The sequence below is a fragment of the Brachypodium distachyon genome, chromosome 2 (assembly GCF_000005505.3).
Source record: "Brachypodium distachyon strain Bd21 chromosome 2, Brachypodium_distachyon_v3.0, whole genome shotgun sequence".
Lineage (NCBI taxonomy): Eukaryota > Viridiplantae > Streptophyta > Magnoliopsida > Poales > Poaceae > Brachypodium > Brachypodium distachyon.
The window spans coordinates 55,900,139-55,954,146 of NC_016132.3; the positions used below are offsets into that span (position 1 = coordinate 55,900,139).

Below are 54,008 nucleotides of genomic sequence, written 5' to 3' on the forward strand. Positions count from 1 at the left end.
TCTCTTTTAATTTTACTTTCAATTTTTTCCACTTTATTTTGTTTAATGATTTTAGTATTTAATTTTTCCTTTGCCACAAAGATACACAAACACTTATTTTCAAACACATGAACATTTTTTTATGATATGCACAAACATTTATTTTGGAGTGTAAACATTTTTAAAAATATACATGAACATTTATTTTAGAAAATCATGAACATATTTTTATACTCATGAAACACTTCTCTTGATTCTCATGAACATATTTCTCAAGATGATTACGCCAAGCACCAAGCTGATCAGAGAGTCGGAAGACGCTATGGATTGAGCAGCCATTCACGCTGCTTCCAAGTTTTTGATTATTTTTTAAGGAATGTCGCCGCTCGTCGTTATATACCCCTTTCATTGAACATCTAGACACAAGAGTGGTTGCACGATAGATTGTACAATTTTACGCATGACTTATCGTATAACCCATTGGAGATGCCCTTTTATACATGACGAGGAGTATGTTGGAGACATTGCTTCGATCCCGGATACCTCATGGAAACGATCACTAATTATATTTCTAAGGTTTTCTTTGGAGGAGAATATAGTATACCTGGTTCAGTGTGATGGACGGTTAGTCGTCCAGCAACAAGTCAACCTGGAAATTATAGCTCCAGTTCTTTATACTGGCAAGTATTCCTCTCCTTTAGAGTACTCTGTACTCGTCTAATCACACCCGACCACTGCAAGGGAGTATTATAAGTTGCCTACACGGGAAGCCGCTAATCATGGATCAAATTGCTTATACTGTTCTTTTCTCGCTCACCGTTGACCTTAACACCCATTAATCTGGAGGTGTACGTGCAAGCTGGCTACTAACCAGGGGTGGTTGCATTGCCGTTGAGGTGATCACATAATTTACGTGTCAACTGATTAGGATTAATTTGTTTATCACCAGTACGTTGGTTGCATGACTGCGAGTACTTCCGTGGAACATGTGCTTTTGTCCTAGCCAGCCTCTCCTCAGTGCATATACCTGGACAGGTTGTGGCATGTCCGCACATTGTCTGGAGCGATAAACGCGGATAGCAATGGCGGCCCAGTCGTTGTTGTTGCTGTTCTGCCTCGCCGTCGGCGTGCTTCTTGCCCGTGGCCAGAGCGCGGCCGACACCACCGGTGCTGATGTTAAACATCTCGATCTCCGTACATTGTCAATTTACCTCTCGCCGGCCGGCACCGGCAGACATGCAAATTATGTGTGTTTTGAGAGAATGCATGCATGGACACAGGTTTCATCAGCATCGACTGCGGCCTCCTGGAGCACAGCAGCTACGTGAACGAGGCCACCAAGCTGCCTTACAGCCCGGACGCCGGCTTCACCGCCGACGGCGGCACCAGCTACAACGTCTCGGCGGAGTACAACGACACTCCCTACAACAGGCTCCACCCGCAGGTCCTCAGCCTCCGGAGCTTCCCCGGCCCTCCAGGGCGGCGCGGCTGCTACACGCTCTCGTCCTTCGTGGCCGGGACGTCCAAGTACCTGATCCGGGCCACATTCCTGTACGGCAACTACGACGGGCTCAACAAGCTCCCCTTGCTCTTCGACCTCTACCTCGGCGTCAACTTCTGGAAGACCGTCAACATCTCCAAGCCCGACTTGCTGCACGTCGCCGAGGTCATCGCCTACGTCCCGGCCGACTCCGTGCAGGTATGCCTGGTGAGCACCGGCTCCGGGACGCCATTCATCTCGACGCTGGAGCTGAGGCCTCTCAAGGACACGCTGTACCCGCTGGTGAACATCACGCAGGGGCTTGTGCTCATCGGCAGATGGAACTTCGGCGGCTTGGATTTGATCAGGTACCCGGACGATCCTTACGACCGTGCTTGGGTCCCAATGAACAGGCCCGGCGAGTGGTATAACATCTCGACCATGAGTAAGGTCGCCATGGAGGTGGACGATCATCGCAAGCCCAGCTACGATGTACCCTCTGTCGTGATGCAGACCGCCGTCAAGCCTGTCAACACCACCGAGAACCTCATCTGGTTCCCGTGGGACGGCGAGCCAAACCGTGTCTACCCCATGCCTGGGTACGTATATGCTCCATAGTCTTGCAAAATCCTTCTATACTCCTGAAATTTCAGTCAAATTCTTGCATTTCCGAATGAACAATCCTAAAACAAAATAATTACTCTCTCGGTTTCATAAAGATTGGCATGGATTTGAACTAGTTCTAGTTCAAAGCCGTGCCAATTTTTATGGAACGGAGGGAGTAGTACTGTAATAGACAGATCAATAACACTACTTGTCTAACCAATTGCACTTACATCGTAGGCTCCTTCCTGTTTTGTATTTTGCGGAGCTGGAAATCCTGGACAGCAAGCACGAGCGCCTGTTCTTCATCCGTGCCCAGCGCAACAAATCGTGGGTTCTCCTAGGCGGACTGGATTACCTCAAAACCGACGTCGTCTCCCGCAATGCCCCCTACCCGTTCGTCAGCCCCCTGGAGAACTACATCACGTTAAGAGCCGCCAACGCTACAGCAGTGCGGCAGCTATTCAACAACAACTCTACAATACTGCCACCCTTCATCAACGCCGCCGAGCTTTTCACCCCCATTTCCACAGCCAACATCGGCACTGACGCTCAGGATGGTAATTACGGAATCATACTCATATTATATATACCTAGGAAAATTTTAGACCTCAATCATTTAAAAAAAATAAGCATTCGAATTCAAATCATATTATACCTAGGGAAAGAACAGCCGACTTCAAGTTCATTGTGTACATATGTATGTTCCTCTATTAGTTACCTGTGACCGCATCTTGGCTCCTTTGAGAGAGGGAGAACAACGTCCAGTATATTCCAATAGTCTCTCATTTCTAGTACCGCCTTCATCATTGTCAAAATGTCACGTCCTGCTTCACTTTATGTGAATCTGCCTTCCCTAACGTAAAATATGGTGCCTTTTCTCCTGCTCATAATGAAGGTTAGCTTATATCTTTGCCAGAAATCACTTTCAAGTAAATAAATGTATCGCCTTGGTTTAAAATTCTCAACGCCTCCAGCGCATGGTACTCCTCCATTTGTTATTGTACAAAAGGTAAACCTCAAAATAGTATATATAATTAGATCCAATAGACATCTTTACTTTTATAAAGATCTATATTGGTGACAGTCTATTCACCCTCGCCAGAGTTTACCTTTTAAGTCTTAACCCGTCAGAAAATCATGGCAGCACTCTATGCAGTAGACATGTCTCACGATGCTTTAATTGATTATATTTTGAGATAATATTATATTTTGCACAGAGTACGAGATAGATGGTAACAGAACTCACCCAATAGAAAATAATCCTTAGCAAAGCACGTGCATTTAGCTAGTAATATGGTATGACTACAACAACCCGATGTAACCTAGTACTCCCTCCGATCCATATTAGTTGTCGAAATAAAATGTATCTAAATGCTTTTTAGGCATATAGGCATCCATATTTGCGCAAATTTGAGACAATTAATATGGATCGGAGGGAGTAGTATTTTTTAAAGACAAGACAAGCTTTATTGATGTTAGTTCATTTGTATAATTATATTGATATACATAGATGCACATGAGCTGAGTATTGTGTCATTCTTTTTACTTGTGTTACTGCAAAAAAAAATAGTATCTGCCATCACTGCAATCAAGGCTAAGTATCAAATCAAGAAGAACTGGGTGGGTGACCCGTGCGCCCCGAAGACTCTTGTGTGGGATGGATTGAACTGTACCTATCCCATTTCTAGACCTCAGAGAATCACGAGCATGTAAGTGCAAATATATTTCTCTGGAAGGCATAAGGGATTAATTTGTCATACAGTGAGAACATATAATTGTCCTGTCTGAACCACTGTTCTGTCTTCTACAGAAACATGTCATTTGGCGGTTTGAGTGGTGATATATCCTCTTATTTCGCCAATCTCAAAGCTATCCAGTACCTGTGAGTATCATGTTTTAAATCCATTTTCACAATGAATTTAATAGTACAGTTCACATATTAAGTATGTCGTCATATTTATCTTAGGGACTTGTCACATAATAAATTGACTGGATCAATTCCTGATGGTCTTTCACAACTACCTTCTCTCGTGCTACTGTAAGTACTTCTGAGATAACTTGGATATCTAAACCATCTAGTACTTCTGAGATAACTTGGATATCTAAACCATCTCTCGTGCTGCCATTTATCTTTGATATCTAATATCTTAGTTACAGAGTAATCTAGGTGCTATTCATTTTTACAATTGACTATACCAAAATAATTTCTACTAATTTTATAACCAAATGCTGATTAAGCCTGTAACTTTCGATGTCATTGTGTTACTTTTGTCTATACCGACAATTTTCTTTTGACGTCAACCCCCCTGTTTGGTCCCTTCAGAGATTTGACAGGCAACGATCTTAGTGGAACGATTCCGTTTGGTCTTCTGATACGAATTCAAGATGGCAACCTAACTTTAAGGTCAATCCATGACATATGTCTCTGTCGCCATATAGTTTTCCAAGCATATGCTAATAGTTTCTTCTTTTTCACAGATATGGCCACAATCCAAACCTTTGCAGCAACAGCAGTTCTTGCCAGGCTGCGAAAAAGAACCTACACTCTAAAACATCCATCTATATCGCTGTCATAATAGTTGCAGCTGTGGTGCTAGGAGGACTAGTGGTACTACTGCTTGTCATAATAAGAAAACAAGGTGAGACTGAGAGAGACTTGGCAATAACACAGTGATTGGTCTACCTATGTAATGGTGATGCTGTCATGGCGGGTAATATTTGTCATTCTTAACTTCCTTATGAAGGACGGATAAAACCACATAATGAGGAGAGCGACGTGCAAGCACGCTCGCGGAATCGTCGGTTCACATACACCGAACTGAAGGTGATGACATCCAACTTCCACCGAGTGCTCGGTGAAGGAGGGTTTGGCCTTGTCTATGATGGCTTCTTGGAGGATGGTACTCAGGTGGCAGTCAAGCTGCGGTCTCAATCTTCCAATCAGGGTGTAAGAGAGTTCTTGACTGAGGTAATCAAGTGTATACCAAGTCACCTAGATTTGCAGATAACTTCGGACGGTGTCTAATTAATTTGTTTTCTTCTGGCTCAGGCACAAAACTTGACAGGGATTCATCACAGGAATCTAGTCACTTTGATTGGTTATTGCAAGGATGGGGAGTACATGGCCCTCGTCTATGAGTATATGTCAAAAGGAAACCTCCAAGATAAACTCAGAGGTTGGTGTTGCCACTGCCGTTTCATCTGTAGGAGCATTTGAAATTTTAATTTTCCACAAATGCTAAAAACGGACCATGTTCTGAAGGGAGAGATCACAGCGATGGATGTTTAACCTGGAGACAGAGGCTCCGCATTGCACTGGAGTCCGCACAAGGTATACGTTCTTCTGGTTTGGATCTTGTTTTCCCCACTATTTGTTCCTTTTTAGAGGAAAGGTCGCTCTGTTAAGCAATAAAGCTAACGATCGAAGTTGAGGAGATGGGAAAAAGAGAAAAAACTACACCTAGAGACCTAGACCATTCTGGGGAGTACCAAACACGAGCAGCATTCGCTCAAAATGTAGGAGTGAAACACAAACTACAAGGCCCATTTCAGGATAGATACCCGCTATTTGTTGCTTTTGATCTCTTTGTTTCACTGGATGTACCTGTGGTTTGGCCAATGTCAACGAGATGTGCATGCAGGGCTCGAGTATCTGCACAAGGCGTGTAGCCCGCCTTTCATACACCGGGATGTGAAGACGTCAAACATCCTACTGGATGCAAATCTTAAGGCTAAGGTTGCTGATTTTGGCCTGATGAAGGCCTTCAATCACGATGGCGATACCCATGTATCCACAGCTAGGGTGGTTGGCACACCAGGCTACCTAGCCCCTGAGTATGTATGATTTCTTTAATTTGTTGATAGTTCGGTTTATGGCAGCTACTCTGATGCATCACATATGCACTGCAGGTACGCAACAGCCTTGATGCTCACTGAGAAGAGCGATGTGTACAGCTTCGGCGTCGTGCTGCTGGAGGTGATCACGGGGCAGCCTCCCTTCGTGCAAATCCCTCCAACGCAGCCCACTCATATTATGAAGTGGGTGCAGCAGCGCCTTTCATCTGGCGACATCGAGGGCGTGGTGGATGCGCGTATGCAAGGCGGGTACGATGTCAACAGTGTGTGGAAGGTCACAGACCTTGCGCTCGAGTGCACGGACCGGACTCCAGAGCAGCGACCCACGATGACCCGCGTAATGGCACAGTTGCTGGAGTACCTTGAACTCGAGGAGAGCCGCAGCACCTTCTACACCAGTGCCGATGGCGACACAAATGGCATCATCTACACAGAGAGTAGCCGTGACCCCAGCTCAAGTTCAAGTATGTACGCCACCGACCAGTCCACCTCAGATGTTGCACAGAGCAGCACAACACTCAGGATGGGACCTAATTCTGGCAGGGCATCAACGGTGGATACCGGTCCTGCTGCACGATGAGGCTGGACTTTGCGGTCCATCGGAAAACCATGCCATTGTGTGTGATCAATTTCGTGCTTGTGCAATAACGGGGTTTGAAAGATTTGATTCTATCATACTTATTTTCTGAGGGATTGATTATGGATTATTAAGATGCTCATCTGAGTTGTAGCCTGTAGCTCTTTTCCTTTTGCTCCAACTACGGGTCGCTCAAGTGAGCCGTTAAGGATGTGCTTGGTATTGCCATAGATTGGATAATCATAATTTCATTTGCCCAGCCAGTTTTTATGTATTTTACTGTTTGACTGTCCACTTAAATTATAATCTGGTAAAAAGCTGCTCGGAATCGAGTAATAATGACAAAATCCGAACAAACTATAGGCATATTATAAAATAGGGGCATCGCAGCACAGTTCAGCAACCACAACCTGAGGCTAAGAAAGCAGCTCTTCCCACTTTGGCTAGGAAAGAGAGACATGGCTGCAAGGAGGAGTGACGACTGAAGCAGTCCTCGGCGGACCTGCGCACGTGGAGGAAGGTACTGCTCTTCTCCCTCCATCGCTGTGCATCCTCCTCCTCCTTTTGTTGCATGCGGGAGACTTTTGTTGCAATAACCGGATGGCTAAAAAATCATGACTTAAATCAGATCGGATGGTGCGGGAGGGAGCTGATTTGCCCCCCGGGCCATGCGACAGACGCCTATCGTGTCCCTTGTGAGTTTGTTCCTAGCTGTAGTAACCCGCGGACAACATACTAGTACGGTACTACTTACTACAAAATTTCAAGGCCTAGTTTTTTTTTCCGATGGTTGCTGCAAAGTGACGAATCACTGGGTTCCCCTTCCTAAAATTAATCACCGGATGCTCTATTTGTTCGTTAATCAAGAGAGCGTTTTAGGTTACTATTAGGAGATTGTACTTCCCTTAGATCTTGAACGATACAACATAAAAGCTTGAAGCTTCTACGGAGGATGGCAACACAAAACCAAGGGGAATATGAACTTTTTGCAGTTGTCTCTAGCACTAAACCCTTGGATCGACAGCAATACACACAGAGATCGCGCATGCACGACACTCCAAAAAACTCCAATCCCAAAGGGGTAGCCAAAGATAAATTGGACATTATTTATTTACCTTCTGTGCCTGACCAAGCCTTTGGTACATCAAAACAAACATAAAATGGGCACGAGCAAATTTTTTTTGAAAGCGGGGTGTGTATTAATTGCAACAAGAGTCATTACAAGGTTCGACACGGTCCAGAGAAACAACATCAGGAACCGAATCAGTCAACACACCCGAACTCACACCTAAACGAGCATAGGCATCAATGCCGTGAGCAGCCCCGTTAGCAGATCTCGGCGTCTTGCAGATGGAGAAATCTTGAAAGGTTCTGAGTAGGTTTACCATCTCAGCTGCCAACAAAGAGATCGGCGAGCGCCCCGTCGAGGGTAACGCGAGCTCCCGTGTGAGAGAGAGACAGTCGCTCTCAAGACAAACGGGTCCAGAGATGAGATGTTGCAGTGACCGCAGGTTGTCCCTAGCAGCCAGAGCCTCAGCTTCATCGGCGCTACGGCACTTGAAGGTGCTCGCCCAGGCAGCACCAATGGTAGAGCCGGCGTGATCGCGGAGAATGGCGCCCCAGGTGCCCGTACCCAGATCCTCGATGAAGCTGGCATCAACGTTGAGCTTTATCCATCCCAGGGGAGGCCTCGACCAAGTCACAGCCTGACGAGGAGGGCCGCTGGAAGACGCCGACAGGGGAAGAATCGGCGCCTTTCCCCGGGACGGCTTCGCACAGAGAGGATCAGCCGGTTGTGGAGGACTGAGGCCGAGGAGCAGCGAGACAGAGGCCTGAATTGGGCAGTCCCCATTGTTGAAGATGATGTTGTTTCTATGGTGCCAGGCACGCCACCAAAGCATCAGTCTTGCTCTGGTATGCTTGTCGACAGAAGCGAGATCAGCCCGTCTTTCCCACTGAATTGCAAAAGCTTTTCCGGAGGGAGCTCCCAAAAAGATCTCATGGCGGCACGAAGGGCACGTGATCGAGGACATCTCATGATATCATGGAAGCCATTTTCAGCTTCCGAGCCGCAGATCTGGCAGATGGGGAGGACATTTGGAAGCCGCCGAGCTCTGTTCTCCTGGACCGCTAGGGAATTCGTTGCCAGCTTCCATCCAAAGATTTTGATCTTCGGCTGAACATCGGTGCACCAAAGGAGGTCCCAAATTGGGCGGTTTCCATCTGGTTGGTTGCTGCCCTGTCGCAGTGTTCGGTGAGAGCCAGCCTATAAGCGCCGCGGACCAAGAAAACCCCCGTCGGTTCGTGATGCCAAGCAATTTGGTCTGTCGTTCTCGCAGCCGGGAGGGGAATGCTCAGGATTGCGTTGGCATCGGGGGGAATGCAGATGTTCCGGACGCGGTCCTCCATCCAGGTGCCAGTGTTTGGGTCGATGAGATCTGAAACCTTTATGAAACGGGATCGGTTCAGGTTGGCCGCAATTTTGAGGTTGCCCCTCGGGATCCAGTTGTCGCGCCAAATACGAATGCTGTGACCGTCGCCCACCCTCCAAATGAGGCCTTTCTTTAGCAAGTCCAGGCCATGTTCGATCCCTCTCCAACATAGCGAAGCATTTTTAATGAACGCAGTATCGATGAGGTTCCCGCTGGGAAAGTACTTGGCTTTGAGGAGGCGGGCGCAGAGGCTGTTCGGACTGGTGATCAGGCGCCAAGCCTGCCAGGCGAGAAGGGCCTGATTGAACAGACGGAAATCTCTGAAACCCAAACCGCCGTGTCTTTTCGGAAGGATGATTTTGTCCCAGGCGAGCCAATGAATTTTCATTTTGTTCTCCTCTTCGCCCCACCAAAAGTTTCGCGAGATTTGCATCAGGTCTTCACACAGTCCAGCGGGGAACTTGAAGACGCTCATAGCATACGTGGGGAGTGCCTGGAAGATCGCTTTGATCATCACCTCTTTTCCCCCAGCCGAGAGACACGAGCATTTTGAGGCATCTTCTAGGAACATGAACCAAAAGCCTGCGAAAAGAAGATCACGCTCTTAACCACATGTGTATTGACCATTTCCATTCAAATCACTAATCTACACATCAAGGTACCGTGACTCATATAATATTAAAGTATTTAAATACATTTTTCACCTTTGTATATATATACAAGTTGCAGATTGAAAAAAAAAACTGTAATCATTTGTTTTCCAGTGGAATTAGGAGCTTAGGACCAAGAACTTACAGCTTTCAGGTTGCTAACTTTCTCCTCGCATGAAACAGAGGCCCCTTGGCAATGTTGCTCATCATCTGTTCAAAGAGAACCATAAGTAATCAGTTCACAACAAAAACATTTCCCTCCACTGCTTGCATGTCAACTAGCATGCCTCACCTTTTTATTCAACGGCATCAGGTCCTTCGTTGCAATCACATTAGTTAGCAAACCACCCTCGATACAACTTCTGCAAGTAAAACTTACTCCCTCTGATCCTAAATTCTTGACTCAAGTTCGCCCAAATATGAATGTATCTATTCTTAAAAAGCATCTAGATACATTTAATATTTCGACAACAATTTAGAATCGGAGGGAGTATAAATTATCAATGTCTAAGAACTCAATGGAGAACCAATGAACCTACCAAATAAGTTGTATTAGGAAATCTGGTGTAGAAATATGTGCTACTTCTAAGATTGGTAAGTAAGCTCCCAACTTCATTGGATGAGCGAGCATGTGCAATCAATTCAGCACCCTATGTACGGGCATCGTGTTGAATTCAGCATAATTTGCCGGAGAAGTTATGGCAGAACCACCCTCCCAACATATGCAAAAAATCGAATCATATGGCTACGGCTTATGACTGACGATAACGACCATGAGCCCACTAGGACCGAACGCCCAATTCCAAACTATTTGCGGGGCGGGGGCATGAGTGCACAAGTAGGCAGTAGTAGAAGTCCAGCACAATCAGATCGGATATCAACTAGACAACTACTCGTACCTAGTGGAGGAGTCGAAGGAGACCACGGGAACTGAGGCAGCGATGGCTACGGCGGCGGCGATGGCGGGGTTGGGTTTAGGGGTCGGCGGGTGATCCTCGCCGTCACTCTCCGGCGGGTCAACGTGGTGTGGTCCGCGAGCATCATCGCCCTCGGCGGCGGCTGCTGCGTAGGCTGGGCCTGCGGCATCATCTCCGTCCGGGTCTCCAGTGAGGCGCGAGCGGGATGGGGGTTTTCTGAGCTCCGGCCTCCGGAATCCGAATGCGCTGCAGGGGTACCGGCGAACGAACTTGCAGTTGCAATACGCCGAGCCTATTCTCTCCTGTGGCCTGAGGCCTGTGGGTCTCTCGGTCCAACGGAGTGGGCCGACGCCCCGACGGCCATCGTTACGGCCTGCGTTTGTAGTGGCCCGGTTCAAAACACAGAAGCCAATTGTATGCAACTAAAAAAGCCCATTTTGTTTAAGAGCGTACAATTTCGTTTTTCACTCTAGTAGGAAACAGGGGCCCTAGCCGCCGCCGTCTTCGAGGAAGATTTCAATCTCCAGCGGTTCCCCTCGTCTCTCACGGCCAATCTGGCCTTAAAAGACAAGGGGAACCACGGATCAAAGTTTGGCATCAAGTTTTGCTACCTTTTTTGTTAGGTTTTTGTGTGCTTCTCGGTGGCGTCTTGGCGATTGAGACGCCATCGTCTAGAAGATTGGCGTCCTGGCTCCTTCATCGTTCTGGTGTAGGCATTGCAACCTATGTCATGGAGTCAGTGGTTCTCATGACACGTCTTTTCATGTTTTTGGTCTTTTTCCTCGTTGATTCATCGACGGAGAAGCAGTTTTACAGCTTGTCTTGCAAGGGGTATGACCCCGGCCATGGTGCGTTCAATGATCCTATGTTCTCACCGTTGAGGTGGGCGGCTCATGCGGCTTTTCAAAACCTCTGAGGTTAGTTCAGCTTGTGCAAGCATGGTATTCTGCAATTTTGTCAACGAATACATGGAGAAGCATCAAGATGCGAAGGATGAATCAAGAGAAGTTTACTCCGAAGGACTACAATGAAACTTTTAGTTTTGTTGAGTATCTTTGTTATCTGTGTTATTTCGTGTATCGATCTTTTGTACTTTGTCTCTTGAATCAATAAAGCCAGATCGTTGCTCTAAAAAACAAATTGGACCTGCAATTTTTCATTAGAGTCGCACGCTTAAATGGTGTAATTTTGCGTTTTCTTTTCTACTGTACAAAGTTGTCGAGATTTTCAGCTATCAATTTTTTTAATAAGATTTTGAGGCAACTAGAATTAGCAAAAGTGCAGAAAAACAGAATTGATGATGTAGCAAGAATGGGGCAAAAAATGACACCGATGACGTTTATACACTGTGTGTGATGGCTAGTTTGAACTGGGACAACAAAGAGGTGTAAATTCACTTCTGAGTTCTGACCGTTTTGTTTGTTCAAGTGATGTATTTTCTTTTTTTCAGATAAAAAAGAATGTATTAAAACTCAAGTGTCACAATCTTGAATAACCTGCTCCACCACGGACGGTGGGCCTGAACCCAGCGCTCCATTCTAGCGATGTTAGACAGCATATGACTCGCATGGTTTTGCGACCTATATCCCCTTTTACAAACTTAAACTGCCTCTCAGGAAGCTGAGATCTAATCTCACTCACAAGATGACCAAATTGGGAGTAATCCCTCCCAACGCGGCAACGCCGCGACCCGCACTGATGACCGCCAAACAGTCGGTCTCAACAATCACCGTCAAGTGATATATTTTCGTGTAGACTGACATCTGCACTGCGAAGCCCATTTGGACAGATTCTGAAACAAAACAATGGGATACTCTATTCGTTCGCTGATCAAGAGGATGCTTTCCTCTTAGTATATTACTGTTAGGAGATCGTACTTTTCCTCAGATCTCGCTCCTGGATTGATACAACCTACAAGCTTCCACGGAGGAAAACAACGCAGAACAGAAGGGAACATGCACTTTCCGCAGTTGTCTCTAGCGCTAACCCGTTCGGATCGACAGCGATACACGCATCAGAGATCGAGTACGCATGCATGACGCTCCAAAAGTACTCCAGCCCCAAAGATGGCCGCCTGCTGCCTCATCCACCGATTTCATTCTCCAACTCCTAAGTCCAAAGTCCAAACCACTCCTCTTCCAGCACCAGCAGGCAGCAGCCCCTCCTACCCGCACCTACATCGCTACCCAACCGACCGATGAAAGCGATCGGACTTCACCGTGCGCGCGCGCGCGCGCAAATCTTCTGCCTCGATCCCTCCTGTCTACGCTCTCCTGGATGCACCCGAAGAATATCAGGGTTGCGACAAAATCCGCATGATTGGACTGGTAAAGACTAAAGGACGCAGCGAGAGCGAAGGAGGAAAGAGGAGTCGCTAAAACTAATCCCCCCTACCAAATCGACACCACTGACCCCCGGCGGTTCCTGGGCAAATCATTGTGTGCATGCCTAATAAGTATTTTAAGCCAGGGGCGCTGTAGCACCAGCCGATTGACGGAATCATATCGAGCCACCGTTCGATCGCCGCCGGTTGTGCGCGGGCTCGATCTATGACTCGGCATTCTCGTCTTGGGAGTTTTAAGCCCAGAGCATGTGCTGTCCTGCGTAATATGTACGTCGTCCGGCAATCATCGGATCGTTGTCGCGTTGTTTGTTTTTCTTTCCGCAGCGACCAAATCCAAAATGTGCGCAGAGATATAGTACTCCATTATTATCCGGCTATACCTACAGGTGCGTTTCATTTCGGCTAAGCTACAAAACCGGTTTCCGATCGAATCGGCGGCAGCGGCAGTGGCAGTGTGGGGAAGCTGCTGCTGAGTCAGGTCCCTGGTCAGGTGCTGCGAATCATGCATTCCTGCGCGCGGCAGAGCAAAAGCCCACATGCTAGTACGTACCAAGATTCGTGGTCTCTAGACGTATATATTCCGGTCGACAACTATCGTGCCATTCGGACTAATCCAGTGGGCACACTCGGTTTGAACTACACCACGAATGTTTTACGTTATCACCTGCTGCCTCGATCACGTTGTAGAGCAACGATCTGGCCGGAAAAGGTTGCGCAGAATAAGACGGTAACGGGCTAACGGCACTGCCACCAGTTTGTTTGGGACGTAACCGAACAGTATAAGAAATGGCAGCAAGCAAGCGAACGGCGAAGAACCAACCAGCCGCAGGCGGCAGCTGGTGAGGCGATTCCGTCGGCCCCGCACGCAGGCAAGCCGTGTGTATGTGTGTTGCCTGCCGCCACCTCCCCATGTGCTGGCTGCCGCTTGCAACCGTCTGGCGCTACAGACAGGTGTCGTCTCCGGCGCGTCCATTGGGCTTTACACGACTTGATTAGCGATATGTTCTCTCATAAATCGATAAACAATCCCCAACTCGCCTAGTCACCCACCCCCATTTCTTTTCTCTTTCGCGCGCACGGTGGACGCGGCTCGTCCCTGTCGTGACTTAACCTCCCCCCCTCATCTCATCCCCCCTTCTTGTCTTCATCCACTCTTCTCCCCCCTTTAAATCCTCCAACACCTTTCCAGCCTTCAGCATTCGATCACCACAGACGAAGCAGAGACACAAAAAACGGCTTACAGAGCAACCACGACAGAAAGAGAGAGAGAGAGAGAGAGAGAGAGAGAGAGAGATGGTGAAGATCCCGAGCCCGAGAAGGCTGTTCAGGAGCCGCTCCTCCTCCAAGAGCACGGCGAGCAGCAACAGCAGCAGCAGCGGGAACAGCAGCAACATCGGGATCGACATCTGCGCCATGGTGGCGGAGCACGAGAAGATCGAGTGGGAGGTTCGCCCGGGCGGGATGCTGGTGCAGAAGAGGCGCTCTCCGGACGACGACGACGAATACGGCGGCGTCGAGGAGGTCATCCTGGTGCGGGTGTCCACGGGCAGCGGCGGCGCGTGGCACGACGTCTCCATCGACGCCACGGCCACCTTCGGCGACCTCAAGGTGCTGCTGTCGCTGGCCACCGGGCTGTGGCCCCGGGAGCAGCGGCTGCTGTACAGGGGCAGGGAAAGGGACGACGCCGACCACTTACACATGGCCGGCGTCCAGGACAAGGACAAGGTGCTGCTTCTGGAAGACCCGGCCGTCACGGAGAGGAAGCTCAGGTCCACCACCCTCGCGCAGCTCATGGGCGTGCCCTGCCATTCCTTCATCCAAGTTTAGAGTTTAGACCAATCCCTCCTGATTTTCTTCCTCCTTTTCCGGTTTGGCCGGGTGTTTGACAGAGTTTAATTTCGGCTGTGTTAACTGCATTTCTTTCTGGGTTTCTCTGGTTTGGTGGCCTGGATTCGGTCGGTTGAATCGAAACAAAATGTAAATTATTGTAAGGAGAGGATGACAGTGTGTTGCGAGTGTGTTCATTCTCTGCTGCTTTGCTCCATGTACATTCTTCAGATGAAGTTAGCAATACAGTTCACATTGTGCTAATCCACTTCTGTCTTTTTTTTTTCTCTTCGCATCAACTCCTACTCGCTTCCAAAAAAAACATCAATTGTACCGATGTACATCTGCTCGTTTTGAGAACCATGTACATCTGCTCTTGAAGTTGCAATTGACCTATACCGAGCCGCGGCAGGTTTACGGTCACCAAACATGTAACCGCCCCGCCCTGGAACTGCCTAACTTGGACAAAAGCTCTGTAGTAACAGAAAGGGGAATCAGAGTAGTAGCTTAATTTCTTTTAAAAAGCTACCCACCAAAGCAGAGCTAGTACTACTACTCCTTACTGACAAATCTCAGCAGAATCGAGGCAATCATGGATGGTCTGTACTCTAGGACAGTTGATAATAGCACGGTTAAGTAACAAAAAATTGAGTGTTTCCAGTTCCAGGCATTGCTGCTTCTACCGTAGTACCATTCATGCACCCCCACCTTCCCGGTGCCCTGAATTTACAGTCGCACACACGTACTAGCTGAAAAAACAATGCTATTCTCATAAGAGTCACCAACTGCCGGTGAAAAACTGAAAAGCGGTTCCCAGTTTTCAACACAACACGCGTGGCTGGATTGGCATTGCCAGGCCAGCAGAAGTAGTATGTGTTTTTTTTTAAGACCGAAGTAGCTTGACCCTCCCGATTTCATTGCTGAAACCAAGTAGACTGCAGTTGGTCACGCAACCAAATTGCCAAGTGTGCATGAGATGGGTCAGGACTCGGAACTAATCCCGGATCGGGAGACGGCGACACGGAAACTATCCATAGAAAAGTGTGAATCAAACGAAACCAGGGGATATGCATGGAGCGGGGTCGTGACTAGTGCAGCTGAGATGGCACTGTCGAGCACGCACCTGGTTCCCTGAACTCGTGCCGCGAAAAGGGAGCAGAATGCCGTGGGCGGCTCGAAGCCTTTGAATGCACGCCGGCCCGAAGAGTCTATCCGCGCCGGCCTTGCATCAGGCCTATCCTATCCGAACCGCGCATGGGCCTCGCGCTATCTGCGGCCTGCCACGGGCCACCGCGGGTCCTTGTTCGTCCCGTCCACGGCAGGTCGGCGGCCGCGTCAGCCGTGAGCGTGCATGTGCCGTGCGCGTATCCTGTCTGCTCGTTCGTGCGTTCGGCCGGCAAAACAGCGGGAGTTGCACACCGCACACCGTTTCGTTTCTGAATACGTTCCGGTCAGGGTTCTTCTTCTTTTTTTGACACGTCAGGGTTCAAAAAAATTTAGCAAACCCTTAAATCTTGGAAGCAACTAAGTTTTGAAAATTGCGAAAAATCATTTATTTTGATATTATCTTGGCCAAAATTATTGAATATAGTCAAATTTTGACAAAAGTTAATTTTTGTTTGAATCCTAATAATGTGACCCCACATGTTGGGCCTACATGGCGACACCCAATTTTCCAGCTTGGCCACAAATGAACCCCACCGAGCAAAAAAGTTTTTTTTTTGGAAATTTTGATAGGTGCCAGAAGAATACAGATATTGAAAACTAATTGCTTCGGTCAAAATGCAACTAAATTCAATGGATTCTGGTCAAGATAATACTAAAATGATTTTCGAAAATTCCTAACTTTTGGTGACCTTTTAAATTTTAGGGTTGCCCAAATTTTAAACCTGACGGAAAGAAAATTAAAGTGGAACGACCCTCACAAATGTCCCTCTCCCTGTCTCGACTCTCAAGCACAGGCACCACGAGACCACATAACTGCGAGAGCCTGTGATCTCTGTATACGAGTTTACCTATCCAAGTGTCAAGGGGAGAGCCAGAGGTGAATTCGCAGTTGTTCCGGTCTGGTCCTCGAGGGCATGGCTCGTCGTCCTCGGTAAAAGAGAGTGACGCCAAAGAGCTATAGCTTCACGAGCTACGCCCTGCACGCACGTCGTACCCCGGCTTTGCTGCCGTGGTTCGCTAGAGGTAAGCCAAAAAGTGGCTGCCTGCCTCTTGAAGTGCCGCCAAGAGCTAGACACGCGCGTACGTAGCTCCGCCGTAGTACGTCAGCTAGCGCCACTTGCTCACAAAGCTACTGGCTGCGCGCCGTTGTTTGTCCCGTGCACATACATGAAAAGCTGCACGGCGGCCGGCCGGCGGGGCGGCTTTTTCTTCGATCGACGGCTTCGCAGCGTCCCCGTTGTCCCTGTCGTTCCCGGCTTCTGGCTTTTCTTCAAAAACAAAATCAAAGGAAAGCCATGATTTTGGCTCGGTTTCAGAAAACTAAGAATTGTGACTTAGTGCTGCCAATCATCTCATGATTTCTACCCGCAGCACTGTGGAGCCTCCGAGGCAAGGCGAGAGATGGAGCCATTGGCCATCGTGGCCATGCATTGCATTGGGCCGGCCGTATATATATGGGCTGATCCGCAACGATTCGATTCGGCGATGGGTGTGTGCGTCCTGCCGCTGCGGGCAAAAGCAAAAGAAAAGCCGATGTACATAGTGGGGGGGCCTGGCCGATCGAGGAGGAGCCTCGGCTGGCCTCGAACGGACGGGGGACGATCGGGATCGCCACCAGAATGAAACTGTTGGTGCCCGGCAGGCGTGCCTGCCTCCCTTTCGGCTAATCGATCCCTTACACTGTTCCTTCTTGGCTTCCGGATCTGATGTCTGATGCTGGATGCAGCGTATAGCTGGTGTACGTACGTACGTCTTCCCCTGTTACTACTAGCATGCATTGCAGGACTAGGCGCCCGTATAGTACAGTAGCCGTATCAAACACGTACTACTCCGTAGCTGAGCTCCATGCGCCATAGTACTGTAGCACATGAACATCCTGTGAATTATTTTATCCCCTGGCTTTCCGGATAATGGCCGGAGTATAGAGCCAATCGCCTATCGGGCTACTATACAGGTGCGTCTGTTACTGTATGTGCCACTGGCACACTGCGTCTGCATGCACAGTGATGGGCTGAAATGATGAACTCTGCTTTAATCGCAGGCCTGGAATGAGCCGGAGTCTGGAGACCCTCTGTCGGCCCACAACAAATCCAGGCTTTCTCCCGCTCTCTCTTTTTCATAGCACTGCCCGCGAAGCTGCAGGATGTTTAAGAAAAATGAACCTGTAGGCTGTAGTACGTGGCTGGCTCGCCGGCCGGCAGGGAGAAGCTCCCATCTCTTCCGGAAAGGCCACGTATTTTACAATGGTTCTTAAAATAAAAACACATGCACAGCTACACGAATCCAGATTCTCAAAAAAAAAAAAGCTACACGAGTCCCGTGATAACTCGACCGAAGAGAAGGGATTCAGCGAGACAGATGCATGCATGCACGCAGCGAGACGGGAGCGTGTCAGCGTGCATGGCGTTTCGCGAACATCAGCGGGCTACACGACCACACGAGCCGAAAGCCACGCGCCAACACCCTGGGAAAATTCGACCCGACAAGTACAAAACGCATTGACAAAATTCCCAACGAATTTACGTACGTGCAGGCAGGAAGGATTTACACCTATTTTTGCGTGCTTGACCAGCTGCAAAGACACTGCTCCACACAAGCAACTACCACGCGAGCCGAGAGTACAGCGTCGTCATCATTTCTTATCTCTTGGCTGGCCGATCCAAGCTCAGATTATCTTATCTCTTGGCTGGCCGATCCAAGCTCAGATGATCAGATGGATTGATCGATCAGAGGAGAGGAGAGGCTTGCAGAAAGGCTGCTGAGCTCGCTTAAAAGGAAGCGAAGGGTGACAATACGTACAGACGGCAGCAGGCAGGGGCAGGGGCAGGCGGCGGAGATAAGTGTACGTACTGTTTTACTGTACATGTAAAAAATATACAAAGAGTATACACCTCGACAAGACCGGACACCTTCTTCTTTGCTTGCCGCACGTAAAACCCACTCTTCTTACCCGCCGGCGCGCCCACCGCCTGAACCCGCCTCCACTCTCTCTTTCTTTCCTTTGGCTTCCAACCGGGGCGCAAGATCTTCTGCGATTACTGTGCAACACTGCCCCGGCCAGCCTTGGGGACAAACTATATTTTGCTTTTTCCCACGGTGGCGCGGAGCAGAAGTTGGAGGCAAGGTGGTCAGCTCAAAAATCCAAATGGCAAAGTCAAACGAAAAAGTACTCCCTTCAATACATAAAAATTAGTGTAGCTGATTCAATACAACTTCGGAACTGATTTGAAATCAGCGGCACTTATTTTGAATGGATGAAGTAACATTCTTCACCAATGTGCCATGCATTTTCAGAAACAATTTTACGCAAATGTACGAGAGAGATGTGCTTTGTTTTCCATTTCGCCATCTTTACAAAAGTCGTTTGACCCATTGAAATGGATATTCACATTTATACATTTCATGAGTCAAATTTATAATTTTGGTATGTTTTTACGGTCCTTTGTTTTGAACAAAATGTCACTACCTTATTATCGCGGTTTACTACGTACTGGTACGCTATGACGGTCGTTCGTGGTTTTTAACTTGGTTAATTTGACATGATTTTTTTTCTCTTTCAAAAATCCATACAGAAAAGTATCTTTTTCGCACATCTGTAGTGATGTGGACTTAAGTTGACACTGCCTTGATGACAAACCATTCAGGAACAAACAAACTTGCAAGTCAATATAATATAAATGCCGAATCCTCTCATCTATGTGACCGATGTACATACCGACTTGTCAATTGACACCTTTGCTTTGAGTACCAGAGAAATGCGGAGTACTCTACAACTTTTGGGGCCTCTTTGATTCAAAGGATTTCTAAAGGATTTTTGGAGGATTCCAATCCTTTGAAAATTTTCCTGTATGGATCGTTTAATTCAAAAGATTGCAAACCATAGGAACTTTTCCTTAGGATTCATTTGCACTAGATTTCGGGCTTCTTTGATTCACAGGATTTCAAAATCGCAGGTATAGGAAAAACATAAGATTTGAATGTCATGTCATGTTGAATCCTATGAAAATTCAAAATATAGGAATGTGTAGTAGAAGTTGTTTGATTGCACCACAGAAAAAATGTAGTATTTGCTTAAAGAATTATGTGCTACTCAGTGCTTTCATAGAGACAAAGGATTTTTTTCATGAGGTTGGACCTCATGGAAATTTTCCTTTGGAATTGCATGCAAACTAGTCCATAGGAAAGATTCAAATGGTTTCAAATCCTGCAAATCAAACGAGTTATAAAGGAAAAAATTCTTAGGAATAGAACCCTTCAAATTTACTGTGAAATTCCTTTGAATCCCAGGGGCCCTTCATAGGAAAACTTCCATCCACTCCAACCTCTTTATTAGAATCCTACGTTTTTCCTATGCACAATCAAACATCATCTGAATCCTGTAGTATTCCAGACGACATGCCACTTCAATCCTGTATTTTTTTCTATTCCTGCGTTTTGAAAATCCTACGAATCAAAGAGGCCCTTAAAGCAAGTCCAGCAGTTCCCCTAAAGCCTCCCCAATACCAAATTTAGGGGGAAAAAAGACCAAAAACAACGTCCAACAGTTCCCCTAAAGTCTCCACGATATTTCGGCGTCCCCGATCCAGAGCTCTTTCTCCCCTACCGATCGGGGAGCCTGATCCCTTCCCCTATCCACGCGAGGAGCAACCGATGCCTCCCTCCCGCCACCACGTGCCCGCCCTCCTTCTCCTTTCTTTGTTTCTTGCTTCGATTTGGGGTGGCAGATGCGGGCGGCGGCGGCGGCTAGAAGCGGGCAGTGGCGGCCAGCACGCGAGCGGATGGGAGCGGCTCTGCCTCGCGGGCGGCGTCCAAATGGGGGCGGCGGCGGGCTGGCTTGCCGGAATTTTGGGAGAAGGAGCAGGGGCGGCTGACGAATCGGTGGGGAAGAAAGGAGGAAAAAGAGACGGCTCGGTGGGGAAGAAACAAAGGAAGAGGGGGGAAATCCAGCGGAAAAAAAAAGAAAATGGTTGTTACACAAAATTCTTAAAATATAGATTAGGTGAGATCTTTTAGGAGAACCGGTAGAGTTGGACAATTTTTATGAGAGTCCATCATGTTAAGATATAGTGGAGATATTTTAGGAAAACTGTTTGACTTGCCCTCAGGGCATCTTAAGTTTCTGAAGTTGTCTGCTGATAAACAGGGCATCGGGGCACACGGATGCTAAATTCAGAGTTACGCCTACCGATTATTCCGCGGAGCAGCTTTGGACTTCTGTAGAATCACACGCACAGGCCAGAAATTCCTACTCAACCCGGATCGAAGATCCTCACGGCAGTATCAGCATTAGAAGATCCGCGGAACAAAGACACGGCAGCTAGCTGTAATAAACGTACGGAATAATCCATGTCTCCCGAAAGATCAACACGTTCTGGCGTCACAGAAGATCCGAGCCAACAGGACCAGCGCAGCCGCACAACACAACCCAACACACCGCAGCGCAACTCTCCTCCTCCTCGACGCTTCTTCTTCTTCTTCTTCTCTCGTCGCCTCCCCTCGGCCTCCCCCTGATTTGTTCCGGTAGAGTTCCAAATAAAAGCCCACGTGCTTTCTTTTCCCGCGACCATTGCCATAAAAAGAGCTCCCACTCTCTCTCCTCTTCACCCCCAAGTACTCCTCCAACCCCCACACAGCTAAGCAAGAGCAGGAGGGACAGAGAGAGAGAGGGTAGGGGTCGCCGGAAGTACAATTCTAGCCTAGTTTTCTCGAGAATTAGTCTCTAGGATGTTCTAGATCTTCCGTCTAGGAACGCTGCTTCTCCAATTTAGTCTGTACGTACGTACTGGAGTCATGGAGGGAAGAGGTGCTGGCATGGGCGGGATGCCGGGAGCTCCCCCAATCATCCTGGACGCTGGAGCTCAGGAGTACTACCCTGCAGTCGTTGGCGGCGCCGCCGCCTACCCGCCATTCCTGCCGCTTACCCCGCAGCAGCTCTACTGCCCGCCGCCATACCAGGCCATGCCGCCTCCGCCGCCGCCGATGGCCCTGCCCTTGCCGCTGCCGATGCCAATGCCGATTCCGATTCCGCAGCAGATTGGGCCGACGGCCGCGGCGGCGGCGGCGGCGGTTGACGCGCCGGCGAGCCGCGCGGTGGTGCTGAGCCTGGTGCCGCCGCACGCGCAGGAGGGCGACGTGGCGCGCGCCATGGCGGCATTCGGCGCGGTGCGCGCCGTGGACGCGTCCGCGGTGCCGTCCGAGCGCGTGGCCACCGTGCACTTCTTCGACCTCCGCGCCGCCGAGCTCGCCGTGGCCGCCGTGCGCGCGCAGCACATGCGGCAGCAGTGCCGCCTCAGCCAGCTCTACGCCGCCACGGTCTCCTGGCCTCCGTCGGCGGCGGGGCCAGGCCCAGCTCCTGCTGCCTGGGACTGGCCCCACGACGACATCCTGGGCCTCGTCCTCGGGCAGGCCGTCTGGGCCCAGTTCGCCGCCGCCTCCACGCTCCCCGACGACGGCTTCAGCCGCGGCTCCCTCGTCGTGCTCAATTCCCTCCCGGACGACGTCTCCCTCCTCGAGCTCCGCCAGGCCTTCCAAGCTTTCGGTACTAACTACGTACCACACCAGCCAATTTCACTCTCTCTCGCGCGACATCCTGATCAGATCCTAGTGTTTCCCCCAACAATTCCCATTAATTGGTCATCTCGTCCTTCCTCACGGGGGCTTGTGTCCATGATTGAATGTCTGCAGGTGACTTGAAGGATTTGAGGCAGTCGCCGCATCGGCCGAGCCACAAGTTCGTGGAGTTCTTCGACACCCGCGACGCCGCCCGCGCGCTCGCCGAGCTCAACGGCCAGGACTTCTTCGGCCACCGCCTCGTCCTCGAGTTCACGCGCCCCTCGACCCCGGGCTTCCGCAGGTAATTGTCTCACTTCGATTCCCCGTAAAGTCAATAATACAACAATTTGGCGTGTGAATTACTAATGTTGACTGCACGTAGGCGCGGGTACGTGCTGCAGCAGCAGCCCATGGCCCCGATCCCGCCGAGGCTGCAACAGGCATGGCGTCCGACGTTTCCACAGGCGTCGTCATCGTCCTCAGGGACCGGCAGGGGGAGGGAAGGCGTGGTGCTCATGAGGAGATCAAGCTCTGCGAAATCTAGCGGCTCAGGTGATCGATCCAAGGGAGGCAACAACAACAACAACAATGGCGCCGGCAGGAGCCATGAGCGGAAGGGCAAGGGCGGGAAGAAGCCCACCATCGTCGTCGTGGCGTCATCATCCGCTTCGTCGTCGTCCACGACGGAGGCGACCACCGCGTCGTCGTCTGGCAAGCAGCAGTGCGTCAAGTCGGTCGGCCGTGCCGGGAGCGGGCGGAGCCACAGGGGCTGGAAAGGCCGGTTCGACAAGCAATTCGAGTTCAAAGAGCCGGAAGCCGCCGCCGCCGACGACACCGACACGCAAGAGCCGGAGACGCGGACCACGGTGATGATCAGGAACATACCCAACAAGTACAGGTCCTCGTGTTCCCGCATTTGCCGCAACAATGCTTCCTACTACTACTACTACTACTACTACTACTACTACTACTACTACTACTACTACTAGTAGAGTACTATATTTCATGGTGTTGCTGCCATGCCGGAATTTGCCTTTGCCCTTTGTGTGCTGATACCTGTGCCTGTCTGTTCGTCGCGCAGCCAGAAGCTGGTACTCAACATGCTGGATGCGCACTGCATCGTCCACAACAAGAAGCAGATCGAGGCCGGCGAAAGCGAATGCCAGGGGCAGCAGCAGCCCTTATCCTCCTACGACTTCCTCTACCTCCCCATCGATTTCAAGTGAGTTCGTCATCGCCTAATCGGCTCTCCCATATATGCTGCTGCATTTAATATTTCATGGAGCCCAACACGATATGCGACGAACACCCTACGTTGCAATGTTATGGCTACTAGAAGAGGATTAATTTCCACTCGTCTTAATTTGCTTGTGGGTGCATGGGTGGATGGAGGCATATTTGGGTGAGAGCTTTGTACGTTTGCTGGACTGCACTCTCTGCTCACTGCTCGCCTGCAAAGCATTGTTGTGCCATGGCCCTAGTAGCACAAATGGAAAAGGAATTGGCTGTCCATGGGGAGAGATCACACACCGGATCCTTCTCGTTTCCATGCAATCAATTCTTTTGTTGCATGCATCTGCTGCATACCCTGATCGAAAGGGGATCTGTTCAGCTGTCTTTCTTTTCTCGCACATCTGCTGCCTCTCTGGGATCCTCCTCCCTCTGCCAATTGTTTTCTAGCTTTGCACAGCCCTGCGCTTCCATAACAAGGCCAGCACGAGAGGGAGAAAGCAAACGTTGGGCGTTGGCAGAGCTGCCGGATTGATGCAATGGAGTAGCGGTGAAAAGTTTGTATCGATGCATGCCATGGATTTTTTTTCCTGAGGTCAAGATGTGAAAAGTGGTGTAGACTAATTACTAGTACTCCATTGCATCAATCCGGCAAAGAAAACACTTTATTTTGGGGTTTTCTTTGACAGCCAACTTTTCGCTTGCACGAAGCAAGTTGGGAAAAGACCTGCCATCATCAGTGTCCAATGACAAGAGGTACTTGGTGTTGTCCAAAGGCATGCAGCTGCATAGCAATAGTAAAGAATCCTACTGGCTGCAAAAGCTTGCTAACTCAGTTCTGACCAGTAACCCAATTATGCTACGTAGAAATTCAGCGAAATGTTAGTATTGCCCCTTAGTAATTTCCTCGCCCTAGTTCTTTTTCTTCACAAAGACATGCAAGCACAAGAAAAAAGTTTACTACATTCACTGTGAAGAAGGAAATTGTGGTTGAAAGTTTGGCGAGATGATAAGGACATGTAGCTTGGAGCTATGACACTAAGTGTATGACGTTGTACGTGTAATGACCATTCTGTTCGTGTTTAAGAGAGCATATGGAAATTTTTAATAAACACCATGCAGAAACAAGTGCAACGTGGGCTACGGCTTCGTGAACCTCACCTCGCCGGAGGCTGCCGTGCGTCTGCACAAGGCATTCCACCAGCAGCCGTGGGAGGTCTTCAACTCGCGCAAGATCTGCCAGGTTACATACGCACGCGTGCAGGTACTATACGAGTCTCTCGCAAAGCCAGTTTTTCTTTTCTGTAAACTTCACCAAGCCAGTTTAAGTTTAGTTTCTTCCTACTAAACTGTGCATGCTCAAAGGGCCTGGAGGCGCTGAAGCAGCACTTCAAGAACTGCTCGTTCCCGTGCGAGAGCGACGAGTACCTGCCGGTGGTGTTCTCGCCCCCGCGTGACGGCCAGCAGCTCACCGAGCCAGTGCCCCTGGTCCAGCCCTCGCTGCGCGCCCCGACCTCAAACGTCGACCCGCTGGCGCTGGACCTCATGGCAGCCGCGCCTTCGTCGACGTCGGGCGACGGCGCATCCTCCACCATGTCCACCCACGCCGACGAGGGCCACGGCGCAAGCTGCAGCAACGATGATGATGACGACAACGACGACGAGGGACTCGCCGAGGAGCTACAGCGCCTAGGCTACACCGACTAGCTTGGGTAAGCAGCTGCAGTGAGCATTTGCTTCGAGAAGCTAGTGGCGGAGCGCAAATGATGATGGCGTGGCCATACCAAAGCATATCTTTGCAGGGGATCCCTGCGTGAGATGCAAGTGAAGGGTCATTCACTCATTTATGGCATGTGCAGATGGGAACGACTGGAGAGAAGAAGCGATTTGATGTTTGTTTGGAGAGAAGTGTCATCATTCATTCGTCATCGATCTCTGCATGCAGGCGGAGTCGTGTTCCTTCGGTTTTAGATTTGATTTGAAGTTTCCGTCTTTGAAACTTGGGCTTACACTAGCTTGCTTTGCTAGACACCTGACTATTCTTCGTCATGCCTTTGTTCGTTCGTTTACAAGTTACCGCTCTCCGAGTTTCGAGAGGCGCCTGTGATGATATGATAGATTTGATCAGATCCTACCGAATCTGTTCTCTAACTCCATAAAATAATTGACTTCGACCTCTCTTCTATACTTCGTGTAAACAAAAATTGAGTACTTCCTTTGATTTCTATTTGATCAATTTAGACCTCATAAAATTTCAAACAGTGACTAACTATTTTGTCAAGAAGCTTGCATTTTTTTTAGTTGTCGCCTGGGATTCTGGCAACATAATTTGTGACCGAAAGCAGTTGCATGCAATTCACATACCCTGTCTTGATATGTTGATATTAACTACCTAGACCGAAAGATTTTTTATTGGTTACAAAGTCACAATTATTTTACTGTTTTGCTATTCAGAAGTCGCCCTTTTTTAAACTAAAAATCAGTCACGTGGTGCCGTCAGATCGTCTAAGATAACACATGGAAATTCAACTGAGACTTGAGGCATTTTTCTTAAAAAAACAGGCGGTGGAGAAATTGCCACATCCATTATTTTATATATAGCCGATAAGAAAAACTATACTAGTATGTCGAAAAGGAGAAAATAAGCCTTCATCATTCTCATTCTACACAAAAACTTGGCTGTCCTATTTTTGTGGCCTTTGATAATCCCAATAGAAATCAACTCACCGTAGAATTTTGGCCGTTAAACCCAGAGCGAGCTGATCGAGAGTGCAGAATTAATTTATTGGTTACAACTGTTCAGAAACATCAATTTCTGCATTTGCCAAGTCTGTGTGTACTAGTTAAGTAAGAGTATGAAATTATAGAGTTTTTGGTTACGTAGATTGCACGAGGCGCGCAGTACGAAAACCGCACACGGATTAACCTGCCGTCTGTGCGTGTACTTGTGCTATATTTCATGTGCCGGACCCCTTTTAGGTGCACGGCGAGTCTGGCTGCCTCGTGGGGCCTGAGCTGTCTCTAGTTTACACTTACAGGTGGGCCAATGCTATTGCAAAGGTTGTCGATCTGCGTCAACGAGCCCGAAGTCACACGAGCCGCTTTAACGGCCGGGCCGGCCAGGCGGAGTCGTACGTACCGGTGCACGCCAATATATACACGTACGGCTGTTTTCGCGCCCTCGCAACTGTAATCCAAAACGGATACCGAGCCCGTCCGTCCGGGCGCGCGCGTGCGGGGTCGTGTCGGTCCTCGTGCTTTGACCGTCCCACGCGAGATTTACTTAGGACTACGTACTAAACACCTTAGATTTCACCAGGATTTTGCGTGCGTCTTTGTACGGCAAGCAGATCTGCGTCCCGTGGGCCGCGGGGAAACGGTTTGGGCAAATGCATGCTGAAATTGTTTAACCACGTCCGATGTGCCGGCCGCCGCATGCCTGAAGCGGAGAGGAGATAGATCGATCGAAAAGAGAGCGGCCATTGTAACTTTTTGTGGATGCAAAATGCTGGATCTCACGACAGCGAGAACACGATGCGCGCTCGTGTGGGCGCTGGACAGATATCGAAGACATCTGTGTGTGCTGACCTGAGTTTATTACTACTAGTATACTTTCCCGATCCTAAATTGTTATCAAATATTGCATGTATTTAGATGTTTTTTAAGAACAGATATATCAATATTTGGACAAATTCGACTCAATAATCTAAAGATCAAAGGTAGTACTCGTTTCATTTGTTTAGTATGCTTTTAACACGATGGGGAGCGTTTTCAGGTATGAAGCAGCAACAAAAATATGGTGGTGGCCTGCCGCTGCCGGGCGGAGGTCCAGGTCCCGGCGCGCGGAGAGGAAGAGCTAGACAGCGGATTAAGCGAGAGTTGGGGCGCCAAAACCTGCGATTTGCGGGCGCTTTCGGGGTCACCGAGGCGCATCATGCAGGATTTGTTTGGGAATTCCGAGGCGGCAGCTTAGCTCGATCGGTGCTGTGTGACCCGAAACACAGCGAGCCAGGCGCATGCAACAAAGGCTCGTGGTTGCAAACTTCACTCGGTCGGTTTTCCTTCCTTGGTTGCATAAAACAAAGGGCTTTGTTGGATCGATTTGGGGGTTCGGATCATAGTTGTTTAGCTAGCCATAATCGACTCAGATTATATATTTTCTTTGCGACGGAGTGGACCTTCTGCCTCCCGAAAAAGCGTTACTAGAGAGCATGCCATTTGTACGGCGAGGATTTTATTTACATTCTTCACTCCTCGCCTGGTGTAGCTTCGTGGTCTCGTGGAGTACACAATCTAGGGCAACCATAAAATTGGCGAATTGTTCGAAGGTCCAGTCGCATTACTACATCTTTTTAGCAGTACTACTAGGTTGCTAATTCTAGTCCATATAATATACCCATGATACAGTACTTTCAGAGCACATTCAATTTTGACCCTACTGCTGCTTCATTTGGAGCCGTACATGCCCAAGCTAGCTTACTGTATGGGTCATTCAAGAAGTAAGTGTCATATCAGCGCACTGGCATGCACACAAAGCACGCCATGATGCATTTCGAGCCTTCCAATGCTCGGTGCAACGCATGCATAGCTATGCGGCTATAAGCGTAGGTAGCTAGCCATGACAGCTGCACGCTAGCTACACCGTCGTGTCGCACCCCACGCAAGGCAAGTCGTTCGTTTTCCAAGGTGAAAAAGGAGAGAACAAGCGACGCCTATATCTACATGGAGACAGCCGAGAAGGAAGAGCCCCTACTTGTAGCTAGCCTGCTGGATCTATCGTAGCCTGCGCATGCAAGCAGGCATAAAAGATTGACCAAATCCATCCAAGCACGGTCAAAGCCCATGCACGTCAACGCCATCCATCTATCCTCTCCCAATGGCCGTCCCATCCTTTTTCTTCCCACCATGACTATAATTTCTTTGCTGGCTCGCTCGAAAGGTATGGAACGACAAAGAAAGGTATCCCAAAACTGATCAGTTGAAGCTTGGGGCAAAGACAAGAGCATGCAAAGCCACGCACCGGTCGATCGGTCCTCGATCACGATTACACGCGGGAGCCACGTGAACCAGGGCCCCCGGGCCCGCGCGTCATCCACCGCTCTCTGCATGCAGAAAGAGAGAGAAAGTGCATGCAGAGGGTGCATGCTATTGCCCGGATATAAGCGTGCTCCCGCCATGCAAAAGGGTGGCGCGCGAGCCGGACGAGGCGACTGCTGTGCCGTGGGCTGCGAGGAGCGGGACACCACCACCCACCCACGCAACAAAGCGCCCAATAAAAGAGGAGAGAGACGAGATAGACGAAGGAAGGAAGCAAGTAAAAATGTCGCGCGAATCGGTTTTGGGCGCGGCTTACGAGGGATATCGAGACGGTGAAGCCGGTGGCAGCGAAGGGTACGCGCCACGTAGGACGGTTTTTCGACCAATGACATGGCGGTCCGCGCCGTTGACCGCGTCCGTACGTCCCACCGCCTGCGTGCCCCATCTCCTTCTCTCTCTCACACACACGTACACATGCATCGGTCATGGCCGCTTTAACGAGAGACAGACAGACGAGGCGAGGTTAACCTGTCAGGGACTGAAGGGTGGGACCCGTGTATGCTCTCACTGATTCTGCTCAGGGCACCCTTGTCAGTGGGTCCGGGTTCATTGACCGTGGCAACGTGTAGGTGTGCCTCATTTATGGACTAGAACACAATTCAGATGTTTTTGGGAGAAAATCCGACCAAACTAATATTCTGATCAGAGCACAACCGATGGACCTAGTACGCGGCACAGCTGATGCGTACGCTCGGCGTAGTATAACTGAATCTAACCTACGGAGTACTACACAAGTTGCACAGTAATTAATTTTTGCTACTCCTACTCCTTTTGTTTTTATCATAGAACTTCTAAATCCCACACATGCATGTTAATACGGTTTTGCTCATTTCTCGGTTCATCAATCAATCGTATATTGCTAAATTTTAAATCACGGTCTGATTCAAAAGGGTAACAAAACAAAATAACTATGCAATTTGTGGTATTTAGGTTATACTGTATATGCTCTATGCCAAGTCCTGAGGTGCAGTTGGTAATGTTCGTATCGGTTGACGGAAAGACTTTGGCACCCATCATTTGGGTAGAATTCAGGATTGAAATTAATTTTGGATTACAGAAACCAGCTTGTTTGGTTGGCACGGAATTGGCCATTGGAAGTCAATATGAAATTTCACAGAATTACATTATAACTAAAACCAACTTATCTCTAAAAGCCTTCTTTTTACCTGAATTATCTCTCACTCTACAAATCATTTTTGAACGGGAATTCAAATTTAACCAAATAAAGTTTTATCAAATATTCATTTTTCACCAAATGATACGAGAGGAGGGATGCCAAAAATGTTGTCAGTTTATTTCTTAGTCGCAAGTGATAACTGCATGCATGACCATGATGCGTTCTTGTCAATCCGTATTTGCATGTATCTCGACGTCCACATGTAATGTCTTTAGCGGGAACATACAAATAACTATTTTTCAGTCATGCAAAAGATAGCAAAAACATGAAACAAATTAAGGTTTGTATTTTTTTTATTAAGAGATAAAAAAATGGAACAATTTGTTGTTTGCAAGAAAAGAAAAGATACATTTGCTCCTCTTTTCTATTTGGAGAACAACTCAGCCTTTTAGGGTCATAGTACTATATAATACTTCATTCAATCAAGTAATTATATACAATTCCTCCTGACGGTGCTTGATGTACAGAATTGTGCGTGACGATCATCATATACAGTCTTTTTTATGAACTGTCATGTGTTCCATATATACAAGCATGGTATCACGTCACATAAAATGTCAAAATTAGCTACCGGTCGAGTTCAGAAACCGTGAAAAAAGCACGACCTGTTGACACCTTGAATCAACACAGAGAACTCGATCGATCCTGTATCTACAAATATGTAAAAATAAAAGAAGAATAAGAAGAAACAAAAAACAACTTCTAGTATCTATTAATAAAAATGACATCTCCTCAGATCTGTACAATACAACTCGTAAACCAAACTCAGTAGCCGTAAAATCTTTGCACGTACTACCGCAATTACAGATTGAAATCACGTATATAAACGGAGCAGGTAGATCGTAAATTCGTAATCATTTGGAGCGCCTGGTGACTCGTACGTTGGAAAAAGCAGGAGCTCTTCTCGCCATGAATGAATGATGGACTGCATTATGGAGCGCCAAGTGTTGTTGAGCAGGCGGACAGGGGTTGAGAAGACTAGGCGAGGTCGATGACACAACTGAAGTGGGCAACCGCGGGCCCGCCCCCTCACAATGGCGATTCCAGAGAGCTCAGCCTCTCAGCCTCTGCCATGCACGTACGTACGTGTGTCCGTTGCTACCGTGGCTGCAGCAACGCGCGTCGGGTGTGTGTCGTTAAGCTCCGTGCGCGCGGCCGCGGGCATGACTGAGTATACGAGGCGCAAGCGTAAAAAACGAAAGAGTCCAACAACTGCCTTCTGCGAGCTAGTCGCAGCGTTTGCACTGTGCCGCGGCCTGTACCGGCCAGCAGCAGCGAGCTGCTCCCCCCGGGCTGGCTGCGGCCAAACAGTACCTATATCGGGCAAAAAATCGCCCAGCCATTTCTGGTGTAACTCGGAGGATATATATATCCCGGAGCCCCCACAGCGCTAAAGTTAGCGATCGAGTAGAAGTAGAAATGTTTCGGTCATTCCGTCCCCAGGGCCGCCCGGCAAAAGTGGCCAGCTATTCCTTGGATTAAGCTCTGATCTGACGACATGCATGCCGCAGCTCTAACCCACAATCGGGAGTAAGCTCTGTTGATCAGTTGTAAGTAATCGGCCGTGGCTATTCAATTTGATGCATACTCCTATATCCCGGCATGTTCGTGTGCGTGAGACTGAGAGACCGGAATTCAGAAGACAAGCGCTGAACTAAAGAGAGTGTCTGCGGTAAAGCTGCAAGCCACGAACGCAATTAACGGCCCCAACCAAAGAAGACTTCTCTTCTCCACTGGGGATGCCGGCCGTACGTGCAAGAGTTTTACGCTTTTACTACTCCTTTGCAAACCCCGCAAATTAATTACTACCAAGTAGTACTAGCACCTGCAAAACAGTGTGTCCATCTGTGGTCGCCGGCAGCCCGGCCGGCATGCATCGGGCCGCATTCTTGTTGGTTGCATACATGATTGCGAATGGTTGTCAGTCCACTTATGGATGATCTAATTGAGAGGCCAATCCTGTCGACTGAGCGATCATATATAGAGTGGCAGCGGCCAGTGGGCACGTATATATATAGGACAATCTAGCGGTCTCACCCGCCCGTGCATGTGGCACTATGCCGCTCTTGGCATCTCGTGCATGTTTCTCCTGTAGCGTTTTCTTTGTGACGTGCCACTTGATGGATAGATTGCTAGGCAGGATGGGACGCACGCACGAGCGTACTGCTCCACTAGCCGATCCAATTAAAGAGCTTACCGTTTTCTTTGGATTTCAGTAATTAGAGTGCTTATACGAACATTGAAAACAAAAGATCGGACTGCGATGTACCGTAAATTTTCACAAGATTTTGGAAGACGGGAATTTCTCTAGTAGTGTTATTATTGGTATTTGACGTGAATTATGCGAGATGGTAGAGACAAGCGGCGAACTTCTAAAAAAGGGGCTTGAGTTCTTGTTAGAATTTCTATACAATTAAACTACAAAAAAAATGCATTCACTGCTAGGATGCAAACGCAAAAAAGGCCAGAAGGATACCAGTAGTAGTAGAGTGACCACCATGGATCAAGAAGCGGGAGGGACCGAGGCTTTTGTCGGGGCGGGATCGAACTGAACTGAACCTCGTATCGGTCCCCAGGGCGACAAAAATACGGTCCGCGCGTATTTGTGCCCCCACAAGCCGGGGCTTGGCCTCACGAAAGCCGGAAGCCTCTGTGTGTGTCGTACAGTACGTACTGGGGAACAACCTAGCTAGGGTGAATGTGGGAGTAGCGTAGGAGGAACCTTTATAGCTTAGCCATGCATGCATCGCCGTAGCTCCACATATACGGCCATACCCGTGTCTTTTCCGTCGCTTCCGTTGAACAGCGAAAAACACGTTACACATGTCGTCGTCCGCCAGTGCAGGAGGTTTTCTGTATGGACAGTGGTTGATCGCTGTGGATGACGACATGACGTAAGCATGTACTCCCTCCATACCATCTCAAATTTGTTTAAATATGGATGTATGTATATCTTAAAAACGTATACTATTTCGGAGGGAGTATTAGGCCCTGTTTGTTTGGACTTCTGTTTAGTTTTTGATGCTTTTAGCAATCTCAAAAGCACTTCTTCTCAGTTAGAAGCACCAAAAGTACGTCCGGAGATACTTATCAGCTTCATGTGTAAACAGAAAAAGTGTTTTTAAAATTGCTAAAAACACCAAAACCTGAAGCAGAGGACGAAACAAACAGGGCCTTAGTTTGTTTTTCCAGGGAAAGCATCATGCGAGCGAAATTGATCTACGTACGTACGCACGCACCTGCTTCTGATTTTTTCCTTTCAACACAGTACTACCATCCGATTTATAGGCACTTGAGTACTTGCCCTGGTACCACACTAGCTTCAAAAAGCCCATTCTAAGTACCATCCAATTGTGACCGCCCGCCATCGCTCATCGATCGATGGTGGTTGGCTGCTCTCGTCCCGGCACATACAGAAGCTGTGGCGGCCGCAGCGTGTCTTACTTAATTTCCATCAGGATTACGCTCGGATTGAACTCGATCAATCACGTTACCCAGTAGCAGCACTGCAGCAGTTCCTGCTTCATCCCTTGCCTATAGCTAGCCACGGCACCCTATGCTCCGTCCCTCCGAGGTGGAGTAGTATCTGTGATACGTATTCTGCCCCAGAGATTGCGAATCCCTGCGCTGCACCTGACGGACCTGGATTCAGTGACATCAGAGCAGCGTGCATGCATAGGGCCCTCCGCCTACGATCGACGGCCCTGTACTATACGCTGCTGCCCATCTCCCACGCGGCCACGCCCGTACACCACAATTTACCTGTAACTCACACCACGAGGGGATGGGGGTGTCATATTAATGAACTTAGATACTACAGCACTACTATGATTAAACACTGTAACAACAGCATTGTTCTGCAACGATGGTAATACAAATGTGTCGATGTTGCAGTCACGGTTTTCAAGTGAACATGTATGTTCATTGCAACTTGTTCGCGACATAGAGGAGGTGGCCGATGTTCGTCGGTGGGTAGCTCTGCAGAAGCTTGAGATTCGCGGTGAAATCGCCAGCCAAGAGGCGTTTTCGGATAAGGATCAGCATTGCGCAGCATATCCTCAGCAGGGTTTCCTGCGTTCTCAATCAGCAGACAAATCTTTAGGCATCGAACTAGAACCGAAGTTTTGCAGAATTAAGAGGTGTGTGCCTTTTTGTTACCTGACGACCATCGGGGTCACTTAATAGTGTGTCCCATATGTGAATAGTATCGGCGAAGTTGAACTCCTGGGTTAGTAGCAGCGTTATCCACCTGAATGCGTAGAACTGGGGATTCACCTGCAGAAAACATGTTTTTTATAAGAATACTGCAGGCACTTCTTCACTTCTATAAGGATAGCAGTATCTGCATCAGTGTGGATTTCCTGCTATAACGCTCCCAAACATGGCGCGGTCTACTTTAGTATGCAAAAACTTACTTCTGTAGTTACTTCCAAATGATGCTGAAGCTCTCTGTCGTACTTTGCTAGGAGTTGCGATAATTTGCAGAGCGTCCCTCGGATGCCAACAGCACTGTTGTCTAGCTTCTGGCAGAAATTGTCCCTAAATCCACTAAGTAGCTCCACGAAGCAAAAGAAAGAATCAGCTTCCGCAAAGTTCTGCAGAGGACATAGATATTCACAAACTCATGTTTCATGACTATGGAAAGCAGGAACTACCTCAACAGTCTGCTCTGCAACAAACAGCATTAAGTATATGGTAAAACAATTGCTTACTCCATACAGCATTTTTAGAATCCGGATCATTCCGAAAAACAAAGAAGAGCGGTGCCAAAATTTCGTTCATCCCTTGCACATATCTTATTCCAGCATTCAGCTTGGCAAAGATAATTAATACGTTTTTCAGAGATTCCTGGTCAGTATCACAAATGGTTAGCCATGTATTTGTGCAGAACACTGTTTAGACTTAGATAGTGGAGATTTACCTGATTAGACTTCGCAAAAGATGAGTCCCCACAGAAGAAATGCATGTCAGGATGAGTGCGTTTCACATCACGGTCAACCTGTTCCATCATCTCGGAATACTGTATTGAAGTTCCAAGACAACGAAAATTTTAGGGTGATGCAAAGTGATGAAATAATACACACATACACTTCACTTGACACCATACACAATGCAAAGTACAAATAAAATAAACCCCAAACGAAAAGGTTAATTAATCCAAAACTAAAAGGCAAGTCTACAAGTTTGAACTTCGAGAATTCAGTAGGCTGGTTTTGCTATTTATGTTCTCAAAACGTGCCAATTCATACCAAATTAAAATTTAAGCAATCCTAAAATTAAGGCAGATATATTGACAGACAGTTCCTTGGCCTGGCATATGCGTCGATTCTGCTTGTTCACAGCAGTAGCAATGCCATTTATCGCATTCTTGTGAAGGCTAAAGGGAAATGTCGATAATGAGATTCAATTGAAGGACCTTGTTCTGATCAAATCATAAATCTTATAAATTCATGCGAATGACATCGATTCAGCCTGAAACTCTAAATAAAACATAAGCACACCCATCAGTGCCTTTTTCGTTTTGAATATTTTTTTTAATACAGTATCTGAGATGAAAGCAGCTCTAACACATGACCCCAATTTCTAAGTAAGCAAAGACAACATATTGCAATAATATAATGGCTCAACCGATGCAGAGGCCGAAGGGATCCCCACCTTGTCTAAAAATAAAAACATATGCAACACAGCCAAAACATAACATCCAAATGCACTAGAGGGTACCTCAGCGAACTGATTCCATTCACTGGTTTTGCCAAAGCTCAAAGGATGCTCCTCTTGGGTTATCTCAGACCTTCGAAGTAACCCGTTGTCAACAAGCTCTTCATTTTCTTCACCGTGCCCTTCTAATCCTCTTGTAGCACAACTTCTACCTACCTAGCAAAATTAGGATTTAGAGCCTCCATTTCCTAGTAAGAATCTACACTAAATAATTAGTACGATCATGATCCAGACAGTCTGATCTGAATGTGAAGTGACAATGTGACATACAGTGTTGCTAAGGAACTCTTCTTTGAAGGCTGCATATTCTGATCTCTTTTTTGTCAACTCCTGCTCCCACAGTGCACGATCATTGGGCAAATAGCCCAATAGCAGCTGCGCAATCAACAAATGTACAGTGAGTCTGTGACTGAAAAGGCAAAAATCACAGTTTTGACAGCATCTTTTCACTCATTCTGACAATTTGAGGACAATTCGTAAAAAAGGGTTAACAGTAGCCCGTTGATGAACATAAAAGGACAGACTGACGAATTTTCACCTGACCTTGCATAAAGGGCAAACAAAATAGACTAGATGACACAAACTGAACTCAGTACATCAATCGTCTGTATCAACTAAGTCATCATCCTTGCACTGCCATCGCCTTTAAGAACATCCTAAATCCTCAGCTTGGGACTACAGGGCAGATTTCAAAAGAACAAAAGGATGAGCCAATCGGGTACCTTCCACACAGTCGACCGAACGCCGGCGCCGTCGGGGACGCCCTGAGCCGCAAGCATCCTCAGCTCGTCGAGATCTATCAGCTTCTTGGACAACTGCAGCTCACCGCCCCCAAGAACCACGCATCAGAAGGACACGACTGGCCAAATAGCAGGAGGCAAAATCTAAGGAGTGAGGAAGTAGACGGGGGGACTCACCGCCGCGAGAATACGTGACTGCCGCGAGATCTCTAGCTCCGCCGGCGGAGGGGATATCGGTGAGCTCGCCATGGATTTGGGTATCGCAAGACACACTCATCCGCGGTGGGTTCCGAACTGTCTGGGTCAGGACCCAGGCGGGGACATGTACTGTGATCTGCTCACGACCGTAGATTTGTTGGGACCGTTCTAATGGACGTCCGACATTATCCGGTGACTTTTGCGCGATTAGAACTAGGACCCACTTTTTTTTTACACAAATGATTAAGGACCCACTTGTTTTTCCCCCTACTTGGGTTAAAACTAAAACCCAAGCCCAGTAAGCCCTAAGCGGAAGTCCTTCAACGGCCCAAGTATCCGATAGCACGTACTCCATGAAGGAAATCAAATCAAGACGAACCATTCCTCAATTTAAAACCGGTTCAGTAGCCTACCGGGAAAAGCAAATCAATTCAAATCTTTTCATCCATTTCTCATACAAACAGGAACTAACTGGTAACAAATAGAACACGATATTAACAAACTTTTTCGTAGTACATGTTTCCCATTGCCACGAAGAACACCGCGTTACATTACCAGCACCACATTACATTACAGAAGCCTATATCTCAGTATACTAGTACTGAACTTAATCTCATTTTATTGCGCGACGTATAATAGACTATGAGGAATGATAAAACAATACTTGTGGTAACAAAGGTACACAAACCATTACTAATTCAGACGATACACACTTCGTCGTATATATAATCTCACTGGGAGTAGTACGCCTTCTTCTCCCCGAGCGCGCGCCGGGGCTTCTTCTTCGTCTGCTCGTTCTTGACAGGGTACGAGGCTTCCATGGCGATCCCACAAAGCCCGCCATCAACCCCGGAGTCCCTCTGCATCCTCACATACCCATGCTCGCCCCACCCAGGGCCCCAAGAGTTCTTCACGATCCAGTACTCCTTCCCGTCCTCCTCCGCAACCCCGTACCCAACAACAGCAACCCCATGGTCCAACTCACTGCCACAATCCCCAGTGAAAACCCCCTCGGAGTAAAACTGGAACGCCTGGCCGCCGGCATCAATGGCCACGGACACGGGCTGGTGGGCCACGGCCTTGGCTAGAGCTTCCTCGTTCCCGGCCGGCACGCTCTGGTGGCCGTCGATCCGGACGGACACGGAGGATCCACGGTTGGCGTTGCAGGTGCCGTTGGATGCGTGGTACGGGTAGGCGGCTTCCGTGGCGAGGCCGCCGGCGCTGTGGGCGATGAACTCGAAGGCGCTCTCCATGAGCCCGCCCTGGCACCCGTTGTCGTCGCCGCCCGTGTCGCAGTCGATGAGCTCTTGCTCGGAGAGGGACACGAGGCTGCCCGTCCGGATCGCGTTGAGGCCTTCCACGGACGCCACGGCGGAGAAGGCCCAGCAGCTGCCGCATTTCCCCTGGTCCTTGACGCCCGTCACGGCGCCCTTCTGGCGCCAGTCCACGGCCTGGGGAATGTCCTTGACGGTGTCGTAGATGAAGCCCGGGATGGACTGGGCCGGCCTGGTATGGCGGTGGAGTGGGCCGGCGAAGGTGGAGCGGAACTCGGCCTGGTCCATGTCGCCGAAGCGGTTGAGGCGGAGGCGGTAGGATGGGCCGTTATTGTTGGTGCTTGTGTCGTTGAGGCGGGTGTTGTGGGCGTGGATGAAGAGGACGTTGGACTTGAAGGTGCCGAAGCGGCGGTGCTTCTCGGCGTGGTGCTGCGGGGGCAGCCGGTGCGCGCTCTGCCACCGCGTGTAGAGCTCCCACAGCGCTTCCTCTGACTCCAGGTCCTTGGCGTCGAACGGGATCGCGCTGCACAAGGAAACCACGGCCAGCAGGGCCAAGCAAGCCACCAGAAGCTTCTTGCTAAGCAGCCCCATTGTGGTTCTAGCTAGTTGCTGCCTTCGTATACGCAGTACTGAACTACCGGCTCAGCTCAGCTGCTGCTTGGGGGCTGGGCTTAGCTTTGGAATGTGAGTGAGGCCGATGAGGAGGGAGGAGAAGGGAGGTGGCGTATTTATAGGTGCAGATCACGTACTCTGGGGAAGAAGCTTGCAAATGCAATGCCGGGAGAAGGAGGAGAACGATGTTCTGGCCGGTCGGCAGACTTGCTTTGCGGCGGGAAAGGCACGAGGTTTTAAAACGGCGGTAACAGAAAGGGGAGCTGAGGGTGTCAGATTCTGCTCGGGGTTACGGTTGCAGCCAGCAAGTTGCGTGCGTGTGTGTGTGCTGATGGTATCGGCCGGCGAGACGTCGACCAAGATTCCGGCCAGATTCACCGAGATCGACCATACGGGATCGTTCCCCGTTAAGTTCCTGGCCGAGGTACGTGATATTCATTGGTTGGGTCGGATCGCGCACCGTGAATTGATAGCCTGCTCATCGTAGGTAGGTGTGCAATTTTATGCATGGATCGAACGGATGCTACCGTGCTACGTAACGTACGTACGCCGGCGGCGGCTCTAGTGCTCATAAAATCTGTAGATGCAGTTACCGGTGACACTTGATCATACGTACGTACGTACGTATACGGTATACTCTTAGTGCATGCTGTGTTCCGTTGCGTTTTCTGTGTCAGTCGATCGAGAGGATCAAGCACGTCATTAATGGCGGTCGTGGAGTCCGAGGGTGCTAGCTAGATTGGTCACCGAGTGCGTATCAGCAGTCAGTGTATTGGTGCATCTTTTCTTCTTCCTTTTTTTTCTCCAGTGAATCTACACTCTATGGCTTGCTCGCGATAAGGATTTCTGTATCGCAGTATCGGGGCTGTACGAGCTGCTCCTCGCCTCCACCGATCCTTCTCTTTAGGAGCCATCCGTCATTCACCTTTTTTTTTTTTTGAAGGAAGCCTCTTGCAATGGTTTAGAATTTAGAGGATTTTGTAATTTAAGAGTTTGTCCATCTTCAGTATAGCTTCCACTTCAACACCTTGTAGTGCGTTATCGATGAACATGTGGCTTTGTCTACAGAACGAACTTCGACGTTCAAATGCGGTGAGTGTACGGGCTAATCTGAGGTCGAGTTTAACTCATTTTGGATTAGTGAAACTGAAACGAACTTGGTCTGGACCGCACACGGTTTGCTAGTTCTCCGATCTCACTTTCAGTTCCAGGAATGCCGTGGATGATGGACCCGCTGCGTGCCTGACGCACTTGGCAGCTATTTCAGTTCTGATCTCAACTCTCAAGCCTAATAGCGCCAAAGCGATGCAACAACATCCCACAAGCTGGCAGCCCAACAGGCAACAGCACAAACAGACCAACAACTGCAGCCAACGGATGCTGTGCCTTGCTTTCAGTGCACCGCCGTCGCGTTTTTTTTAATGGAGTGGCTTATTACTGTACATCTTACATGAACAACATCACCAGAACTTAAAGAATTTTCTTTTCATCCATACCACGAGGTTAAGACGGAAAATAAATAGAGGCAAAGAGTTAGAGAGATCGGATTGTAATATGACAGTTAACCATGCATTCAGTGCTAACGTCAATACATCAGGGCATCAAGCATCATGTCAGTGCTAAACAAGGTGAATTAGTAATCATGGAGAATGATGAATGAAATTGGCGACATAGGGAGCACACTGATTGCGGTGCAGATAGAATCGCCTAATAAAGATATCAGTGCTAAATTACTGAAATCGTGAGCAGACTACCATGGGCTCCGGGCGCTGGTGGAATATATACAAACTCACTACCCCTGTTGCTTCTGGTACTACCACAACTTGCTACTGCCTTGGTTGCTCTTGTGTTTGTTAGTCTTCTTGGTTGAATGACCTGTCCTGCGTTTGTGACGGCTGAAATCTGATACAAACCTGAATGTCTGCGTACACCCTGGCTCATGGCAAACATAGGGCCTGTCGCCCGTATGAACCCTAAGATGCTCTGTCCTTGCCCATGTCCACTTGAATGCCACATCGCAACCCTCCCACGGGCATTTCAGCGGACGGTCGTCCGTGTGAACCTTGCGGTGCTGGAGCAGATACCTGTGCACGAAGAACTTCTTCCCACAGCCCTTCACTGGGCAAATGTTGTGCTTATGCAAGGACAGTTCCTTTTTTGTGTCAAAACTCATCAAACAGCCATCGATATTGCAGACATACTCTTCCTGCTTTGGATCTCTTGGAGTCCCCGTCTCCCCTGTGGCTTCCTTTGCTTCTGTTCTGGTTCTCTGCTTAGTGTAACAGCTCACAGAAGAGCCCTTGGTAGCGGATGGGTGCTCCTTTTCATCCTTAAGAGATGCAGTAGGAGGCATTATCTGGTTCTTTGCTTTGACTTTAGTCTTCTGCTTTGACGGTCCTGGTCTCGACGGGCAAGTGACCTCTGACTTTGGACGCCCAGCAGGATCCTCCTCTTCTGTCATCTCTGATTTTATCTTGTTTGCTCTGTTGGCAATCCTAGAGCTAACACGGAGAACCACTCCAGCTGGTGAGGGGGAGGGCACTTCAGCAACACCTTTTAATGCTCCGGAGTTGCACTCTTGAGTTTGCTTGATCCTCTTGCTGTTTGTTTCCTTAAGAATCATGTTCTCCCTTTTCTTGCTTGATCTCATTACAGCTGTTATAGTGCTACCAATTCTTTTGGAGACTTCAACTCCACTAGAATTGTCAATCTCTTCCAGTTCATGGCTTTCAATTCTCCGAGCCAAGTACGGATGGACCTGGTTTGACATCCATACTCTCCCACACCACCGGCCAGCAAAGACCACTTTCTTCTGCCTTCCTTGATTTCTCTCGCAAGTCTTCAGATTTACTGGTGAATTATCAGGAGAATCACAGCCAAAAGCCCTATAAATGACTTTGTTGTACGGTATTTGTTTGTTATATATAGGAGATTTGGCAAGATTTGCACTGTAGTAAAGATTATCACCCAGTTTAACAGCCCAGTCACTGTTTGTTGGTATTGTTTCCTCATCCTGCAGGACTTCTTGTATCATATCCCGATCCTCCATGTTGGCTTCCCTGAAATGGATGTCCTTCCAGTCATACTCAACTTTCATTTCTGCAGCTAAAGTCCTTGCTTCTGCTTCTATTTTAAGATATTCTGTACAAACCATAGCAAACAAGTCAATTTGAACCAAGAAAGCAGTGTTAACTATTCGGTATTATGGACACCTGAAGCACAGAAAGTCAAAATCTACACATAAAATTACCAAAGTTGATTGGAGTATTATGTCCTTTTGAACAAAAAATAAAGACAACTTAGTAGCATGTCCTGGATGGCCCGTGCATAAACGAATTCAAGTACAATCATAATAAGCCATTGCTCAGTCAGACTGAAAACATGCATCTCTAAAGAGGGTGCCAAAAGTTCTAAAAATATTTAGATAAAAAGGTGCATTGCATCACGATGAATGATCAGCTTGATGACTGACCTGGGCGACATAAAAGAATAATATGGGCACCACCAATTGCTTGGAGTCGCTTCTCAACCTCGACAGCATGCTCAAGACAAAATACATGCATTCTTGATGAATCCTTGTCAAATTCCACAATTGGTTGATCAGAGATGTTAATTGTAGCTGTAGAGCTTCTAGGGTCACCCGTAGCAATTGCAGTGCTCTTACATCTGGCATCATAGTCTGTGCCACCGGTAACAAGTGGCTCCTTTACAATCTTTTTTGAATTTGACGGCTCAGATTGACCCTTCTTTTCCATCGACTGATAAATATTATTTGGCTGAAAACCTTCAGATAGTGCCATCTTAAGTAGATATTTGTTTCTTGTGCGAAAACCCCTTGGACCATTCAAAATACCTGAGCCACCAATACATTGGGAGCTCTGGGATGATGGTCTTTCTTGGCATTTAATGCTACTTGAGGACATCTTCGTTCCATCAAAACAAACATGACTTGAATCATTGTGCTGCGATTCAGTCATGTGCCTCGATAATTCACTGCAGTCATGACAGACTTTAATTTTTTTGTTCTGAATATCTTCATCAGAATCTGATTGAGATCAGGAAGACATACATTGGATTAGATAACATGATTGATGCTATAAGCAAAAATAAACTAGATGAAATGCACTACCGCCTAGAAAACAAACTAGAAATCCAACAAGAGCTACACAAGTTACATCCATGAGTATTTGCTCTACAAGCATCCAACTCTCCTCTGTTTGGACTTTGTCCTACCTATCATGCACATAAACCAGTATTGCATGATGTGCAACCAAATAGGAGATAGCCATCATAAACTATTCACTTCCACATTCCATCATAAGGAATACACCAAAGCAGAATTCCAAATAAGATAATCCAAAAATGATGTAAAGCAAAATTTTAAAATTCGTCCATTTTCCGAGGCAACAAGCACTGAAACATGTATGTATTTCTGGATAACATCTCTCAAAAAAGCACAACTTATCCTGAGGTACAGTTGCATGTTTAACATAATCAGAGAATGGAAGTTTCAAAGCTAATGTTCTTTTTTCTTAGCTGTGGAATTTAAAAGAAGGTTATGATTCCCAAGAAAATGCAATCAGAGGGTCAAATCTCCATCTGTTTTAACTACTGAATTCAGAATGGTCTATTTTCTCAAGGGATCGTAAATGCATTGATAGTTTGATGACTACTTACTAGAAATTCTGTAACAGAAAATATGAGTATCTCGGCACATAAACCCTCTCAATAAATAAGCCCATGTTGATTAGCAAAATAAGTCAACAATGCAGAGTTTCATGGTGTGCGTAACTTACGCAGAATGCCACCATCAGTCCCTTCACTTGTTGCATTTGCCGGATGTATCCTTCCAGAATTAACAAGCTGATCATTAATCAAATTATAATCAGAAGACATCAAGTATTTTGATGTACACTCTCTTGGTTTGATGACAGCCACACACGAGAAACTTAAAATCCCACAGCTGACACAGGATAATAAACCCTGATCTAAAAGCCCAGCAGCACTGATTACATCCACTTTATCACCTTCTGCATTATGTGTATCAGATGAGCAAGACAAATTTACACAATCATGCATACTTCCGGAGCAGACTGATGATGGACTTTCTTTCGACGAAGACAAAGCACCACAGTTTATAATTTCACCATTCCTATCAAAAGTCTCTGATAAGCATCTCGACTCTTCTAGAGCTTCTCCACTACTGCATAGGCCATCTGAAGTATTGGATTTAGCTTTTAATTGGGATCTTGAGCGCAAAGCTGAAAGAACAGGACCATCATCGGCATTTATAGGGAGAATGATACAAGAAGATCCATCATTCAGAAGAGAACTAAGAAGTTCATTGTCTTCAATAGCATTTTGGACAAATATCTTTTTGACCAACTGCCCCCCTTCACCCTTCTTCTTCTCCTTTAATCTAGAACTTCGTGGTTCCATTGGCCCAATAGACGGATCCCTAGAAGCATACAAGTTGAAAACAAGTAAAGGGTCCGAAAACATGAAAATGCCACACTTGATGCCAACTCCAAGCACAGAAAGAGCTATGTTACAAAATAGCTCCATGAACATATATGCAAACAAGGTTACCAGATTAAAGCATTAACATCAAATCAAGGCTATTGCAAGACACAAAATATACAACTTCCTTGCCTGGATCAACGAAATTGAAAGGGGACATCAGAATGTTGTCAACACAGAGCACAGAACCATATATCAGGTAACACATAGGCATTATTGATTACACACCTGCTGACCAACTATTTTTAGGTGTAAACATAATGCAAGCTGGGCAACAGTAAGGACTTGTGAGATCACTATTTCTTGTAGGACCAGAAGACTAACAAATCATCTCACAAGTGTGCATCATGAAGCATGCAAATTTTGTCGAATACCTTATGCACATTGACAGTGCAAGTTCGTAAAGCAGTTGATAGTGTGAAAGCATGGGAGGTCGATTGATTGATGCTCTCCTGATTGCGGCCTCTTTTGCTACTCTCAACCATTCAGGGGTAGCTATATTTGATGCCTCACCACAATTGAAACCTGCCCACAAGAAAGAAAAGAAGTTCTCATGGGGTTAACTGCAATTGGAAGATCCAGGAAAGTGATGTCAAGTAACAGTTACACATCTTGCATATGTCATACGAACAAAAATCTTCATGTTTTCCAATAGCATGCCATAGGAACAAGAATCCTCATGAGTAATGTGCACCAGTGTTCACTGTGGAACAAATCTTGCATTTGCATATTGAACACCTGCCTCGATGAGATAAATCGACGAAAGCCCCATATCAAGATGCACAAACAAACTTGGGAAAGAGATAGATATTTTAATATAACTATAAACCCAGGGTGATCTTTATCACAATGGTAATACTCCCTCCGTCCCATATTATGTGACTCAAATTTGCCCAAATATGGATGTATCTATGCCTAAAAAACGTCTAGATACATGTAATAGAAAGTCACTTAATATGGGACGGAGGGAGTAGTTCCTTATTTCTAGCACATGCTCCAATTCTTTTCCGCAATGCCTACAGTCCTCTGGTCTCAAACTCAAACAGTCTAGAAAGCATTTGTGTTTCTTTTTTTATTGCAACTTTATGGTACATTAAATAGTAGTGTACAAAGTAAACTGTAAATCATTTGGCTCAAACTCAATCAGTCTAGAAAGCCTTTGTGTTTCATATCGCACCTTGAGAATACATACAAAAATGCAAATGCATTCCAAGTATACAATTTCTAATAGAAGGTTGGCATCACAATTATCGCTCTTTTTTTTATAAGAATTGTCTACCTTATATATTCCAAACAGACTAGAAGTCTGAAGTACAACAGAAACCTGAAACCTGAACGAGTCAGGACAAAGTAAAAAACAAAACATGAAAGACGAGCTTGTGTTTAAGGCGATCTCTCAGACAGTTGATCAGCCCAGAGTAACAGCAGAAGCCTAAGAGCTTCCTTGTTCGTTCTCACACTACACAAGCGAAGGGAGTCAGCAATTTGTACCTTGACCGCAGAAATCGGCAGATTGATATTATCAAAAGTTCTGGCGTTACGAGTATACCATAATTGAGATGCACAGGCAGCAAAGAAGATGAACCAAAGGTGATCCACTTTGGGACAAAAAAGTCTTGCCAAAATCATCTAGCTAACCTACTATTTAACACAGCTAGTCATGTATAGTTTTCTTTCAAACCATCATTTTGTATAATTTGGGACAAAAAAGTTTGATGTTATGCAAACGTTGCGTTTGGAAGCATAAATGTGTATGCAACTATGCATGCATCAAATAGAAATACAACACGAAAATAGAGGCTTATCAGTGACGTGAACTGGAGCGAGTGCTCACCATGGCTGAAACCGCAGTGATATGATCCTGGGAAAGTGACCACGAAGTCCCCTTCATTCTGCACCAACCTGTTTCCATGTACAGAAACAGACCCCCGTCAACAACCACACAAGGGTCAAATCAAATTATTCGAAAATGGAAGAAGGCAACACCTGCAGCAAGGTACCCCCAAGCCCACGAGCACTTCAGGCGACATCACAGTTGTTTTCTTCCCCAGCGTCGCGAAGGTTTCTGCACCCCCAATTCACAATTCCACGAAATCACTTTGCAATCGGAAAAACAGAGGACAACATCTAGTACTATTAGAGAACAAACGGCTGCAGCCGCCACTCACCTAACGGGTTCACCTCCCCGCCATACCCGTGCTCGCGGACCACATCCTCGAAGGCGAGCGCAGCGTCGCGCGGCACCCCGTACCACGTCTTGGCGGCCCCGAAGTGCATGTAGTTGAGGCTGTGCAGGTCGTGGTCCTCGACGTGCCAGGCGAACCAACTGAAGGTCATGCCGACGTACAGCATCGGCGTGTTGACCCCGGGGACCTCGTCCCGCATGAAGCGCAGGAGCGAGCCGGGGCTCCTGGCGGCGCCGCGCATGTTCCAGGCCGTCTCCCCGACGTGCGCCTGCTGACTCGGGGGCCGTGCAGCGCAGGTGGAGGGGGCGGAGAAGCCCGAGCCCGGCATGTCGCTGGCGTAGTCGACCGTGACGGGGCGGTCGGCGGACGCGCTCCAGAAGAGCGCCTCGTGTTCTAGCGGGGAGAGGTGCTTGGAGGCAGGGACGTTGAGGCGGGCGAGGAGCGTCTTCCGGGAGGCGGCGGCCCTGGACTCGAACTGCGGGAGGGTGTAGGAGCGGGAGGATTGCCAGACGGCGGTGAGCGCGGGGCGGCGGCTGCGCGGGGAGAGGCCGAGCTGCTGGTGGCGCGCAGGGAAGGTCGGGGCCGGGTCGTCCGGGTGGAGCGCGGCGAAGGAGCGGGTGAGGTTGGAGAGGGTGGTCTTCTTAGGCGGCTGCGGGCAGGGCGGCACGACCTTGCAGATGCCGAATGGCTCCGCGGCGGGTTCGATCTTCAGGATGTAGGCGACGGGGTCGGCGAACTCGGCAGCGGTGGGGTGGAACTCGGGCGCCAGGGGCAGGGATTTCAGCCACGGGGGGACCAGCTCCGCCGCCACCCGGGCCGGCGGGGGCGGCGACGAAGACGACGACATCATCGCGCTGGGATGCTGTGCGGTGCGGTTTCCGCCGGCGGTGATGCTAGTCGCGCATTGGGAGACAGCGCAAGAGGAGAGAGGTTTTTGGTTCAGTTTTGGGGGAGGGGTTTGGGAGCGGAGGAAGGCAAGAAGAATGAAGGAAAGCGAAACCAATGGAAGAAGGAGAGGAGCCCGCAACGGCAACCGCTGCCGGAGGCCCGCCTGCGGTGCGGTTCGCCGTGGACTCGAGTCGCGGTTCGTCTCTCTGCCCGTGTGTTCCGTAACTGCGCAAGGATGCGGTTTTTCCTTGCAGTTTCTCATCACTCGCAGTTTCTCATCACTCGCCGTTGTGGGTTCTTTTCTTCTCCGCGTGGGCCGTTAACCAGAAGAACCCACAAGTTAATAATGGCTTGTCTATCGGAGTACGTGAGATCAGTAATTCATGTGAAAGGAGAGAAGTATTAATTCTAGTACGACCAAAATTTGGTTTCATGGCACATTCGCTTCTACAACAAAAAATTGGCTTTCATGGCACATTCGCCCGGACTAGGAAATCTACCATAAGTTACACAGCTTTACACTACACACGCATACAAATAAACTCTGCTTGTCTACCTAGGATCAGCATAATAGTCCACACCAGTTCCGTGTCAGGTCCCAGATGTGTAAGTATGGCACCATTACAGATCATCTACCTTCCCTGCCAAATTTCGTGAGATGATAGCCAAGCCTGAAGCAGTGATGATGCTGGCGCCGGGCAGATCAGGAGGCTGTGGCCTGGGAAGCGAGAAATGCCAAGTATTTCCCCCGTTCTACCTTGTAGCGCTTCAGCTCTTTGATTGCCGCCAGCAGCACATGCAGAGAAACTGGTGCGAAGAATGGCTGCACAAAGTAAATCATGACGATCTCAGGTCACTAGTGTTGCATTGTTTTGATTTAACGAAGCTCCATTTATGACTTAATATACTGCAGTGGTCCATAAAATGAGTAGTGCAAAGTCGTAGCATGGAAGAAAAGGAGGTTAATTGAAATTTAACGTAACTTTCATCCCAGTGTTATACGACTCGGATAAAAGGAGGTTATTTTGCAGACTATTATGCTGTAATCTTGGTTAATTGAAATTCATGGGTGAAGAATATGGTAATATTAAAAAAAAAGTGCCAAACGGCAAATCACAAATTTAACCGCCAGAGGCCTAATTCAGCGAATAACTAACCATGTAAATCGCAAAGTAGTGCTCCACTGAAGCATAACTGATAGACATAACGGATGGATGAAAAAAAGCATCCTCGGCCAATGCCCTTGCCCTTCTTGCAGACACTGCAGGACAGTACATATATTTTTACCAATCTCAGATTAACTTGTGCACGATTTTTTTTTCTAGATTTACCTGCTGAAGAGTCACTTATTCCAAGAGTGGCGTTTCTTTGAGCTAAACTTGCAGCTTCAAGAGAAAGTTCAACCTGGAAACGGAATTTTTATTTATCATAAGTCAGCACAAACTCGATCTTGTATGAAGTTGGTGATTTTATTACACTACAACTTAGTTGGAAGAGAACTAGATCCACAAAAGACTATCATGTAAAGGTGCATAAACGTACACATGAAGGCATGACAACTGACAACAGTACCATGTGGAGTTTTATCTGAATGTTCAGTTGCTGGATGTATTTGCAGGTAAAAGGGTGTCCAAAAAATCGCTATAAAAGCACTACTACACAGAACCATGAGGTATCCACTTAGCAAGAGCGGCAGAGGAACAAACCTGCTTTCCAATTTCATCCATGACAATCATTCTTGGAAGGGATTGGACCTATCAACAGAAACAACATTAGTGCATGTCTCGATGAAGAAGAACTGCTTATATATATCTCATTCAGAACTTATGATGTACCAAGCTGGAAAGAGACTCCAAGGTGGTGAGGCATGATAAAAGACTGGAACAAGCATGATGCCGGTATAATAAATCTAATTCCCTGCAAAAGAACATGAACAAGAATCCCAATATAACAGTTAGGAAACTTGGAAGTCAACTTCTGTAAAGAACCTTAGAGATCAACAAGTTTGACAATTAAACAAAACTAAGTGAACTTCTAAACTCAAAACTGCTGGAATTTGAAACAGGAATTTACAGAGGGAGGGTAGAGAAAAAACAGGATTTCACACACTAATTACAAAAATATAAAGCAGTCGCATCATTCTAGATAGTAATATTTAGATGAGATCTTCAAACTTGATGACTGTGCTCTCTAATTTATGCAAACGAGTACTGATGATTTGCAAACATGCAAACTTTTGCAACAAGAGTACAAGAACGTGATAACAACGGTGGCAATGTGACAAAGAATATAAAATACGCATTTTAGAATTTCTATAACTGTATTCTGTCGTAACAAAATGAACTTTGTGCCATGATAATTCTATTAAACAAGCAGGAAGATATTCTCACCATTGTGCAAACCCCTTTTCACTAACTACAAATTTAGTTGCCACATCCATGCCTTGTGTAAGATGATTTGGTTTTAAACCAAATAATTGTCTTAGTTGTCCAATGAAGATTTCCAGAGTCTCCATAAGTTCCTGTTGCATGTAAATACATCAGCCTATAATGCTCTTGCAGACATATAGAAAAAGGAAAATATTAGTAGTAAATATAAATTCTACAAACCTGTGATGACATTTTGGTCCGAGTACCATGCGCCTTCTTAGAACCAAGTGAACAGCCTGGTGGGTTCCAAATAACAACACCTCCCCACATCTACAAACCAAGATAACACTGTTAAGAAAAATGGTAAGATGGACAACACAGAGAAGGTACACGGTACTTACAGGGGAAATGAATGCATTAGTTTTCGAAAGCTCCCCATCTGGAAGCTGCAAATACAAAGGGCATTCCCTTGCAGATGGAATATACCTGTTATTAAAGAAAACATAGTTTAGATGACTAAATGAGCATCCATGATGTTTATATACAATTTACTAGATAAATGCAGGTGCATTGCTACAGAATTTAAAAAAAAATATTACATGCATGAGTAATAAATATTTATGTGCTCATATTTTCCGGTTTTATGCTAAATAGGGAATTGTCTCAAAATATTTATTTCAGAAAACAATTATCTCAAAAGTATACGTCAAACCAAATCAGCTTCAATCAAAAGATCGTGATACATATATACATCACACTGAATGAGTGGCAATCAAGTGATTGTCTAACAAGCTAGGGAATAGTCCCAATAGGGTGAACGGATGACCACCAACTCAAATCTTTTTAAATGTAAAGAAAAAGATACTGAACTTGGTAATTAGAACCGTTTAAGATATTGTCCTATGTCTGTATAAACTTGAAAATCATGATTCCGGATGAAAAAAAAAGTCATGCGAAATGGATTTTTAACAGGAAAAGAGGAAAAGGAACTACCAAACAACGGAATCACAGGATCGTCAAAAAACAATGGATCCCATCAGATCAACCAGAAGTTTGCCAGAGGAAAGGAGAGAGTAATAATTATAAGAAGCAAAATTCAGAGTAGCAGGAGACATGAGAAAGGAATTATCCTCATGTTTGAGAACATGAGCCATATCATATCTTGCAAATTGTACAACAAATATTCAAAGATGTGGATCTGGCCTAAGAAACATACACCACAAATTGAAGAACTTTTGATCGTCCGGTAGCTGAGATTGATGTATCCAAGTGCCACTCGTTTGAATTCACCTATCAATTTAATTGCATGATTAAATTAGTTCTGCAGACACTTGACAATACAGGCACTGACAAGCAGTTCTACAGAAAATGCAGCAATGGACAAGACAAGATTACTTCGACAGAGCAAGTCAAAGACATACAAAGAAAGGAATGTCTCCCATACTAAGGATACTGCCACCCAGTTTATCGTCAAAATAAGAATAGGACGATTTTGGAGTGTGGTACAAAACCTGAAAAGAAAAACAGCAGTACAGTACTTATTAATAGTCGCACCTTCAAAAGAGATAGAGAACACATGCTTAGACCAAATAAGGCAAATATGCACCTGACTCTCTATATTAATATCAGCAATTGGTCGCAGTGCCTCAACCACAGGAGTCAGCATCCTCTCACCAATATTCTCAAACTCCCTGCATGAAGTGGGATGCCTAACTGTAAAAATTCCAACAGCAGCAGCAAAATAATAGGACAACAAGTTTTATCTTTGCAAGTAGCTAACCACAATCACAAAACTTCAATTTATCCTAAATAATAATAAAAACTATAAGATGTTCATAGTCCATAATATAGTATAGCTGTGCTTTACATAAACAACAAAGTTACAACAGGGTGTGACAATAATTTGCATACCATGTTGTAAGTTTTTGTTCTTACCAATCGTAGACCCAATCACTTGGATCGGCATTCAACAAGCTAAATGAAAGAACAACATTCCCATCTGAACCAACTGGCATGAACTCTCCTTTCCCAATGCCTGTCTCACCATCCTCAATACCGCCGTTCATGAAATACTTGATGAATACCTTGCCAACAAGTGACACAGCCTCAGCATCATCGACCTTACCGACGACCCAAGCGTGACGGTGTTTTCCGATCACAACCCTCGGTTCATTCCCATCATCACTCTCAACGACGACGACAGTGTAAACCTTCATCCCATCCACATGCCCACCACCCAATGCAGAGTGCAGCAAATCATCGAACACTTCGTCGCCGCGAACCAAGTCTGCAGTGTTCACAGAGCCACATTGCCAGGTCGAACCAGCAGTGCTGCTGCTGGAGCAGCTACCTTCCGACTGGACAGTGACTGATACGGATAGGTTCCCGGTAGTAGAAGAGGCGATGAGACCTTGGGGCTGGGTCGAGATTGTCTGCTCCAGGTGATCGGCAAGGGAGGCAGCAGAGGGGCCAGGGCCGGAGCGGAGGAAGACCGCATGGAGACCGCAGGGGAAGGAGGGGGGGTTAGATTGGAGGCGGCGGGACAGGTCGCCGATTGCATCAGAGGGCAGCGGCGACCGGTGGATCTCGGTGGATTTGAGCAGGAAAGGCAGTCCTGTGGAGAGTCAAAGCGAGATGCGCGGGGGTTATACGGAGAAGACGAAAATCCCTGGTAGAATCGGAGAGATGGGGGGTTAGTACCGACGATGAAGGAGACGAGGACGGAGGCGGTGAGGATGAGGCGCTTCGTGCCGGGCTTCTTCGTGCGCGGCAGCGGCTTGTCGCCATCGGCGTCGGTGGGAGAGGAAGTGGACGGCAACACGGAGGATTCGTCGGCGCCGGAAGAAGAAGGTAGCGGCGGGGTCTCGTCGCCGGCAATCTCGGCCATCTTTCGACTCGCCGGAACTGGGAGTGGGGATCAGCTGGTTTGCCGGTAGCGTGGTTAGTCTGCTGACAGATGGGACCCGCGGTGTGGCCGGTTACGTTTGGCGTTGCGGCTATCTTGAGACCGCGTGGATAGACAGCAGAACGGTTCTAAGTTGAGTGTTTTCTTAGAGAAGGTTCTAAGATCTAAATTGAGTTTCTGAATCTTAAAATCTTGTTGTTAAAGGAATGATTTCAGCTATAAGTGAGCAAACAACTCGTACGAATTTTGAGTATTACTTGGTCCTGCGTATATGTGATTTTCTAATACCAAAATCATCTTATTCAATGCTACTTTGTTATATTTTAAACATTTTATTCCACTTGGTTCTCGCAACGTAACACACTTTACGTGCAAAATCTACTTCTACTTGTAGAACGTTCGATGCAACGCGTCATCAAGAACGTTTCCTACGACGTAGAACCACGATGATGTCATCTGCGTTATTTACGTACCAACTCGTAAAATCTACTCCTAGTTGTACAACGTTCGCTGAAAGGTGTTATTCGCAGGCATTTTCTTCAACGTTGGCTCATGATGATTCTGTGTGTTTTTTATTCAGGGAGCTTATCGTGTTTATGTTGGCCATTCTTGAAGAGAAAGCCAAGTTAGTAAAAAAAAAAGCCAGGCCCATGCCCGAAAAACGGAAACGGACGTTTCCTTTTCTACGGAACTTTCTCTCTCTAAAAAAAACATTGTTTTCTAAAAAAAATAGAATGTCGTGAGGAAGGAATCGTTTTTCGAGGAATCGGTATTACTCGTACTATACTCCGTGCAAGCCAAGAATAGGAACAACTTCCCTCAAAAAAGAAGAAAGAATAGGAATAACATGCTATCTCAATTTGCTAGTACAAAAATACTGGAAATTGAACAGACTAGTGTCACGGCATGTTGGAGTATTTGACAGCGTGAAGCGAAGACTAAAAAGGAAGCGAAGAGCCAAGGACTGAACAAATGACAACATCCTGTGTCCCGAGTCCAGATCAACGACGCACGCATCGGCAAAACAAAAACAATTCAGATCAGCTTGCGCTGGTTGGGAAGTGGGAACGTATGGGAACTCCTAAATCCTTGATCCATTATAGAACTTGCGCATGAGGATTTCCCATGAGACGAATAGGATAGCGACTTCAATTGCATATAATAATACATATTGTGTCGTGTGATGGCGTATGAACTTTGTCAAAATCAAGTACTACCGGCAAGTGGCACACAAGCTGTGGGAGTGGATAAGAATGCCCTGCAAGAAAAGGATAACGAAAGCCAAAAAAATTACTCCTACATAACACCAGCGATGAAAGTCATAACACGGATGACGGATTGATGGTCATGTACACAGAGACCGAATGGAGTCATGAACTTCTATTTGCTTGTCAAGGAAACAAATTAATCAGGTGTGCGTGGGAATGGATCTGGCTGGTCGCTCAGGACCAGAAATGGTCTCTTGTTACATGGAGTACTATTTAGAACCTTGTTTCGAGCAATTCACGCGCCTTCAAACGTCCGCACGCATCAGTACAGTGCATTCTCAGTTTCTCACGTGGGAGATTATGAATAAGCTCGATTGAACGGGAGTAGTGTACTTGTCAGCACAATAAAACAGATCAATTACGCGTAATTAAATCCGTGGTGTCGGTGAATAGGAAGCCAACATAATTTTCCATGTGTGTGGACAAATTCGCCACCCGAC

General features: G+C 47.3%; 7 protein-coding genes across 8 annotated transcripts; 3 read left to right on the top strand and 4 right to left on the bottom strand.

The window, feature by feature from the left end:
* Positions 1-1,005: 1,005 nt before the first annotated feature.
* On the top strand, positions 1,006-6,760 carry LOC100835631 (putative leucine-rich repeat receptor-like serine/threonine-protein kinase At2g19230). The gene is made up of 13 exons (XM_003567325.3): positions 1,006-1,146; positions 1,260-2,058; positions 2,303-2,622; positions 3,636-3,774; positions 3,876-3,947; positions 4,032-4,103; positions 4,389-4,469; positions 4,544-4,704; positions 4,810-5,033; positions 5,115-5,241; positions 5,328-5,396; positions 5,707-5,899; positions 5,975-6,760. Exons 1-13 carry the CDS (start codon positions 1,062-1,064, stop codon positions 6,498-6,500), a joined length of 2,868 nt encoding a protein of 955 aa, XP_003567373.2. The 5' UTR covers positions 1,006-1,061; the 3' UTR covers positions 6,501-6,760.
* A 7,130-nt stretch (positions 6,761-13,890) lies between these two features.
* LOC100827048 (BAG family molecular chaperone regulator 4) lies at positions 13,891-14,931 on the top strand. The gene has a single exon (XM_003564827.3). It carries the CDS (start codon positions 14,134-14,136, stop codon positions 14,665-14,667), a length of 534 nt encoding a protein of 177 aa, XP_003564875.1. The 5' UTR covers positions 13,891-14,133; the 3' UTR covers positions 14,668-14,931.
* A 6,435-nt stretch (positions 14,932-21,366) lies between these two features.
* LOC100835939 (protein terminal ear1 homolog) lies at positions 21,367-25,819 on the top strand. Of its 2 annotated transcripts, XM_014898252.2 has the most exons (7): positions 21,367-22,372; positions 22,519-22,687; positions 22,769-23,284; positions 23,468-23,608; positions 24,739-24,880; positions 24,982-25,328; positions 25,476-25,819. In XM_014898252.2, exons 1-6 carry the CDS (start codon positions 21,625-21,627, stop codon positions 25,321-25,323), a joined length of 2,058 nt encoding a protein of 685 aa, XP_014753738.1. In that variant the 5' UTR covers positions 21,367-21,624; the 3' UTR covers positions 25,324-25,328; positions 25,476-25,819. The 2 variants fall into 2 exon arrangements, with proteins under 2 accessions (XP_014753738.1, XP_003567374.3); XM_003567326.4 differs by having other exon boundaries at positions 24,982-25,819.
* A 7,834-nt stretch (positions 25,820-33,653) lies between these two features.
* LOC100827359 (TBC1 domain family member 13) lies at positions 33,654-36,687 on the bottom strand. Its single transcript, XM_003564828.4, has 9 exons — positions 36,526-36,687; positions 36,331-36,423; positions 35,879-35,983; positions 35,612-35,764; positions 34,812-34,910; positions 34,610-34,738; positions 34,306-34,485; positions 34,049-34,165; positions 33,654-33,961 (listed from the first exon to the last, which is right to left on the bottom strand). Exons 1-9 carry the CDS (start codon positions 36,595-36,597, stop codon positions 33,812-33,814), a joined length of 1,098 nt encoding a protein of 365 aa, XP_003564876.1. The 5' UTR covers positions 36,598-36,687; the 3' UTR covers positions 33,654-33,811.
* A 590-nt stretch (positions 36,688-37,277) lies between these two features.
* On the bottom strand, positions 37,278-38,411 carry LOC100827868 (cysteine proteinase EP-B 1). Its single transcript, XM_003564830.4, has one exon. It carries the CDS (start codon positions 38,409-38,411, stop codon positions 37,278-37,280), a length of 1,134 nt encoding a protein of 377 aa, XP_003564878.1.
* Positions 38,412-39,965: 1,554 nt separating this feature from the next.
* On the bottom strand, positions 39,966-47,418 carry LOC100836246 (lysine-specific demethylase JMJ705). Its single transcript, XM_010234409.3, has 7 exons — positions 46,121-47,418; positions 45,939-46,017; positions 45,787-45,854; positions 44,327-44,477; positions 43,229-43,890; positions 41,905-42,477; positions 39,966-41,573 (listed from the first exon to the last, which is right to left on the bottom strand). Exons 1-7 carry the CDS (start codon positions 47,286-47,288, stop codon positions 40,246-40,248), a joined length of 4,029 nt encoding a protein of 1,342 aa, XP_010232711.2. The 5' UTR covers positions 47,289-47,418; the 3' UTR covers positions 39,966-40,245.
* A 10-nt stretch (positions 47,419-47,428) lies between these two features.
* LOC100828177 (GPI transamidase component PIG-S) lies at positions 47,429-52,381 on the bottom strand. Its single transcript, XM_003564831.4, has 13 exons — positions 52,096-52,381; positions 51,331-52,009; positions 51,002-51,086; positions 50,817-50,906; positions 50,612-50,685; positions 49,797-49,881; positions 49,636-49,725; positions 49,417-49,547; positions 48,862-48,943; positions 48,733-48,780; positions 48,358-48,430; positions 48,184-48,287; positions 47,429-47,849 (listed from the first exon to the last, which is right to left on the bottom strand). Exons 1-13 carry the CDS (start codon positions 52,280-52,282, stop codon positions 47,730-47,732), a joined length of 1,848 nt encoding a protein of 615 aa, XP_003564879.1. The 5' UTR covers positions 52,283-52,381; the 3' UTR covers positions 47,429-47,729.
* Between the last annotated feature and the right edge of the window lie 1,627 nt (positions 52,382-54,008).

Excerpts from the sequence above, each read along its gene's own strand:
- LOC100835939 (XM_003567326.4), top strand. The coding sequence starts at position 21,625 with ATGGAGGGAAGAGGTGCTGGCATGGGCGGGATGCCGGGAGCTCCCCCA. Across the intron at positions 22,373-22,518 it reads CCAGGCCTTCCAAGCTTTCG|GTGACTTGAAGGATTTGAGG; the intron begins GTACTAACTACG and ends GAATGTCTGCAG. Across the intron at positions 22,688-22,768 it reads TCGACCCCGGGCTTCCGCAG|GCGCGGGTACGTGCTGCAGC; the intron begins GTAATTGTCTCA and ends GACTGCACGTAG.
- LOC100827048 (XM_003564827.3), top strand. The coding sequence starts at position 14,134 with ATGGTGAAGATCCCGAGCCCGAGAAGGCTGTTCAGGAGCCGCTCCTCC.
- LOC100827868 (XM_003564830.4), bottom strand. The coding sequence starts at position 38,411 with ATGGGGCTGCTTAGCAAGAAGCTTCTGGTGGCTTGCTTGGCCCTGCTG.
- LOC100827359 (XM_003564828.4), bottom strand. The coding sequence starts at position 36,597 with ATGGCGAGCTCACCGATATCCCCTCCGCCGGCGGAGCTAGAGATCTCG. Across the intron at positions 35,765-35,878 it reads AAGAGTTCCTTAGCAACACT|GTAGGTAGAAGTTGTGCTAC; the intron begins GTATGTCACATT and ends TAATTTTGCTAG. Across the intron at positions 34,911-35,611 it reads AATGGAATCAGTTCGCTGAG|TATTCCGAGATGATGGAACA; the intron begins GTACCCTCTAGT and ends ACTTCAATACAG.
- LOC100828177 (XM_003564831.4), bottom strand. The coding sequence starts at position 52,282 with ATGGCCGAGATTGCCGGCGACGAGACCCCGCCGCTACCTTCTTCTTCC. Across the intron at positions 48,781-48,861 it reads TGGAGTCTCTTTCCAGCTTG|GTCCAATCCCTTCCAAGAAT; the intron begins GTACATCATAAG and ends TTCTGTTGATAG. Across the intron at positions 47,850-48,183 it reads ACTACTTTGCGATTTACATG|CCATTCTTCGCACCAGTTTC; the intron begins GTTAGTTATTCG and ends TACTTTGTGCAG.
- LOC100835631 (XM_003567325.3), top strand. The coding sequence starts at position 1,062 with ATGGCGGCCCAGTCGTTGTTGTTGCTGTTCTGCCTCGCCGTCGGCGTG. Across the intron at positions 5,034-5,114 it reads TAAGAGAGTTCTTGACTGAG|GCACAAAACTTGACAGGGAT; the intron begins GTAATCAAGTGT and ends CTTCTGGCTCAG. Across the intron at positions 5,900-5,974 it reads CCAGGCTACCTAGCCCCTGA|GTACGCAACAGCCTTGATGC; the intron begins GTATGTATGATT and ends TATGCACTGCAG.
- LOC100836246 (XM_010234409.3), bottom strand. The coding sequence starts at position 47,288 with ATGAGAAACTGCAAGGAAAAACCGCATCCTTGCGCAGTTACGGAACAC. Across the intron at positions 43,891-44,326 it reads GCACTGTCAATGTGCATAAG|GGATCCGTCTATTGGGCCAA; the intron begins GTATTCGACAAA and ends GTATGCTTCTAG. Across the intron at positions 42,478-43,228 it reads GACTGATGGTGGCATTCTGC|ATTCTGATGAAGATATTCAG; the intron begins GTAAGTTACGCA and ends GATCTCAATCAG.